This window comes from Mustela nigripes, chromosome 9 (genome assembly GCF_022355385.1).
Source record: "Mustela nigripes isolate SB6536 chromosome 9, MUSNIG.SB6536, whole genome shotgun sequence".
Lineage (NCBI taxonomy): Eukaryota > Metazoa > Chordata > Mammalia > Carnivora > Mustelidae > Mustela > Mustela nigripes.
This window is the reverse complement of record NC_081565.1, coordinates 12,932,679-13,003,314: the sequence shown is the minus strand read 5'-3', so window position 1 is coordinate 13,003,314 and position 70,636 is coordinate 12,932,679. Positions and strand designations below refer to the sequence as shown.

Below are 70,636 nucleotides of genomic sequence, written 5' to 3'. Positions count from 1 at the left end.
TGGAATTCTTACCTGGGAGAAAACCAGTCTGATAGCTTTAATTCTTTTGCCTGAGTATCCACAGACCTATCAGGAGAAATAATGCAAAGAATCACACTGTATCTATTTGAGTTTGTGGTAATGAATGTCTTCCAAATCATGGACTATGTTATAATCCCATGTAAAGTGCAAGATAAGTGTGCAGCAGTACAAAAAGCAATGATCAACTTTGATGGAAGTGGCAGGGAAAATCATGATTTATCTTGACTTGAGTCTCTAGGCTGCCCAGAAATCTTTATGTGTTTCCACAATGCTCATTCTCCTTCTCACTGATAGAGAAATACCCATCATCACATAAAAGCTCCCTCAGTCTGCTGCCACCTTGCCTCCAAATTTATCTTGAGCACTGGTTCCTGCCGCCTTTTACTGCAATAAAAATATAACCCTACTTTCTGGCCTTAAATGTCCTATCTGCTCAGGAGTCTTGGTTTGAAGGGTTTCTCCTCAGCTTTCTATTTGATCAGTTGACATGTGTGCAGGCATTTTCCTGTGGCTTCAGATTTGTTTGTGCATCTTGACCACTGCCAGGAACTGAAGACCCAGACATCAAATTGTGTTTTGGAGTCTTCTGCTTGAGTTTGCACTGATGCCACTAGATGATGTTTAATGTGAAAATCATCCTGTCTTCCCCAAAGTAGGTCCCTTTCATATGTTGCCTTATCACTTAGATTGACAAAGCAGAAGTTATGAGCAATGTTCTATACTCAGAGCACTCCCTAAAACCTGACCTCAAATCCATCACTAACCCCTACTGGCTGTACCTCCAAAACATCTCTCAAATCCATCCCCTATCTTCATCCTCTGTCACCACATGACTTGATATCACCATCATCTGTCGGGGCTACATTAGTAGCCTTCTAATTGGTCTCACTGTTTGTACATTTTCAAAAATACTTTGTAGTATGAAAAATGTCAAAGGTCCACAAACTGAAAGAGAAGAATATAATGAACCCCCATATTCCCATCCCCCATAATTAATACTGTGATTCCTTCTCTACCTGTCCTTGCACTGGCTTTTTCAACCCATTCTCCATATGTCCACTGTACTTCCACTGTCATGTTTCTGAAGCTCCACAGTTCTATTTAATAGGGTTCATTGACTTCCCATTTTCCTAAGGATCACATCTACATTCCTTAAATGGCCATGACATTTGGAGTGATCTGACCCTTCACACTGTTCCGGACACATCTCCTACCCAGCCCCACAATGATAACTTTCCATACTCACTTGCCCCTTTAAATTTCCTTAAACATGCCACAACTTAAACCAGCTAATTCCTACATAGCCTTTAGGTCTTGTGTTAAATATCCCTACCTAAGAGATTGCTAGATATTGCTAGATAAAGTTAGATTTCCTTCATTAATAGCTAATACTTATGGAATACTTTCCTAAGTATTATCTAATTTAATCCACCCCTATGAGATAGGTATTATTGTCATTTTTATTGTCCTCATTTTACAAGATAAGGAAACTGAGACACAAAGAGCTTTTATTATCTTGTCCAGATGCACAGCAGGTGGAAAGACAAACATTTGGGCCTGAGTCCTTACTTCCTCCATCCTATACACTCTAATGGCACCCTGGCTAGCCTATTGTTGGAGAGTTGATCCTGGACTGAGTTCAGGAGGGGGTTGGGCAGCTGCGGAGCTGAGTTGTATGTCATGAGTGAATACCACAGTATCCAGGGTGTGACTGAGAGAAGGCCTTCTACATAGGCACCTGCCTCATTGATAGCAAAGCCTTTGGATACCAAGCATTAGTGTGTTAAGGCCATATGTGTAAGGTCTGATACTAAGGAGAGCTGATATTAATGATAGAGTGATTATTAGATTTGTTACATTGTGTATATTTTACCAGAAAACATGTTAAATCATTCTTTCTCCCAGCCTCTTCTGCATGTTCCCACCTTTGTCTAGGGGTTTTCCTCTTGTTTTCAGGTGGTTGAGAGTTACTGCCCCCTGTTAGCCATGGCTCTATAGAGGGGAAACACCCTGCCAATGAAAACCATCTTACTGTATTATTTTCATGCACAGAGCAGCTCACCCAGATATGGAGTCACTGTCCTGGTGAGAGCTTTGTGCACCATAGAACCACCAGAGAAATAAAGCTCTTAGACACAGCAAGCATCAGAAAGGAAGTTTCTTTTACTTCACTATGTGGGTTCCCATGACTCAAGGGAGAAACTGAAGAACATACTATGATTTGGGGTCCTGTGCAATTCTTAGGGAAGTTTTCCTCTCTGCTCATGTTCTGATAGTATGATTTTGCAGGTGGCCTATGGTTAATAACAATCTCCCAAGTCTTCTAACCAAAACTTTACTCCGATGATATTTCCCAGAGCTTTAAAAGACCCAGAATTCCTGGAAGCTGGGTTCTGGCTCCCATCACACGTTTCCCCTAACCAGTTCTCACTCCTAGTACTCCTAGTCCTCTGGCCTTATATGAGTATCTCCAACATATGTTTGCAAAGTTATTTTGGTTTACCCTGCCTGCAGGAGCCAAGGACTTGCAGGTACCCCACTGTCCTTCGAAGGTTTTATCCTCAAAGAAGAGGTCATAGAGCATTTGTAAATAAGACTTACCAGCACTGGTATATCTGCTGTAGTTTCTTTGTGCTTAGGATAAACAAACAGCATTATATTACTTTTAAACTTATATAAAGTGTTTCCACATTTAATTTTTTAAAAGATTTTGTTTATTTATTTGAGAGAGAGAGAGAGCAGAGGAGGAGTGAGAAGAAGAAGCTCAGCAGAGAGCCCAATGTGGGGCTTGATGGAGGATCTTGAGATCATGACTTGAGTCAAAAGCAGATGCTTAACAGACTGAGCCACCCAGGCACCCCGGGTTTCCACATTTAAGATGACTAGTTATATTCCATCAATCCATGCATTTTGTTACCTAATATTGCCAAATATTCAATGAACACCTAATATTATTGGATATTTTTGTCCCCTCAGATCTGTATGTTGAATTCCTAACCCCCAGTATGATGGCATTATGAGGAGGGACCTTTGGGACATGATTAGGTAATGAGGTTGGAGCCCCCATGAATGGGATGAGTAGCCTTGCAAAAGTGATACCAGAAGACTCCCTTGTCCCTTCTGCCATGTGAAGACACAGGGAGAAGGCAGCTGTCTGTCTATGGACCAGGACATCAAGTCCTCCAGTGCCATGATCTTGGAGGACCTCTCAGCCTCCAGAACTGTGAGAAATAAATGTCTGTTGCTGATAAGCCACCCAGGGTGTGGTATTTCCATTATAGCAATGCAAATGGACTAAGACACATGCTATGTGCCAAGTACATTATTGGTTGTAGAGAAACAGTAGTGACTGCAGTTAAGGACTTCATATGCTGGATCTTAAAGAAAGGAAACCTAATTCTTTGAGCTAGAAATGACAGAAGAGCTAACTTAATGTCATTGAAACAATGGAATTTCCTAATTACCCATGAAATCTTTCTACTTGTGTAAATATATGGAGGGCAGATACCATACATAGTGCCTGAAGTCACGAATATTAGGGATATTTCTTAAAGGCGCCACCTATTTAAAAATGACAGTCTCTCTAACACTTGCCAACTAATAATTACATGGTCACTATCTTGGTAGCTTAACGTTGCTTCTCCTCACACATATGAGCCTACAAAAATTATATTAGCTTTGATCACATTAGAAGCAAAGAATTTTTATGCTGAAGGGTGTGTTTATGATGATATATTTAAATGCCATTTGGATATTTTGGGGTATATTGGGGTATATATATTGGATTGATGCATTTGGATGCTGATTTATTCAGGGGGCTAGCCTATCATCTTTCTGACAAACTAGATCCTTACCAAACCCCAGAATAAAATATCCATTAATTTTCATTTATTTATTTTTAAAGATTTTGTTTATTTTTTTGAGAGAGAGAAACACAGTGAGAGAGGGAACACAAGCAGTGGGAGTGAGAGAGAGAGAAGCAGGCCTCCCGCCAAGGAGGGAGCCTGACTCGGGGCTTGATCCCAAGGCCCTGGGATCATGACCCGAGCTGAAGGCAGACATTTAACAACTGAGACACCCAAGTGCCCAAAATATTCATTAATTTTTTAAAAAAATTACCTGAAATGATACCATCTGTGCAAAGCCCATAGAAACAATAAAAGTAATAACAACTGAATTATTTTTCTTCCATACTTCATCCTTTCCTGAGAGGAAAAAGAAACAGAAGTAGGTTAAATACAGAACAATGTATACAGAATGAGATGTATTGAATTGTGATTCTCCATGACTTAAACCAGCTGATTTCATAGATATTGGCTAGGGTTTGAGGCACATCCAGTCCTTGGATGTCTCTCTATAGGAAAATAGAGTTGAGTCTGTGGAGACACTTTCTGTGGGAGCTAGCTGCCCAAAGTCTTGGGACGTTAGCTGGTCTAAGCTGACCTTGATGCAAGAGTTTTTTTTTTGTTTGTTTTTTTGTTTTTTTTTAAAGATTTTGTTTACTTATTTTTAACAGACAGAGATCACAAGTAGGCAGAGAAGCAGGCAGAGAGAGAGGGAGGAAGCAGGCTTCCTGCTGAGCAGAGAGCCCGATGTGGAGCTCGATCCCAGGACCCTGGGATCACGACCCGAGCCGAAGGCAGAGGCTTAACCCACTGAGCCACCCAGGCACCCCGATGCAAGAGGTTTTATAACCTTCATTTTTTATTTCTAGACTACACAGGGCTTTTCCTACAGAAAATAAAATACAGATGCCACTTGCCAGCCTACCTCGCAGGGTAGGATGTCAGAGAAAAGAGATAATTGTGAAAATACTTACTTGGACGCTAAGCAGCACATAGTTATGAAGGAACTTATTTTTAATGAATTAATATTATGAAGTTGGTCATTTCAAGACAGGTGATAGAACCAATAACATAAAATAGATGCTCTTTCTAAAACTAATTGAATATAAAATTGAGTCCAAGAATGGACTAAAGGCTTACCTATAATTTTTATATTATTTGTTCATTGACCTAGGAATTTTAGCCAGGAAGTTTATGAAGCTCCTTTGTAATATTCAGGCTATGCACTTATGAAATTGTGTGCAGAAATGAAATTGAAGGTGGCTCAGTCTGATTGAAATTAAGGACAAACTCTTACCTTCTGTTTTCCTAAGATCACATAGGACTTTTATATAATTTCTTCCTTAGAGACTTAACATTTAGGGTATGGTGGTTTGGGAAGACATGTGGAAAACCTCACGTGGGCAGACAGTTTTCAAGCAGGACATTCTAAGACCTTTGAAAAATCATGAATCAGATAACTTGGTATTGGTTCTATGGCACTCCCCAGTTTGCCTGTTGATGATTTCAACCTTCTCAGAATGATGATGTCATCAGATTCTCTTTTGATGATGGAAGAATTGGATACTTGCAATCATAATAATTCGTATGCCAATAGCTTCTCTTTGTCATTACCAAGGGAGTAGATTTTGTCTCATTTAGAAAAAAAAAGTAGGATCATTGAAGTTCTTTTGCTTACTTTGGTTTTGTTTTATAATACATTTTTTAAAAAAATTTATTTATTTATTTGACAGACAGAGATCACAAGTGGGCAGAGAGGCAGGCAGAGAGAGAGGGGAAAGCAGGCTCCCTGCTGAGCAGAGAGCCTGATGCAGGGCTCGACCCCAGGACCCTGAGATCATGAGCTGAGCTGAAGGCAGAGGCTTAACCCACTGAGCCACCCAGGTGCTCCTATAATACATTTTTAATTAAAGTACAATTTATATGAAGTAAAACACAAGCAATTTAACTGTATAGCTCATTGGGTTTTTTACACAGGTACATGTCTGTGTAAAACCACCTTAATTAGATACAGGTCATCTCCATGACCCCAGTATCTTTTTTCTTGTGTCCCTTTGAGTCACTACCCTCGCCCGTCCAGGAAACCAGTGTTCTGATTTTCAGTACCATAGTGGAGTTGTTTCGGCTGTAGAACTTCATGTAAGTAGAATTGTATGGCATGTGTTCTTTTTTTTTTTTCACTCAAGGTTTTGCAACTTACTTATGTTGTTGTGTGTATCTAATACATACCAAAAGTTAATTCAAAATGAATTATAGATGTAAACATAAAAGCTAAAGCCACAAACTTTTAGAGAAAAATGTAGGAGGATATCTTTCTAGCCTGGGGATAGGTAAAGGTCCCTTAGAGGGTGACAGAAAACAACAACTAAAAAATGATAAATTATACTTTATTATAATTAGAAAACTTTTGCTCATCAAAAGACAACATTAAGAGATGTATAAATAAGCGATTACTGATCACCAGTGGTTTACAGTGACCTAAATAATACACATCATATATGATCCATACAGGAAATAAAATCTATATTAATGTAAGAAGTTTTCTGTTGATCTCCATTCTTCCTAGGAGAAAAATGGGGGGTGGTGAAGGAGGATAATGAAATTAAATTAATACAGAATTAGAATGTTTTGAATCATAGGAAAATAGATCATACCAGACCAATGCTCCCATAGATGACAATCGTAAGTCTTGGAAGGGAAAATAAATAAAAATGAAATAAAATGATTTGAAGACAAAAGAGATGGGACAAAGCCAGATTGATCCTTGAAAGGAGGTAAGTGTATATGGTAAAATCTACATTTACACAACTTTTCATCTGAGGTTACCTCCCAATTCACAGAGTTGTGTGGCTAGAACTCACAGAGAAAGGCTTGAGGGGTCGGAGGATGAAATTGCTAGATGTAAAGGAGGTTGAAAAGTAATATAGAAAGTCCCAGAAAGGAAAACACAGAATGGGGTGCCCCAAAATCTGCACAGAAACTCTGACTTAACACCTGGATGACAACTAAATTGCCCATGCATAGGAAAACTAGGGAAACTAGGAAATAACAACATCTGAAATTGGGCAATTTCCACCCATGCCCCCTGCAGGATAAATGGAATTTGGAATTTGAGTCCAGCCCACTTAGCTCTCTGTCCAAACAAAACTCAGCACTCTTTAGAGAAACTAACAGAATCCACAGTCTCTACCTGTTATCTGTAATGTCAGGTATACATTTTGGAAAAGTTCCTAGACATGCAAAGAAACAGGCATATGTGACCCATAGTGAAGAGAACGAAACCTCAATGTAAGTCAGATGCTGAAAGTGGTCAACAAGGACTTTAAAGCAACTGTTATAAAAATGGCTGAGGATTTAATGGAAAACTTGGTCAAAACAAATGAACAGAGGAAAACTGTTTAAAAATGGACATTCTGGAATTTTGAAAGTACTGTATTTGAAGTAAGGATGTTAGTGGATGGGCTTATAAACAGACTGTATACTATAGAAGAAATTTCATTTCAGTGAAATGAAAGATAGATCAATGTAAATCATCTTATGTGAAAAAGAGAGGAAATGAGAATCCATTTACATTTAAACTACAATCAGAAGCCACCTTAGCCACCGACATGCTGAAGTTTCCACACTGTGTCATTATGATAGTGTCCCCAAGCTGGGGGCGTTCCGGAGGAGGGGAAAGAGTGGGAAGCCTGGGGGTGCAGTATCCTGTGGTTGGACAAATAAGATGGTGAGGCATGAACAGGCATAATAATATTGAAAGTCTGTTTTAAAGCCCATCTACCCTCAGGAAGTATTTGAGATGGCTTACTATTAAGAAGGTAAGGTTACAGTAAATAGGGAAACAACACAAGGATTTTTTTTTAAAAAAGGGAATAGAGGGGTGCCTGGGTGGCTCAGTGGGTTAAAGCTACTGACTTCAGCTCAGGTCATGATCTCAGGGTCCTGGGATCGAGCCCCACATCGGGCTCTCTGCTCAGCGGGGAGCCTGCTTCCTCCTCTCTCCTGCCTCTCTGCCTGCTTGTGATCTCTTTGTCTGTCAAATAAATAAATAAAATCTTAAAAAAAAAAAAAGGGAATAGAAAGAAATATTTATTTAGTCACTTAGGTAGGTGTTTTCCATGACCTTGGACATCCTAGCCATAAGAATAAAGGTCTAACCTTTATGTAATTACTGTAAGGAGAGACTTCTGTCATTTTGCTTTTTGTTTTCTATATGCCTTAGGGCCTTTTTTGATTGTTGTTGCTTTTCATTTTCTGCATTACTGTCTTCTTTTATGTTTAGTTTATTCTTTGTAGCGAAATACTTAAATTCTTTTTGCATTTCCTTTTGTGTATATTCTATAGCTCATTTCTTTGTGGTTATCATGGGGATTACAGTGAACATACTGAAATTGTAACACTTAAATTAGAATTGATACCATCTTAACTTCAATAACATACCAAAACTATGTTCCTTTACACCTCTGTCTCCATCCTTTGTGGTGGCTGATATCACGAAATTGCATGGTATGCCCCAAAACCATGAACTAGCAATTCTTTTAAATGCATTAGCCTCTTTAAATACGTAGTAAACAAAATTTGAAGTTACAAACTGAAGTTATAATACTAGCTTTTAGACTAGTAAATTAAAAAGTGTTTTAGTCTCTTAAGTAACATAGGAAACAAAAGCTAGAGTTACAAACCGTTGTTACAATACTAGTTTTTGTAATTGCCCATATATTTACTTTTTTTTTTTAAGATTTTATTTATTTATTTGACACAGAGAGATCACAAGTAGGCAGAGAGGCAGGCAGAGAGAGAGGAGGAAGCAAGCTCCCTGCTGAGCAGAGAGCCCGATGTGGGGCTTGATCCCAGGACCCTGGGATCATGACCTGAGCCGAAGGCAGAGGCTTTAACCCACTGAGCCATGCAGGTGCCCCCATGTATTTACTTTTATTTTTCCATGCTGCTCTGAGTTACTATCTAGTGTCCTTTCATTTCACTCTGGAAGACCCCTTTCTGACTTCCAAGGTTTCTGACAAGAAATCTGCCAGTATCTTATGGTGGATCCCTCATATGTGATGAGTCATTTCTCTCTTGCTGTCCTCAAGATTCTCTTTGTCTTTATCTTTATTTTTCAGAAGTTTGATAACAATGTGTCTCAGTGTGCATCTTCAGTTCCTCTTACCTGGAGCTGGTTGAACTTCTTGGATGTTTACATTCATCTCTCTCGTCAAGCTTGGGATGTCTTCAGCATTATTTCTTCATATATTCTCCTTCTCTTCCCCTTCTGTGATGCCCCAAATGTGTATGTGCTCAACTTGATGGTGCCCCATGTCTGTTAGGCTCTGTTCACTTTTCTTCAGTCTTTTTACTTTCTGTTCCTCAAACTCCATATTTATTGTCATATATCTTCCAGGTCGCTAACTCTTCCTTTCACCTGCTCAAATCTGCCTTTGACTCCCTCTAATGAATTTTTCATTTCAGTTATTGTAGCTTGCAGCTCCAGAATCTCTTTTTGGTTTCTCTTTTGGTTTTTCTCTTTGATTGTTATTTCCACTTTGTTCGTACGTCATTTTCTTGACTTTATCCATGTCTTCTTTTGGTTCTTTGAGCACTGTTGACAGTTGCCTTTGTCTAGTACATCTGCCATCAGGACTTTTTCAGGAATAGTTTTCTGTTTATTTATTTTTCCTTTGCATGAGCCATACTTTTCTGTTTCTTTGTATGCCTTGTGATTTGTTGTTGTTGTTGTTGTTGAAAACTGGACATTTAAATCTAATACTGTGATAACTCTGGAAGTCAATTATCTTTTTTCTCCAGGGTTAACTGTATTTTGTTGTTTTCATTTATTGTTTTTGCTTTTTTGATTGTTGTAGGCTGTCTCTGTGCCAAGAATCAGGATAAGATACAAATTTAAGGTCTTTTGAGGTCTTTTCTGAGCCTATCCCTGGGCATGCATGATCACTTACTAATGTTCCCGTTTATGTAGTCATTATGGAATCTTCCACTCTGGCTCCCAAAAGAGGAAAAGAGAAAAATGGAAAGAGAGAAAAAGAGTGCTGGTCCTTTAAATCCCTGGGCGGTCTCTTCAGCTGAAGGGGGAGGGTCTTGTAACAATTTGGGAAGAGCTACAGCTACAGCCGCCTGCCTCTGACTCATCTCTGTGATCTTAAGCTACAGTTTGTGATTGGAGCACAGATCCCTGATATGCGGAGGACAGGGTCCCTTTTGCTCTTTCTGGGTCCCCCAAGATGCCAGGAACATGTGCACAACTGCCTGCCACATGGCTGGAGTGGAGAATGGGTGGCTGCTTCTGTGCTAAGAGCTGAAATTGACCAAAGTTAACCTTAATGTACCATCCAAGCCCTCCCTTGGAAGTTTCTCACCTTTGATAGACTCTGGAGTTCCAAAATTGTTAGATTCTGCAAGTGCAATCATTGTCTAGGCAGGGAGACAAATGCCTGGTGCTTCCAATTCCACAATGTTCCTGGAACCTTCTCTACCTTGGAAGCTTTTAGAAGACCTAATGCCCATCCAGTTCAATCAGAATCTGTGGGGTCAGAACCAGGCATCAATGTTAGCTCTTCAGGTAGTTCTAGGGTGCACCCAAGTTTGAGAACCAGGGCTGTATACCCCCTACAACTAAGAGAGAGGTATAAGTCCTATGGGCTACTTTGGATTTTGGAGGCAGTGCCCCATACACGTTGATCCCATTTACCTGATCATATAAAAGCTTCAGTGGGATCCTGGACAAGAGAAAGCTCTCCAGCTGGTTCAGCTTGCAGGCCTGTTGCCCTGACACATGACCAATCCTATCTTACATAGTTCAGAGAATCCACAGTAGAATGAAATGATGGATAAACTGCACCTAGCCCTGATGGGATACTTATAGCAGACTCAAGGAAATGCCTCTTGAGCAGATAACCATTGTTTCCTTCTTCTTCTTCTTCTTCTTCTTCTTTTTTTAAGATTTTATCCAATTATCTGACAGACAGAGATCACAAGGAGGCAGAGAAGCAGGCAGAAAGAGAGGAGGAAGCGGGCTCCCCGCCGAGCAGAGAGCCCGATGTGGGTCTCAATCCCAGAACCCTGGGATCACGACCGGGGCCGAAGGCAGAGGCTTTAACCCCCTGAACAACCCAGGCGCTCCTGTTTCCTTCTTTTAAATAGGGGTTACTATAATTTTTTCCCCTCTTCTTTCCTTGTGTCTCACCACTGACTCTAGTGTGTTTTGGGTGTGAGCTAAGCTTACCATTTACTGTACAGATTGCTGAATAGTCAGATGTGTTCTCTAAGGAACCAAAGGAGACAGTAGACTCTGAGAAGCTTGGCCTTCTGATGTTATCTGTGGATTCTGTGGTCTGCTCTTAGGAGAGGGGGATGTGCTACAGTAGTGTAGCATGTTTTTGGATCATGGTAGCAGGGAATATTTTAGGTACATGGGAAGAAGTGATTGACGACTAGACAGTGATTGACGACTAGACAGTGCGGTAGATACTGTGAGAGGCATCTACCCAGCTCACGATATGTCCTTCTCTGAGAACTGCCCCACAGTGCAGTCAACCCTCCAGTTAAGCCTGCCCCATAGCACAGCAGCTGGGAGCAGGAGTGGATGCTGTGCTGTTTGCATTTTCTTTTCCAGGAATGTAAAAGTTTTGAAGGAAGAAACCCTGAGCCTGGAAATAGTTGGGGCTGAGCCATATTGACAGACCCCTGGGGAAAGTTCACAATTTTTAGCTGTTGAAGCCTTTAGATAGAACTGGGGCGCCTGGGTTGCTCAGTGGTTAAGCCGCTGCCTTCGGCTCAGGTCATGATCTCAGCGTCCTGGGATCGAGTCCCGCATCGGGCTCTCTGCTCAGCAGGGAGCCTGCTTCCTCCTCTCTCTCTCTCTCTGCCTGCCTCTCTGCCTACTTGTGATTTCTCTCTGTAAAAAAAATAAATAAAATTTAAAAAAAAAAAAAAAAAAAAAAAAAGAACTTCCCTGGCTCTTGCTCATGGCCTGGAAAATTTTTATGCACCAAGTCCTAAAAAAGAAAAATGGAAAAGAAAGGAAGTGGGGAAAAGCCCTGATTTCCAGCGTGTACTGATTCCCCTGGTGTCAGTATTCTCAGTATAGCCCATATCAAACTATCACAGTAAAGTCACTCACTGCACAGGGAGCCGGGAATAAACCAGCTTCAGTATACTAGTGTCTGGTTATCAAATCTCCCTTTTATTTAGTTGAACTTTCCCTCCCAAAAAAGAGATTCCCAAAAATCTCCCTTTCAGATTTAGACAGCTCAAGGAGGATGCCTGTTCCTTGCAATCAAAATATATATTTTTTAAGATTTTATTTATTTGAGAGAGAGGCAGGCATGTGCATGGTAGGGAGGGGTGCAGAGGGAGAGGGACAGCAGACTCCCTGATGAGCACAGAGCCTGATGCAGGGCTTGACTCCAAGACACTAAGATCATGGCTGAGCCTAAATCAGACACCCAACCAACTGAGCCACTGTGGCACCCCAGCAATAAAAATATTTGTAACTAAAATACCTAGCTGGCATAACCACGTCTTATTCTGAACAGTTACAGTCAGTTCACTAAAAATATGTTCTAACTTTGGCTGATCTTTTACAGCCACATTCTTTAGATATTTATAGTATTTTCGTTTATTCACATCTATTTCTACAAATGTGTGGTCTTTAGCAGACCCAGAGAGGAATGTGTTTAAGCACTGCACTTGCTTTGGAGACGTGCAATCTTTGGAAATCCCTGCCGTCTGGTGTCCAGGATAGGGAAATACTTCTGTCTTAGCTGTGAATGTTACAGGTGTAAGAGGCAAGTTTAAAGCTCTTGACACCCATCAGGGACTGTTCCTAGGGGACAGGAGTTGGGTATTCTGCATGTCGACTCCCTAGTGTTTCTTCCTTAATGAAGTTCAAAGGAACGTTACACCACCATTTCTCAACCTCATCACTACTGACATTTTGAGCCAGATCATTATTGCGGGGGCTGTCCTGTGCAACACAGTAGGTTACGGCCCCAGGTTCGAGCCTGAAGCCCAGGCTGCAATTCCTAAGTCCTCATGTTATGTACTACACACAGGGGGAGATGTTCCAGGTGCCAGATATGAAAGCATCCACTTTGTGGTAGGACATAGAGTCCACAACCAAAACTTAAAAATTTTAAATGAAAAATAACCACTTCTTATTAAGCACGATGGGCGTTGATATGATGATTCCTTCCTCCATTCATTAAGTAGGTATGAGTTAAGCAGCACCTCTGAGATGTAGTTGGGGGCTAGGACTGTCGACCTGCCTTTCAGGAGCTAACACATCTAGAAGGGTTCAATGGGGTATTTTTCAGTTTTAAGTCCAACTGACTTAATAATGGAACACATACACATTTGAAAAGCCCACAGGCAGTGCAGGCTTCAGGTAAGGCTGGAGACAGCAACTTAGACTTGTCATCAAGGACTGTGTTTCCTTCAGCCTCCCTGCTCCTCCTGTCCTATTGTCAGTTCCATCCTAAGGCTGACCTTCCTGTGGTCAAGCACCTAATACTACATGCTTCCTCATTTCCTGAAAGGACCTGAGATTCACTTTGAGTGGACTACTTTAGGTCACCTGCCCATCCCCAAATCAATTGTTGCCACCAAGGGGATGGAAAGTGTTGATTTGCTTAGTCTGGATCCCTTGCTCCAACCATGCCACCAGTTTCCATGGAAATCACGTTGACTCCACCAAAGCACCCAGGTATTGCTGGGAGGGGAGAAAGAGAGCCACAAATGCCAGGCAGATGTGGAGTCCTCAACCAGCCAAAGTGCTCACATGGTCTTTATTGCTTTCCACGCAGGCTCTGCCGGCTCATTTCAGCCGGTACCAAGTCCCCAGCACGATCTGGGAAGGCAGCCCTCTGTGCTTTACATCTGCTCCTCCCTCTGAAATCTCCTTCCAGCTCCACTCCTCAGTCACCTGCTTCTTTCAAAGCTCAGAGTCAGCCCCTCTGAGGCAGCTTCTCCCCCCTTCCTCTATGCGTCCCTGGACCCCGTATTGCTCACGTTTCATTTGTCCACTTCTCCAACATGGCACTAGATGATGGCTTTAGACCTGCATTCTGAGAGTTTTTGGTCTACTACATTCCTAATCCCTAATAAAGGAATTGAGAGCTTTTGGTAGTGATTCCTCCGGTGTCCTCAAATTTCAAAAACAAGGTGGCTAAAATGCGTGTGTGCGCATCTGTTCACGCTTGCACATATGTGAAAGAGTGAGGGAAGCAGACAGGAGCTCTGAAAAGAGCAAAGGATGTACAGACAGATCATCCTGGGTCTGAATTCTAGTCGGCACCCTTAAAGATCTGAGGCTTTGGCCAATGGATCCTCACTACACCCTGTTTTCTCGCCTTAAAAATTATGCATTATATATGATGCAATCATGCTTTCTATGACCTTTCACCCGTTACTATGCTATTGTGCCTGTTATTCACTTACACAAGGCACATATAACAAATAGTGCGTTTAATAAATACCTTCAAGTATTGCCGTAACTATGATTCCCTTATTGGTAAATCACAAGGTGACTTTGGCTAGGAGACATCAATGATGCATCATTTCAAGAAGGACAAGAGAAGTAAGGCCCTTCGGGGCTTAAAGAAATATGTCCCCTTCCAGCTGCATGTGACCCGCAGATCAGAGGTGGAGTGGAAGGTGGAGGTGTGGCTGTCCCTTCCACCTGCCTTGCCCAATTGTACCCTCCGTGGCACCTGCCTTGGCACAACAGCTAGTGTGTGCCCACAGGACTTGAATTAGCCCTGCATGCATGAAGAAAGGATAAAAATGATCATAGTCTTTTGTTTATTTTTTTTACATGATCCATTTTAACTAATACATTTAGGGCAGGTTTAGTACAAAAAGTGGGAAATAATATAACAGGCTTGGAGACATAACGAGTTTTTAAAATATTAACTCTTATGGCAAAAATACCCCTTTATGAGATCCTTCTATAAAGCTGTCTTTTCCTTGATATGAAACATGGTCCTTCAGATGTATGGTGTTGACACATCCGTCCTTGTTGGCTTCTCTGGTCTGAGCCTCCACTTGGTTATTTCCTAGCCAGGTGCCTAACCTTTCTGAACATCACTTTGCTCATCTATAAAATGAAAATAATTCTAATGACAGAACAATGCCCTGTTGTAAATGTAGTGTACCTCACTCCCTCAGTCTTGTCACTTTTCATCTTTCTATTTATTACAAATCCACCAGCCCTGACTTTGCTGGAAATCTAGCCTTTTCCCAGAGCCCCTTGGCCATATATATTCCCAGAGGTCAAGACTAACTACCCCCAGATGTATTATGACATTGTTTTCTCCCTCTGCCCTGTCCCGCCCTAGGCTTCAGGGGCGAGCCTTTTCTTTCTGGTTCCTCCACGGGGAGTTAATTACTTCAATGCCCCACTTTGGAAAAGCTCTCCATAAGCATTTGTTGTTTTGAAAGTTTGGGACTCTCAACCATATCCTATCTTCTTAATAGTGTATGTGTTTTTAGAAAGACCATGGGACTTTTTGGAGTCTAAGAATGTAAAATTTGTATCATGGACGATTCTGAACGTCTTTGGGAGAAGTGCACAATCCATGACCAGACCAGAATCTACTGAGAAAATAATTTATTCAACTGTGAATCAGGAATTTTATTATTTTTTTTAATGTTTAAATTTAAACTTAAACAAACAAAAGGAAATCAAGATTCCCTTCCCCTAATCTTTTAAGATAGGGCATTTCTTTGGTGTAGAACGTAAATGCTCAACTGTCCCTACTCCAGAAGGGATCCTGGAAAACTTGAATCCTGGAGAGAGGCAGCACCCTGACGTGTGGCTTTCATTTTCTTTCACGAAGTCCACTTCTTTAGGACTTTGTCGATTTGGTTTGGTTTTGCCGGGTTGTGAGATTTTTTTGGCAAGGACTGAAGAGTAGGAGGCACAGTGAAATGGTAGGAAAAAAAAAATGTGGGTTTTATTTGGATCACATAAGCCCGCTGTGCCCACCACGGAGCCAGGGCAGTGGTTCTTCAAATCCATTACTTAAAAATGGAAACACAATGACCCAAACTGGAATACATGCCAACTATAAATATTCCTGCCTATGTAGATGTTGCCTCCCAACTTCCTTGACACTGAATCACTTAACTTTAAATAATATGTAGGATTTCAGAGCTTCTCTTAGAGAAGGGGACTGCATGTTAAGCTGTTCAGTCACGAGGATGAGGTCTCCCACTGCCATCCCCTCTGCTTCTGATATGAAGCAGATTTTATTCACTGTTGTTATTCTGGTTGTTACACTGCTTTAGTGAAGATGGGGCAGGGGAAAACAAGAGGTTGCTTGATGGGAGGGTTTTTCCAATCTGGTCTACTCCTGGATGTCAGCCCTCCACTCTGGGGCATGATGGGCTGGGGGGCCCTGAGGGTTCGAGCAGGCGGAGGCCGGGCATGTTGATGACTAGCTGTCATGCAGCCCAGGTTTGGGAAGTTGAACTCTTTGCCAGCCTCTTTAGTCCACTGTGGGCCTTTGCCTACTCTGTCACCATCTAATTCAAAGCTCTAGCTACAGAACTGAGGACACAAGCAGCAGAGTCTAGCAGACTGAATGTGACTTGGGCCAAAAGAGAAGCATCTCCATGCAAGGCCACCGCATTGCCTCAGACCTGTCGTTGTGGGTCTGAGGAGGCTGGAGATGGCCCGCAGGGCCTCCCACACAGCCTCCCACACAGCGCCTGGATCCGCGCTGTGTTTAAGCACCAGCCCCATGCCCTGTGCCCCTCAAAGGTGGCCTACAGTGACCAGCCTCTTTTCCCACCCTCTGCCACTTCACGGAAAACTCACTATGAGTCTGTTTAAACTCCATGCTGAGCCCCCATTGGCTCATTCACATATCCTGGGATTCCAAACCTTCACCACCAGGCTATCCACTGGGAATTCTCCACCAATCTTCTGTACAGAAGCCAAATGACATTTTCCTTATGGGAAAAGAACATGGACAGCCAATGGCCTGAAGCAGTCTGCTCCTGAAACCATCCAAGGATTGCCAGCGGGGACTGACTATGTCCTTCCTCAGATTCTGCTGCTGAGCAACTCAGCAAGGACACTGAAGTTGAGGAGCTGACCCTCACAATTGTATCTTGTGGCTAAACACTTCCTTAGCACCTTTTTTTCCCAGTATGTTATCTGGCATGTGCAGAGGGTTTCTGGCTTTTTCTTTGCCTGTGTAAAAAAAAAAAAAAAATTTTTTTTGTATTTCCCCCAAACCCAGCATAAATAAGAAATTACTGGGAATTTACACCTGATTACCATAGGTTCATTCTCCCATACAGTGAAGTTCAAAGTTACAAGGAAGAAGAGTAAGTATTTGCAGTGTTGGTGTTTTGTTAGTATTGTTTAAAAGTTAAGTGTTACTCTTCTGAGAAAGTTGCCAGAATCATACTCTCTCAAATTCAGAAGCCTACCAGCACAGTTTAAAGTCAGATATTATTTCTAACCAAATTATACTCTTTTGTCTGCCAAGATATCTTGACAGTCTTAATATCCGAAGGCAGGCCTATGTGATAATCCCAGCAGTATTCTGGGGATAAGATTTTAGTGGGTTTGTTGAGAAGGAAATACTTATTTAGGTGGCTTTCATCATGCCACTCGGCTTCTATGTCATTTTTCTTGTCCTGGAGGATTCCCTTGAAGCACTCCTGGGTGATGTTTAGGACCTGAATGGGTGTGCCTCCAAAGATAGCTGCGTGGTAATAAAAATCCCCTTGGCCGAATGGAATGTAGGCTGCAGACTCCTTCCGCCTCTCGTAGGTAAACTCGTCGGGGTCTGCCTTGTACCACCAGGCCTGCAGCTGAGCCACCGAGTGGCCGAGCGTCTCCACTCCAAAGCTATCTTGGAAGACCTGGTCCACGTCCATGCAGAAGAGGAAGTCCACTTCATGTTGGATGTGGGCCACAATGTGCTCCCCAATGGTTTTCATACGCATCATGCTGATGTCCTGCCACCTCTTCTCAGGCTTGATCTCAAACACTTTGAAGGAACGCAGAGGACCCAGCTCTATCAAGGGTATCCTGGAGACGTCGTCCACCATGATGTAAAATATGACTTTGTGGCCAACCATGAAGTACCTATTGGCAGATACTAAGAACTCCTCCAAGTAATGCTCAATGTATCTGAAACAAAGAAGAATGGGACAAATGTAACCGCTGGGATCTGCACAGGAGACTCCATGCTCTTCCAATGATCTTGTCTGCATTTGGCAGTGTAGGGGAGGAATGATCTTCCCTATCCCAGACATGTGTTTTCCACATCTGCTAGGGCAACATTCCTCGCTGCTTTCCACCATTCAATCGCTCCACTTTGGGGAGGAGGAGTGACTTACCTGCTGATGTTGGAAGACTGACCTGTACCCACCACTCTCACTCTTGGAGCCTATGTTCTCAACTGCTTGGGGCCTTGAAATGAGAGTACTAGAACAGGCCCTACCCTGCATCTGTAAGCCTGGATACCTGATCTTTCTAATTCAGTGATTTAATATCAGGAAGCCAAGGGTCTGCAGACAGAAGCCACATTCTCCAGTACCCACCTTAACTGCAATGAACATGATTTCACGTCATCTATCTTGCTCAGCCCTTAGTCTTATTTATCTCTTGGTTCAGACTGGGCAGGCAAAGTGGGTACTATTTGATATTTTTTTCCCCAGCTTCACTGAGGTACTTGACATAACATTAGGTACTTGTATAACATTAAGGTATACAAAGTATTGATTTGATACACTTGCATATTACAAAATGATTACCACTACAGCATGTCACATAACTACTATTTGTTTTTTGTGATGAGAACATCTGAGATCTACTCTCTTAACAACTTTCAAGTGCATAATAACAGGATTATTAACTATAATCACCATGATATACATTAGCTCCCCAGAACTTATTCATCTTGTAACTGGAAGCTTGTACCCTCTGACCAACATCAGGGGGCACTAGTTCTCCCTCAAACTATACCCAATGTTGCTGTTGTCCTACTGGATACAAGAGTGACATGACCCTTAGGTCCTTTGGGGACATATTATACCTAATCATCACTGTTCTCGTATCCTCTTCTGGGACCCAGAGAATGGGTTACAGGGCATAGATATCCTTCTATATTACATATTCACCCTAGGAGCCTCCCAGTGATCACCCCAAACACCAATATACCATTCAGATACCACCACTGTAAGACTTCTCCTAACACCAGAGCAAACAACCTGATTTAACCTTAGTTTAACTATTTTTTCCCTTGTTTTTAAAAATTGATTTTATTTTTCATACCATGTTTAGGTTCACGGCAAAACTGAACTGAGAGCACAGAATTCCCATGAACCCACTGCTCCCCTTCCCTTCCCACAGCTTCCCCCCCACCCACTACCAGGATCCAGCATTGGGGTGACACATGCCTTGCAATCCACTAATCTTCACTGACCTATCATAATTACCCCATAGTTTACATTAAGATTCACTCTTGGTGTTGAACATTCTATGGATTTGGACAACTGTATAGTGACATGTATCTATCACTATGTATGGTATTATACAGAGTATTTTCAATGCCCTAAACCTCCTGTGTTCTGCTTGTTCATCAGCACCTCTCCCCTAACCCTACCCCATCCCTGGCAATCACTGATCTTTTCACTATCTCCATAGAATGTCATATAGTTGGAATTATACAGTATGCAGTCTTTTTAGATTGGTTTCTTTCACTAAGTTAACATGCATTAAGGTTCCTCCAAGTGTGCATGGCCTGAGATAGCACATTTCTTTTTACCACTGATAATATTCTAGATATCATAGTTCATTTATCCTTTCACCTACTGAAGGATGTCTTGGTTGTTTCCAAGTTCGGCAATTATCAATAAAGCTAGTAAAAACATCTGTGGGGAGTTTTCTTGTGTAGATATACATCTTCAACTCTTTTGGCTAAGTAACAAGGAGTGCAGTTGCTGAATTATATGGTAAGATTATGTTTACCCTTGTAAGAATCTGCCAAATGGTCTTCCAAAATGGCTGCACCATTTTGCATTCCTACCAGTAATGAAGGAGAGTGCTTGTTATTCCACATCCTCACCAGCATTTGGTATGTGGTACTGACAATGTGTTTTGGATTTGGGCCATGCTAATGGGTGGGTGGAGATATTTTAGCTATGTATGTCTTTATTCCAAATACGTCATATTGGTGTCTTCTGTAACCCAAGCTGTACAATCTTGTGAAGCCAGGAAGATCACAGAGAGGAGGAAGAAGTAGGAGTCACATGGCTTTACACAACTCATGTAGATCCCAGACTCATGCTTTGTTCAGTGACTGTGGATTGAATTTAATTTGCTGATCATCAAGAAGTTTTCGCTGGCTCAAGAAGTTTTGTGAGCCATCATAACTGTTACCTCATTATGCTTTTTGGTGACTGCCCGGATTTCCTTTCTTTACTACCAAAACAAAGTGTGCTTTTAAGGCTGGCCACCAGAAGCCCAAGAGTTTACAGTCCTGGTGATTTAAATGGAAAGAAGGTATCTGAGCAATATAAACAGGGAGTTCAACATGGCTCTATGGCTGGCTGCCAAGAAATTCTTGGGCACTCTGGAACTTTAAGAAAAATCTATTGTGCTCTGAAGCTTGGGAGACAATCCTAGGATGAGGGAGGGAGCTGTTAGAGGTTTAACATTGTTTAGGGATTAAAACACTGCTGTTGGCTTTCTGCATTGTTATTTGAAAACAAACCAAACATCACACCTCTTAAAAGTCCAAATCCACTCTTATAAGGATTTATTGCTGCTGAGCACACAAACAGTCCTGGCAAGCTTCAGAGCAGAGAGCATAGGGCTTTCCCCAGGATACGTGATTTATAGTTTGGTTCTGCAGAGTTGCAGCTGGATGGTAAAGCTGTTGTGGAGCCATAGGCAGTATTCTGTTCTTTGGGGGAACACCAAGAGCGAAGCAATCCCTAACATAATCCCAGTGCCATGGGATTAGGTGAGCTGAGTATAGGCTCCTGACTCAGAATGCTACAGATTCTTCTGAGGAAAATGTCAAAAACTCCAGAGTCACCCTTGTCTATTAGAGATGCCACCCAGGTGACTAACCAGGTCACCATTCTTGATTAGTATGGCTACAGCGATGGTTTCTGGGTTCTGGGTTGGGGGCGTCTCAGGAGAACCATCAGATCTTCACAGAGCTCTCCTTTAGGCCCTACGGCAGGTAGATCTGAGGCTCAAATCAACTTGGGCCTTCAACACTCTTTGTAGAGGCCAAGGGATCAACTTTCCATGTGGTTTTCAGGAAAGGAACAGGAGAGGCCCATGGTGGGGGTGGGGACTAGGAAAATTGAACTTTTGCTTTTGTTTTGGCGGGGGCAGGGGGAACCCAAAGACTTTCCAAAAGAGCAAAATGGTGAGTTGACTCCTCAAAACCCAAAGACTTTCCAAAAGAGCCATAATATTAGTTTTCAAATGTTACATTTGAAAACTAATATTATGGCTACTAATTTCAAGTAAGAATGACTGTAGTTTTGGAAGAGGCATTCTAAACAAGGAAATGAAAGCCCAAACAGGAACCTACCCAACCTCTAGAGAGGAGGTTCTGGCTAGCTGAATCTCTGGGGGCCAAGGAAAACCTGAGGCGCCATGGAAGACATGGAGAATTGCCATGCTTGGATCAGTCTTGGATCATGCTTGGATCTGCAGGTCCTTCTGTCCTTGGTCGTGGGTCTGAGAGTGTAAGAGGATGGATGATACACATTTGGGCCAACAGCTGCCATTTTTGGAATTTCCAGAGAAAGCCATGATGTGTGTGGGTGTGCGACAGACCCTACGCTCTGTGGATGGAACGAACACTTTAACCTGCAACCCAAGACTCTCCCTTTGAGGTGGGAAGGAGTTAACTCACTATTGTTTTGTTCTCAGCCCTCTGGGGGGGGGGGGTGCTCAGCAGAGGAGGGATGGAAACCATCCCATTATAACATTCTCCTATCTCAGAATTCAGACAAGGCAGGAACAGCTCCATGAGGCCAGGGAGCCCCTTACAAACACTCTGACAACAAAACAAGAAAAAGCGGAGATCGATCTTATTAGGGACACTTACCTTCCAACAGCAAAAACTGTCAAACCCACGGTAATTTTCTGTTTGGCATAATAATTTTCTAGGATGGTGCTGTTGTAAGTGCCTTCCCACACGACCGGTGCCTTCCATCCGGTCACCGTCACCACCTCTGGACGTTTCCTGGTGACAAAATATAGGTCCCCATGAGTCAGGACAGCTTTTCTAAGGTAGGGCAGAGACTGTCTCAGGGGACACTGGGGTCAGCTATGATCTGCTGAGACTTCCCCTGAATCCTGACTTCACCCCAAGCAGTCAGCCGACTGGTGTGGTCTGTGCAGGGGCTGGTGTGACCTTTGCAGGAGCAGCATCTTCTGCATGAGGAGCAAGAGGCTCTGGCTAGGTGCCTTTGAGGGCTGCCTTTAGGTCCCCGATGGGAATCTTACCTGTACATCTCCATCACTCTGTCCCCTTTCGCGGCTTTCCTATTCTCTTCTTCCTTCTGGATCCCTTCCCCTATCTCCCCAGCCCTTCCTAAACTGCCAGTGGCATCTCTGGGTTCTTTCCCCATGGGTGCCATCCAAGGCTCAGGAGGCCCTAATCCTTGATGGGAGGATGAGAGCGTGACCTTGGAACCAAATGAGAGAAAGCTATTTTAATCTACCTTTCTACCTTTACCTTTTCTGGGTAAAACCTTGGTTATGGGCCAAAAAGGGCTTCCAATTTAATTGTTATTTTTCGTTTTATGCACAAAGAGACAAAGTCACCCAGAAAAGCAGGGACTTAACAGAGCCTCCCCCCAATGGCCAAGGCTGGAACATGGGGCTCTGGCACAGACCCTCCCCACAGACCACATTGTCTCTTTGCTAGGAGCACAAAGGGCAAAGGGGAGGCATGTTTTGTGCACTTAGAATGCTCAAAAGGGACTTGGCAAAGCCAATGCAAACACAGGAACGACAGCAAACTGACCAACTGTGGAGGGTAGATGTGGAAGGGCTGTGTAGCAGCTGGGGCCCAGCAGGAGGGGGTGATACAGACTCAGCCCTGACCCCCAACTGCTCAGGAAGTGGCTGCATTTCCCCTGCTGGGAAGCAGAGACTGAAACAGTCATCAGATTCAAACCCCAGCACGAATGGGCCTGTCCCCACTAACCACCTGCTTGTACTTCATCCACTGAGTGGGGGAAAGGCCAGTGATGAGGGCAAAGTCCTCGTGGTCCCCACTGGGTCCCGGCCGGCTGTGTGCATGTGGCCCTAGGGAGGCTGTTGGGGACATGTCAGCAAATAGATGGAGCCAGTGAGAACTTCCCCTAGTCCCACACATCGGAGGAGGGTGGGTTTTCACAAAACTGCCCAAATCCCACCACCAGAGTGAGGCTGGGCCAAGCTGGGTCAACCACAACCTCATCCCAGCCCCAGCCCCAGCCCCAGCCCTCAGCCCAGCTCCAAACTCACCCCAGTCCCAGCTCCAGTCTCAGCCCTAGTCCCAGCCCCACCCCAGCCCCAGCCCCAGAGTGCAAAGTGCCTCAGCAGACTCTCATCTTCTGTCCATCAGTCACCAAGCTCTTCACTCTACTTCTTGAGATGACAGTGTCCCTCCGGCTGCAGCCTGTGCCCTGATTCAGGCCTCCTCCCCCTGCACAGCTGAATCGCCCCCAGAGATGGGGGTTGGGGCACTCTGAGGCTGCTCTCCTGCCCCCCTATCTTGTCTGGAGTCTGGGCTCTGCCCTCACACCCTGCGTGGGCTGGCTGCTCCGAGAAGAGCCACTCTTGGTTTCCTTCAATCATGAAAGCACCAACCTGTGCCAGGCACCTTCACTACACTTTTTCATTGGCAACAGTCCTGCCACATATTATGTCTCTTGTACAAGTAAGAAAACCAAGCCTCAGAAAGTCTTGCTAACTTGGCTGCCGCTGATGGAAACTAACATATAAGCATGTCCCGTGAGACCAGGCACTGTGTTCAGGGCATCACCCTTCAGAGGTGCTATTCTGATTTCCATTTTATCTGTGAGCAGCACAGAGAGGTTAAATAGTTTGCCCAATGTCACAGAGCTTAGTAAGAGGCAAAGCCGGTTTTTGAACCCAGATGGTTGGACTCTGGAGTCTATGCTCTGAGCTGCCACCCTGCATTGCTTCTTATGTGGACACGTACCAGCTCTGCTGGTGAGGCTGGGGTTACAACCCACATTTGTCATCATTTCCACTCACCTTAGCTACCCTGGCATTTTTATCAGCGCAGAATGAGAAATAATGAGCTACTGTTTTGTTATGTTTTTAGAAATTTATGTGATGCTTTTAGTCACATAAAACCCCCCCTTTGTTGAATGACAGGATTTCAAACCACAAACCACCGTGTGTGCGCGCGCGCACACACACACACACAGCTTACACATCCATAACCAACGTTTCTGAACTTGAACTCCGCCCCGTGTCACTGCCTCATTCTTTGCGGTCCTTAGTTTTAGCCCATCAAGGATCTTTCAGTAGTTCCCACCCAGCCCCCTACCCAAGTCTTGGAACTGTTTACAATCTGGACATGTTGTAAGCAGGTCATATTATTAAAAAAAAAAAAAAAAAGGAAAAAAGGGGAGCCTGGGTGGCTCTGTCGGTTAAGCATCCAGCTTTTCATTTCGGCTAAGGTCACGATCTCAGGGTTGTGAGATCAAGCCCTGCCTTGGGCTCACTCAACAGGGAGTCTGCTTGAGATTCTCTCTCTCTTCCTCTCTCCAACCCTTGCCCCACTAGCTCTCACACTTGCCCTAAGTAAGTAAGTAAGTAAGTAAATAAAATCTTTTTTTCTTTTTTTTTTTTTTAAAGGAAGGTGGGGGGCTGGCAGGTAGCAACTGTACTTATTTAATACTTATGTGCACAGGGACCAAGTATTTGACTTTCAATCTCTCATTTAATCCTCACCCCCACCTTATAAAGTGGGTGCCACCCTCCCCCATATTTTACAAATAAAGGAAGGAGGGGTAAGAGAAAAGCAGAAGAGATCTGCATCTTCAGCCTTATAGGAAGGGACAGTCCCTCACCACACATTTCCTAGCCACACCAGCCCCACTGCTGAGCACAGAGATCAGAGAAATGAGACTCCTTCCTACCCCTTGAGAATCTCACACTCCCAACAGGTGGTCAGCCTGCTATACAATGGGACCCCAGCTTAGTCCTCATCTTCTAGAGAGACTGAGTTAGAAAAAGCCATATCCAGTTTTGTCGCTTGGCTGGGGAGAGTCTTCCAAGCAGGAAAGAAAAAGGCAGCGATATTAAAAATTAATGTTCACTTAAAAATTAAAATGTCCTATTTCCCAGCTGTTAATTATTAAATTTCACTGGCAATTCCAATATGTCCTGGACCCTGATGAAGAAGCCGGGTGACAGCCTGAAAGCACAGGCAGTGGGGGGCGGGGAGGAGGATCAGTTCCCAGATGAACCTGTGCATCAGGGAGTCTTAGCAAAACCATCGACACCACTGCTCCCTGAAAGAAGTGACACAGGGCAGGCCACCCATGTGTCAGAGCTAGTGTTTGCTACTGCCAATTGCCAGAGATGTGCAAGATCAAAAGGATGGGGCTCTAGAAAGAGGGGAAAGTGCCAGGACAGACTCAGAGCTGCCCAAATGCCTTTTGTCCAAGCACAACACCCACCGGGTCAGTGTGTGCAGCTCCGTGATGGCCAGAGTCATCCCATGAGATAAACACACACCTACCTAGGCTATGGGTAGCTTTTAAATTTTACATCCTGACTAATGGGTACCTTGTGGTCCCCAAGTGTTGGGTAGAGGAAGTGTTCAAAGTGAATATTTTAAATATGAATATGATAAAATGTGAATCATGAAGCAGGTCAGAAAAGCTGTGAGGTGCACACCATGTGTGCATCAGTATGCCGGAGCCGGTGTGACCCAGCAAAGAGGGGATGGCGACAGGAACAAGAATGAGGGCTGCAGAATACAGAGAAGGACATGATACAGGAAGAGTTTGGGAGGCAGGATTAACAGAACACATCCATCAGGGAGACTATGGTATGGGTGGAGGAAAAGGATGAACCGGAGAGATAGGCAGGACTGTGGCATGAGATCGGAACTGAGAACAAGGGAGGGTAGAATGTGGAGATCCAGCTGAGTCATGGAAGTCGTGTGTGCAGAGCTGTCCAGCAGGCACTCAGACCCAAGTCAGGGCTCAGGGAACCTTTGGGCTGATGATGGGAAGGTGGGAGTCACTCTCACACCATGGCATCTAAGGCCATGGGAATGGATGGGAGCCTCCAGAAACTCCAACCACTGATGGCTGAGAAGCAGAAGAGGTGCTTCTGGAGGGGACCGAGAAAGGAGAATGGAGAAGTAGGAGGGAAATCCAGAGGATGCTTTGTCACAGAAGCTAAGAGATCTCACTGTGGAAGTGTGTGCACAATACACTGTAACATGTTATAGGCCGTTTCCAGGAAGGGATACACTTATAGAAATATATTTATTTGTTCATGCAGTCGTTCATCTAATCCTTCATTTAGGCAGGAAATATACTTTGGTGCCCTGGGAAGGCTTAAATTTGGTGCCTCTTCAAACTGATATTCCTTACATACCTGCTCACCATCTGTTTGGAGGAGACGCTGTATCCTGCATGGGGCAGAGCAGAGTCACAGCTGGTGGCCATGATATGTCTCTCCCTTTGTCTCCGGTAACTCAGCCTTCACCCTGCCTCCCAGGTCCCGCACAGCGAGCAGAAATGCCACAGCAGAAGAGCACCATCCTTCTTAGAAGGGGACTTGGTGACTATCTCTGGCTCACCTAGCCCTTTGAGCCTCATGGAGGTCCCTCCCCTCCCCAACACACATGCCTAAGGGGCTTAACAAGGCACCACTGCTTCTGTATTCTTGCATTTCCAGTAAGGGTTTAGCGTCTCACAGATGGCTACCCTGCTGCCCAGCTCACTGAATGACATACGTGGGGGCCAAAATTCCCATCCTTCCACATTACCCCCAAACAAAAAGAGAGCTTGCCAGAACATAACCCAGTCTTTCCAGAGCTCATACCCCTCCCACTGGAATAGTCTCTCCTGATCCTTCTCTAAGGCTCTTCCTGCCCCCTCTCAGACTTCTCTGCCCCCTCTCAGACTTTTAAATGTTGATATGACAGGATGTGGTTCTAGCCCTCTACTTGGGTGGCCCCCTCCAGGCCTACAGGTCCCAGGGCTGCCCACATGTCTACCACATGTCTTCCACTAAGTTCATGGGCACTGCCATAGACTGACTGTTTCCCCCACCACCCTGGAATTCACTGAAACCCAATTCCCAGTGTGATGACCTCTGGAAGTGGGGCCTTTGGGAAGTGCTTGGTTCATGATGGTGGAGGCCTCAAGAGTGGGATTGGTGCCCTCAGGAAAGAGCTCCCAGAGAGCCCTCTCACCCCTTCTGTCGCCGTGTGAGGACAGAGAGGATGACTGTCTGTGACGCTGGAAGTGGGCTCACACCAATCACCAAAGCTGCGGGGTTTGGATCTTGGACTTCCCAGCCTCCAGAACTGTGAGAAATACATTTCTGTTGTTTATAGCGGCCTGAACAGACTAAGACAGGCACCCTGTGAATCTCAGTCCCCATGCCCAGCACGTACCTGAATCCAAACGTCTCTAGTAGAGCTCATCCCCTACCCCCACTCCTAGTCCTGGCTGTCTTCCTCCTATCGTGCTCACCACCACCACCACCCACCAGTCTCTCAGGTGTCACGGTCATCTTAGACAGCTCCTGCCTCCTTACTCCCGCAGCCACATTGTGTTAAGTCGGACTGACCACAACTCCTTCCCAATTCTGGCAAATTCTCCCTGCACATCTCCTGCCCCGAAGACTAGAAACTTCTTAAGTATAACCATATTGGCTGGTCTCTCCTATCTCCTGTGCCTAACACTACATCTAGCACAGTATTTTTTACCACAACCTACAGTGAGAAATGCATTTCACATCACAACCAAACACATATGCATACATACAGAAACAATAATTCAACCTCACAATACTTAGCCTTACTTCTACTTCATGTGATGCCTCCTGATTTTCTATTTGATTTCAATTCTTTAAAAAAAAAAAACAAACAAAACTCATTTTGACCCATTAAACTAGTTTCTTAAACACATTAATGGACTGTGACTGGTAATTTGAAAAACACCAGCTGGTATATACAGCTGGTATATAAACATTTGTTGTATGTTCACTTAGTAAATGCACGCACAGCCTCATGAGATCTTTCATCATCACCACCAATTTTCAGATGAGTTAGCTGAATCTCAAGAGAGAATTTTCTTGCTCTGACTCCAGATGCTGCGGATTTCCACAATACCCCGTGGCCAGCAAGACCCCCTCCAGCCCCACTATTCTGTGATTCACCTGCTGCCTTTGGACAGCCGCTGTCAGAATTGCTATGTCGTTGCTCAAGCATCTGAGTCAAAACACCCAGACCCTCAGTTTCTCATCTAATCTATGGTAAAAGTCTGATGGATGCTAAGACTCCGTATCCCCAACCAGGAGTGTTCTCAATGGCACTCTTGCCTCCCGCCACCTCTGATGGGAGCTCATGGATTTACTGAACCCAGGGAGGGGATGGGGGATGCCTCCTTTCTTACTGTGGGTTAAACCAGTCTGATAGCTGAAGCTCTCCGTTGTTTTCCTCTCGTTCATCTTCATCTGTGTCCTCCACTTCTTGGTAAATGTGGGTCCTATGTACAAAGGGAAAGCAAGCCCAGTGAGGCAGGGAGGCCGATCTTTGGTGCCAGGACAGCTGGTGAACGTGAGCACACCTTCCCAGGTGGAGAACGTGTGTGGCGAGGGGGTGTCTGGAGAAAGCTTCAAGATACACGATACGTTTGTGCATAAACACATGCTTCTGGTGGAAAGACTTAGTACCCACCTTTCTTTTTTTCCTTCCAGGTCTGTACAGTTACCAGTTTAGTGACCCAGGACCCTCAGCTTATTTCAAGGAACTTGCTGGACTAATGAACAGCTAACTAAATTAGCTTCAAGCATTGTTCCCACAGCCTAAATGTCAGCCCAAGCCCCATTCACCCCCAAGTTAAATAGAAAAACTAAACCAAACCCCCAAAGTTAATTATCCTAGTCCCAACCATGAAACAGATTCCTTGTATGACTTCAACAGGGCCAGAAAGACAAGTGACCAAGAAGGTCACAACCATGAAGCCATTTCCTTCAGACTCTCTATAAGCATTGGGCGGATGGACAAACAGAGAGGGCCCTCCCATCACCTTACCCATTGTTAAACCAGCTCGGAAACCACCAGTGCTTCTGACTTATGCTGTTACCAACTTCTGGGTTTCTAAGATGAGAAAGATGACAATTTTAGAAAATGAGGCAGTCCCAAACGGGGCTCGTCAGGGGAGGGTTTCCAAACTCCTTTTATGGCAGAAAATCACTTAATTTCTTAAAACAAAACAAAACAAAACTGCCAGTTCATAAAACAGACAGAAGTGACGCTACCCTATCCTGGGAGATATACAGGGGTGCTGAATCACTCTGCTGTACACCTGAAACTAAGATGACACTGTATGTAACGAACTGGAATTAAAATGAAAACTTAAAAAAAAAAAAAAAGTGAAGCTGCTGTAGCCAAACAGGGGAAGATGGACCCACCCCTGCCCGACCTCTCCTCCCTTGGGCAGCCCCCCCCCCGCACTCAGCTCAACGAGGGGGCCCTGGCAGGGACACAGGAGAGAAGGGGGGGGGGTCTAAGGTGGGGGGGGGGGCACTGATAGGTAAATGCGAGTCATGGATATCCCACTTACTGGTAGTACGACCGTGATGGGACCTTTTCCCTCTCTGAATCTTGGTTTTCTCCTCTGAAAAGTCAGATATATAATAACCATGGTGACAATCATGATAATAAACTTACCAAGAAGGTACTTTGAAACGTGAACGAAATCACATATAGCAGAGAGCTTTATCACAAGTTGAAAATTACTAGAACGCATTGTAAATCTTCACACACACACACAAAATAAAAATGCGTATTTTTCCAAGAACGATCTCTTCTGCTAAAGCAGAGTTCAGGTTGCTACCAAGGCCAGCAGGGACAGCCTCAGGAAGCTGTCTGTCATCAGAAGCCACCCTCGCCACCCACACGTGGAAATTTCCATCCTCTCTCATTGTGAGAGTCTCTCCAAGGCGGGGGCTTTCTGGAGGAGGGAAAAGAGCAAAAGCGGGAAGGTGGGGGCTGCGGTGCCCTGTGGCTGGACAAATCAGGCGGTGAGGCAGGAACAGGCCTAATAATAGGAAGAAACCTGTTTTTTTTGTTTTTTTAAAAGATTTTATTTATTTATTTGACAGAGAGAGATGACAAGCAGGCAGAGAGGCAGGCAGAGAGAGAGGAGGAAGCAGGCTCCCTGCTGAGCAGAGAGCCTGATTTGGGACACGATCCCAGGACCCTGGGATCATGACCTGAGCCGAAGACAGTGGCTTAACCCACTGAGCCACCCAGGCATCCCAGGAGGAAACCTGTTTTAAAGCCCATGGACGTTCCGGAGGTGTTTCAGATGATGGATAATTTAGGCGTGGTTGCCATACCACAGGGAGACCACATACGACTTAAACAAAAGGGAACAGAAAGAGAAGTATTTCTTTAGTCGCCCAGGTCGCTGTTTTCATTTGATCTTGGTCATCCCAGCTACTCATGAGAATAAAGGTTTTCACCTTTATGTTCACTTCTAGCTGAGAATTTGACCACATGGGTTTGGGCCAAGTGCTAAGATCCCACAGAACGTGAGCATAAAAGCCAGGATTTGACACCAGGGAAGAATGATATCAGAAATGAAAGCCGAGGAAAGTACAAGATGTTAAGCGCAAGACTTTACCCTGAGCCTCCTGGCAACCAAGCGAAAGATAGAAAAATGAAGGCTTACATAGTTCTCGCTGCCTTCAGTAATGATAATAATAATAATAATAATAATAATAATAATAATAATAGTATTAGTTTGTCAGGAGACCCTGACTTTTTTTCCTGATCCCTTATCTCAAAGGAATTTCTTAAAAGGTCTTTGTATAACATATACTGGGCAGCATAATGGAGAATACTTGTCCTGATTCTTTTCATCAGCAAGGGGGAATGTTCTCCAAGTGATACCACTTAAAGAAACCCTTGATGAGAAGCAAGGGCAAAATACAAGCCACAGCTGGATAAAGGCCAATCTAGGGAATGGGAGGCGGGTAGTCCACATCCCTGGGAAAGCACTCTTCACCTCCCCCACCACCCCTACAGAATCCTTGATCAGGGTTCTACCCCACCCCCCAGCCCGCTGCCATGCTAAAAATGGACTGTAGGGGGTGCCAGACTAGACATGGGAAACCTCCCATAGACCTGTAGAATTCAAATCACTTACTTTGAATGATATATCCACAAGAAAGAGCCTTCTGGGCTGAAAACAAATGAGAAATAAAAACATATCATGTTACTTTTAATTCAGAGAAAAGTGATTTTGCAACCATTAACAGCGAAGCCCTGGGCTGAGCTGAAAGCCTGGGTTTTGACTACTCCTAGTTTCTACTGGGACTGGAAATTTTCACTTATAGTCACGTCAGGGTTATTCAGAACAAGAGGTGGGAAAGAGGTGACTGAAAAATCTCAAACCTTAACAACAACAATAAAAGCATAAGTAACTATAAACACTTAACAGGAACACCCAGAAGGCTTCCTGGAAGAGGGGGGAATGTTTTAGCTGGGATCTGAAGAATAAATGGAGTCCAGGTGAAGGGGAAGTAGGAAGAGTGTTCCAGACAAAGGGAAAACCATGCAAAGGACTTGAGGGGGAAAAGGAGGCATTGAAATGTGCAAGGAAGTGGAAGAGAAGTAGCCAGAGGCCAGACCTTGCTGGGACCTACTGGGGATTTAGCCGTTGAAGAGTTTTAAGCAAGAGAGGGACAGGGTGTTACATGAACTGAAGAAGGTCGCCAGAAAACAGAGTGCAGGGGTGTAGGAGTGAATGTGGGTGACCAGTTCGGAAGTGATGGCCATTGCCCAAGCATGACTCAGGGTAGTTGAGGAGGTGGAGGGGAGGAAGCTCACTGACTTGAGAGGCATTTGGAGGGGAACAGCGACAGAATTTCTCCCATGCATTACTCCACTGCTCTGCGCAGGGACGCTGTGCCCCAGTGCTAAGCTTTGCTTGGCCCCTTTTCCTCTCTGAATAAAGGGAGGACAGCCTCGTAGGAAGAGTTCAGGCACCTCCCTTGACTCAACCCCTGCCTGGCCCCAGCTCCCTCGTCCCTGAAAAACACAAATGACTCACAGTTGTTGCAGACTCTGCCAACGCCCCTTAGCCTCTTATCCCCTCCCTCTGCCTTCTCCTCCTGTTGGGTGTCAGCACCTCCTTGTAGGAAAAAAAATCATGCTCTCTCACTGCCGATGGTTTCCTCCTCTGAGCCCAGGACTCATGCACCACACTCTAAAATTTCTTGTTCCTCTACTCATTCTGACAATATTCATAATAGTGAATGCTTGGCCAGCCACTGTTCAGCATATGTCTAAGCAATTGACATATATTAACTCACTGAACCCTCACAATAACCCAACAAGTAGGTTCTACTCTTCCTCATTCTACGGAGGTGGAAACCAAGGCACAGAAGCATTAGGTGATCTGCCCAAAGCCACACTGCTAGTGAGGAGTAGAGCCGGTATTTGAACTTGGAGAATCCAACTCCAGATGCTACAAGAGGTGGAAGGGGGAGGGGAATGAGGATGGGACCCACCTCTCAGGTGGCCACCTGGCACTCAGGGCACCAATTTCTAAATTCAGCTTTGCTACCCTGTTGCTTCTCTTGACTAACCTCTCCTTCTCCTCCTCAGAATCTTTCAGCATCTCAACAGTCACCGTGATACCCACGATGCATATATGACATTTCCCACATGTTCATCCTTAAAGGCACAGCTCAAATGCCATCTCTTCTGTGCCTTTCTTGATACGATCCCAGCATAGTGCCCGGCACCTAGTAGGTGCTCAATAAACAGTTGTAAATCAATGCAAAAAATAGATTCTCCCTCCAAGCCAAACATAATCAATCTTAGCCTTCTTAACTCTGCCAGTTCCTTTTCTCTACCCTGATAGTCTTTCTCTACTTCTAGTGTCTTCCTGCTCCATCTTGACCATAACCCCTTGAGTGCAGTCAGTTGATGTGTTCCATTTAGTTCTGTCAAAATCCTTTTTAAGCTCAGTGCTGTGCACCTGTCTCAGGTTAGGGCCCTCAGCTCCCCCCAAACCATCACATGGCCAACTCACGAGGTGGCAAAGGATCTGCTGCCATTTACACCTCTTGCAGACCCTCATTAGATTGCTCACACTGGAGGATGATGTGCCCAGAGTCCGGGTGCCAAACCCTGGTCCCAAAGAGCAGCCAGAACCTGCTCTAGTTACTGTTCAGCCAGTGCCCAGCGCTGCAAAATAAACCTGTTTATGGGAGGTTGGTGCCAAAATGCACACTGGGGCTTTTGGCTCCCACATTTTAATTTTGCAAGCTGCCCAAAATATGGAAGTACAACTCTGGCTCAGACTCAAAACAGCAAGCTTAAACAAACAAGCACTCAGAGGCAGTGGGTTATCCGCACAAGCATCGAGACTCGGGGCAGGGACCCCATGGAATGCTTGTTCTTCTGCTGGGAGTCTTCTAGCTGCTCAAGCTCTTCCTTCTGTTTGTCAAATCCCCGGGTCCTATTCTGCCCTCTGGAGCCAATATGATGACGACAATGATGGCAGTTAGCAGTTACTGAGTGCTTATTAAGTCCCAGGCATTGCCCTAAATGTTTTATATACAATGACTTATTTAATCCTCCCCACAACATGCCTATGAGGCAGGTACTATTAAAGAGAAGGAAACTGAGGAACAGAGTTGCTGAGTAACATGCCTGGGGTCACAGAGGTGGTACATGGTGGCAGAGGACCAGTTCCAGACAAGGTAGCTCCAGACTCCTCTGCCCTCGAGTACCCAAGGGATCCCAGGCTCCCTGCACTCAACTCTGAATCCACTCATCTTAGGACTAAGTATCCCCAGCTCCCTCAATTCGAAAGCTGTGGGTGTAGACCCCTTGAACTTGATCACACTCTAGCTTGTCTTGATTTTATGAAAACGAGCTATTCAGAATGAAACAGATTAATGCTCCACAAGGGGCTAGATCTATGCTCTACTCCGGGGAATAACAGCTCCATATTCTGGGGAGTCCTCCTCCTACTGATATTCTTTTTTTTTTTTTTTTTTTTTTAAGATTTTATTTATTCATTTGACAGACAGAGATCACAAGTAGGCAGAGAGACAGGCAGAGAGAGAGGAAGAGAAGCAAGCCCCCTGCTGAGTAGAGAGCCAGATGCTGGGCTTAATCCCAGGTCCCTGGGATCATGGGATCATGACCTGAGAGGCTTTAACCCACTGAGCCACCCAGGCGCCCCTCCTACTGATGTTCTTAAAGGCACATGTCCTTTTTTAGTAGCCAAGATGGTCCTGCTGGCTCATCAAATTTTAGGATTTCAGAATTAAAAGAATTCAAATGTTAATCCAGGCTGTCATCTTTAACTTGGGGGCTCCTAAAGCACTCCACCATGAAAATAGCGGTAGTCGTGCCAACACAGCTCTCCCTGCCCATCGCTGTACGGTGGACTTTTTGGATCAAGACGGAGCTGTCCCAGTGAAGTCAAAGGCATCCTGCATATTTGTAGCTGTTTGCGGAGACTTCTTTCTGTTAGGAATCTCTCCAGCTGGAACCTCTGAGACCATTTATTTTCCCAAAGCACAGAAGCACGTATATTTGGGGTAAACCCATGGATGAATGTGAAAACCCAGAAATGTTTAATTCATTTTGCTTTCCAGAGTTAACAAAACAAAACACCCCCAAGCGTTGCAGCCAGGCACAAATGAATCACCCGCCACTCGGAGTGGATTTTATAGCAAAAGTCAACAACTCTGAGTTGCTCCTTTAAGCCCTGAAAATATTTTAGAATTACAAAATTCAGGGTGCAATTCTCATGAAATTCCTGTCTGAAATTTCTTAAGGTAATTCCCACAGCTCATTGCACAAATCATCTAAAGTCACATTTTGGGTTTACAATGGCCTTGCTGTTTCTGGATATAGCCTACCCGGAATGGCAAGGTTATAAAAATCAGGACATTCGGATTGTAGCAGGAAGGAAGAGAATTTTGCTCCAAGGTACTTGGAGATCTAATGATTTTAAATATAGTCCAGGGCTTGGGATACAGGAAGGGTGGAATCTGCCTTTCATTGTTTCAGTTAATCTCCATTTCAACTTCAACCTGGTGACTTGGCTGATAACTAAGAGATTCAAGTCAAAGGTGGACACCGCACTCCCCAGTTACCTGTGGATATATTCCCAAAACACAACAATCACAGTGGAGACAACCAGCATTGACAGAATCACTTTTCCTTTGACATTCATTATTTTCTCCTGGGGAAACAAAAAAGGAGAAAGGAAGAAATGGATTAAATAAATGCAAGGTGAGATACGGTTTCTAAGCAAGGCTTCCACCCTGTAAGGGGAAATGTTTATAAATATTTAACTAGAGCTAAGAAGTGTGTTCTACCTTAATTTGAGCAGGCTTGCAATGGCAGATTGGGCTCACTTAATGAATTGACTAACTTAATAAATTCCCAGTGGGGAAGGAGCCTAAGGCCACGCTGGGGCTCAGGGGGAAAGTGTACTCTCTGACCACAGGTCCACCATGGACTTGGATGGGTGAGGGCGTAGCTATAAATGGTTCCCATGGGCTCCAGCTGCCTCCTGCCTTCGACTGTGGGAAATCATCCCTTCCCTGGCTCTCTGTTGCCTTTGATACACTGACCACATGCCCCATCCTCAGGATGACCCTGGTCCCTTAAAGTCTAGGCTCACCCACTTCTCAGCCCCACCTAGCTTTTCCCTACCATGCCCACAGGCAATCCATCCATCCATCCATCCATTGGCACACAATAGGTACATAAATATGTCTTGACTGCTGCATGAAGTTGTGGTTGAAGAGAGACAGGGTGCTGGGTGGGGAATATCAAATTAGAAGTCCATTAATTCCAGAGGTCAGGGAAGGCCTCTCACTGGGGAGGTGACAGAGCTTCCCAAGGCATGAAAACAGGGCGCAAAAGGACAACAAGTACAAGAAAAGTCCTACAGTTGGGAGTGAACAGATCTAGATTGGGACTGTGGCCACCTCTCATGTCTTCACTCCCGGAGAAATGTGGATCTGGGGGCCAGCACGAACGCACATGGAGCTGGGGAGCCCTGACCTTGGGGTAGGTCCTCAGGTCCTCATGCATAGCTCCAAAAACCTCTGAGAATGAAAAGTCTTTTTTTTTTTTTTTAAAGATTTTATTTATTTATTTAACAGAGAGAGAGAGAGATCACAAGTAGGCAGAGAGGCAGGCAGAGAGAGAGGGGGAAGCAGGCTCCCTGCTGAGCAGAGAGCCCGATGCGGGGCTCAATCCCAGGACACTGGGATCATGACCTGAGCCGAAGGCAGAGGCTTAACCCACTGAGCCACCCAGGCGCCCCGAACCAAAAGTCTTTTTAAATTCCACTGGCCTCAGGGCCCTAACTGGCAGAAGGTTCTCTATAATCTTTATCCCACTTAGTGAGACTGTTTTAAATGTTTCTTTCCATCAACATTCAAGTATTTTATTAAGTGACGCTCATGTACTAGGGCGTTGCCTAATACATGATATATTATCCACGCCCCCCAAATTCTGAATGCCAACATATTTGGCCCTGGAGTTTCAGTAAAGGGATTGTGGCTCTCTAATTGAATTGGTCTCCTCATCTTTTAAAATGGGGATGCAGGGCGCCTGGGTGGCTCCGTCGTTAAGCCTCTGCCTTCAGCTCAGGTCATGATCCTAGGGTCCCGAGATCGAGTCCTGTGTTGGGCTCCCTGCTCAGTAGGAAGCCTGCTTCTCCTTCTCCCACTCCCCCTGCTTGTGTTCCCTCTCTCGCTGTCTCTCTCTCTCGCTGTCAAATAAATAAAATCTTATTTAAAAATAAAATGGGGATGAAAATGGTGATGACAAGAGACGGAGTCCACAAAATGCTTCTCCCTGCGCCTGGCACTGTAGAGATGCTCTCCCAAAATGCCAGTTCATAAAATGGGCCTTTGGGAGGCTCCAGTGAGACCAGGGGCCATGCCTGGTACTTAGCAAGAGTTCAAAACAAATGTGAAGAGAAAGCGTAAGACTGTGTTATTAAACAACAAAGTGCAAGTAGATGCTAATGAGGGACCCTAAAGGTTTCTCAATCTGTTCCAAGCCACAGCCTGAGGAAGACTCCTTGGACGTGGGATGCAAGTGGGATTACACTGACCAAGCCCAAGCCAGGGGCCCTGCTACCAACACCCTGCGTGTGCGGAGGAGGTGACCACACTGCCACCAGCCCCCCGAGCTCCACCAGCTCCTCCTGCTGAGGAGCCCATGCTGACTGTTTCCCAGTGTAAGAAACACCCACACTCTCGGGGTGCAGAAGGATCGCTGACACTTAACCCCGGGCAGCGTCCCAATCAGACACACCTCCCCATCACCTCTCCAAATATGCGCAGGCTGTTTGAATTCAGAAGCTAGCATCAGAGGCAACTCTGGAAGCCCGTGCCTTTCTGGACTTCACTGACGGCTTGAACCTCATCATGGCCAGTCATCGCTCTTGCTGGAGACTTACAACCAGAAGCTTCTCCAGGGAGCCAATACTGTGTCCTTCAGCGAGGCACTTGAAATGGGTGTATCTGTGCTTCCTGGAATTTGGGATCCAAGTCCCCGGGGGAAGGGAGGCTTGGCAAGGTAGCCACTCATCTTCTAAGACATTTTAATTTTTCTCTCTGGACCAAAATAAGGCCTTTGGCAGTTGATGTGGTCTACGAGTCCTTCTCTTGGGTTTCTGTCTCAGAATTTTCAGAACTGGATAATTCTGAAAATTGGTGGTTGGCTCTCTTCCCCATCAAGATGGAAATGTGGGATTGCTTCTGAATTCCTTCATTTAAGGGGTAGAGAACAGAACTGGGCTGAAAATTGCCACCCTGTCTCATGTGGGGAAATGGGGCTCCGGGCCACCCTTTGGAAGATTCAACCAGGTCCAGTTCCACCGAATCCCCCCACCATCTCCTCTTGTCACACTTGTGATTTTTTTCCCCCAAAATGCTTCCAACCCCACACACGGGCTGCCCCTGGGCTCCTCGTAGAGCGTGGCCCTCACAGCAGTTTCCATGTGACGTGTTGGATGGATTTCTCCATGTGGCCCATAAATTAATTCTCCCCTATCACCCCCACCCTGTCCCACACAGAACAATACACACACACACACACACACACACACCCCTGTTGGATAATCTCTGGAGTTCTACCCCACTGGGGCTAAGTAAAGATATTCCTTCTAACCTGAATTCCTCTCTGAAAGGAATTCTGGTGGACCATGTTTTCTTCATCTTGTCAGGGGGGTAACGTCTCAGCTGAGTAACAAAGCACTCAGAAACTCTGGAAAAGCCATTATCTCAGGAGCACAGAAATCGAGCAGAGGGAAACCAGACCTTCCCACAGGCTAACGAGCCTCCCCTCTGCCTCTGATTCCTCCCCCAAACCCGGGAACCCAGCGGCACGCTCCCCATGAGGCTGACCCCTGCTAGTCTTAAGTCACTTCTGGACTATTGCATTCAACGAAGAGACTCCGAAAGGCTACAGGTTAGGTAGTGACAAGTGTTGCAAACCAGAACAAAGCAGGTGGGAGGGTAGGGAAGGGCAGAGGAACCAACTGGGTGCGCATGACCTTGGGCAAAACCCTCTTGAGTCCTCCACATCTGCCACGGTAATGTTTAGACCCAGCACTCCAGGTGGAAACTAGGCCAGCAGGAAGACTCTGGAATCAGCACTCCTGGACGCATGCCTTGAGCAAGTACTCAGAGCCTCTATTTGCATGTAAAAAATGGAGCTTTAAACACCCTCCTCCAGGGTTCCTGAGAAAGGACTGAAGGGGACGGTGTCTATGCCCGCACGTTGTGCCTGGCCATCAGCAAACACGCCGCAAATGCAGCCATCATGATAAGGACTCTGTTCCACGGGAGAGTTTCTGTATTTGTGGCTCTGAAGTAGAGCTCTTGACTTTATCTGAGAGAGGAGTCTGAGTCCTTGGAGGCTGTACCATACAGAAGAGCCAGGGGGAACCCACCCCCACCCCAATAGATGACTGAGGCTCAGGACCCCAGGTTCAGGACCCAGCTACTCAGCATGGTGCCCCCCATCCCCACCCGGTGCTCAAGGTGGGCGGGCCAGGAAGGTGGGGGCTAGAAGTCTCACTCTACAAGGGCAGCTCCCTCACACACAGGGAACTCCTGCTGCCATGGCCTAGGGGGATTCTTTGCTGTGACAACAGAATGGTGGGGGCACCAGCCAGCATGCGCTGAGCACAGAGGCTGACTTAACCAGAAACGAATGGAGCTACTCCTCCTTGCAAGCCAGGGCCAGATCATCAGGGTGGGGAGTGGGTCAGGAAGGCCTGTATGTTTCCTGAGGCAAGGAGTGCTGCCCCTATCTGGAGGATGGTTCCAGCTTTGAGCATTGTCCTGGGGCTGCAGGTGGGGCCGAGGGACTGATCCCACTCCCCGCCTGCGCACCTGGGTCCCAGTAACAGCCTGCCCCAGGTGGACCTGGTTGAGCACCCAGGAGCTGCCCACCTGAGGAAGGACTTTACCCAGATGCTGCTCTGCGCCCTGCCCAGGGGTCACAGTGATCCAGGTTTCATAGCCACCTTGAACCCCATCCCTAACCCCTCCAGGGTCAAAGAGCTGGGTCCTCTGAGGGAGAAACAGCCAAGAGATGTACCGATGTGGCACCACTAAGTTGTGAAGCTCTAAGAAACGTTTCTGAACGCTCAGTAACAAAAAGTAATGTTGGTCAACCGTGCCAGAGGCCAAATGGATTTGTTCTTTGTCTCGATCAAAAATGATACTGCAAAATCGTTGTCAGATAAAGAGGCAGTCTAAGACTATGCAGACTATGACAGATGCATTAGGCAGCTAAGTAGACTAATCGTCTTTCTATGATTTTCACATCATTTTATTATGATGTCGTTTCCTGGATTTAGTCCTATTTGAAGTATTTGTCAGTGTTATTTGCTATGTTATCTCTTCTCATATTCTAATCTTCATTTCCATGCTAATACTGTACTCGCAATTCTGAGTTCTTTTTCTTGAAGAAGGCTTGGAAAATGAAATAAGCTTCAGGCCCTTCAACACTTGGATGCTTGCCCTCTGAACTAGGCCAGGCCCTGGGCCAAAAGTCTTACCAGTAGTCTCTCAGATGCATCTCATAACGACCCTGTGAAGTCACTCTAGCAGCATCCCCGTTTTAAAGATAGGAAAATGGAGGCTCAGAAAGGTTAAGTAACTTGCCCATTGTCACACAGCACAAAGTGGCAGAGATGCGATTCAGGCCCAGGGAGTCAGGCTTCAGTGTCCACCCTTTTGATCCTCTTTTCTCAAAAAGCATGAAGACTGATCACCTGGGGCTCTCTGACATATCCTTTCCTCTTGTCTCTCTTGATAATCACACGATAATCACTTGAGTCCCAACGGACCCAGAGCTGGCCACTCACAGGCTGGACTCCCTGAGGGGCTGGCTTCTCCTGGGGCCAGCGGGTGAGCACCGGCTGAGCAGCGCTGCCATTTCTAGGTTCCTCCCGTGTGCCCGGTGGGTCCTTCCTCACCCACTCTACCTCGCTCATCCCTCATCGTGGTCAGAGTAGCGGCTTCTAGCTGAGCAAACAGCTTTAACACAGACTGAGGTCACTGCACTCGCCCAGAAGGGGAGTCTGAAAAGCAGCCCCTCGGTCTCCCAGGCCCCGCTCTCAGTAGAGGAGGCTGCCTGGGGGTGAGGAGGGGAGAGGGCCCCTTGATCTGAAAACCCCGCGGCGATGGTGGGTGTTACACGGAAATGTTCCCCATTGGAAGAAACATGGAACAATCTGTGTGTGGGGGGAGCTTACAGAAGGCTGTTTCCAGTGATGTTTTCCATTATGAGGCTCAGAGTAAACACAGGCAGAGGAAATGAAGAGTCAGGTCTCAGACTAAACACAGGACTAATTGTCGCTCCAGCCACCACAAACGGAACAACCTGTTCCCTGAGGTACCTCTGTGGTGCCTTTTCCTGAATCCCCTTCAGGAACTCTTAAGGCCTGGATCCAGCAAGCCTGTCCCTGTTGCCTGGCCCAGGAGTCACCATGCCAGGGTTTTCCCAAGAGAAATATGGCAAATGAAGTGTGCAGTGCCGTGGGAGGGCTCTGGGTCTACCCACAACGCCAGCCCCGGGCCCTCCAGCCTCTGCACAGCCCTTGGAATCCTAGAGAGAAAAGCCTAGGCCGCAGCCACGCCAGCCAGCCAGCCAGCCAGCCCCTGGGGGAGCAAAATAAAGAGCTTACAGTGAATCCCTGAGCCAGCGTCCCACGGCTCCAGCTTCTAGAGCAGGAAGGGAAGACTCTGTCTTCTTCTGGGACTGCTGAGGGCACCAGCAAGAGGTCAAGGGGAGAGCAAGTTTCCTCCCCCAGGTGGGTCCATGCCTCGGAGCCTGCTTGCACCTTCCCCAGTGACCCCAACAAGGCAGAAGCAAATAATTTCAACATTTCACATACCTCATCGTCTGCTTCTCTCCCCGCAGAGTAAAAGGCAAAACAACAAAGTTCTATTGAGCTCCGCTCTGCAGAAGGAGGCAGGGCTGGGAGGAAGGGAAGGTGCAGCCTTCCAACTCCTGTCAAAAGAATAAACAGCTGTTTCAGGAAGAGGGGGGTAGACGGATCCCGCAGCAGCCAGGGGCTTTGTTCCTTGCTGGCCCCGGGAAATGGGCTGTTTATCAGGCCTCGACTCAGAGCTACATGCCAAGGCAGAGATGTTTCTCTTTGGGCCCACGAGTGGCCGGGCCTCCCTCACCCCGTGAAACTACAGGCCCAAACTAAGCCTAGTGTTGGAGGATAGAAGGCCACCACCTTGAGAGGAACCTGCAGGCTGCTCACATTGCCCACTCCCTGGCAAAAATGGGAACTGTTCTGAGCCCAGAAGTCCCCAAGTGACTACTAGAATAAAGAGCCAATGGAGAGGTTAAAAAAAAAAAAAAAAATGCAGGGGTGGGTGGACAAGGGGGAGAGTCCTCAACACTCTTGTCGAAATGCTACCTAGATGTTCCTCAAGGTTAAGCCTCTCCTCCACATCTTTTGAACTTCGGAAGTTGTTTCGTTTGAACACTATTTTTACAGAATGTTATGAGATCTCCCGCATCGAAAACCGAGCTATAAGAACTTTAAAAGGTCACTGAGGCCCAACCCTGCTCTTTGGCTGAATAATGCTTAACCCTTCCTACACCCACCTCCTGCTCCCAAAATAGAACTTTCCAGCTGGAAAGGACCTTAGTGCAGTGGATTTTCAAACACTGAAACAGCTCAAACTTTTATTAAAAAACAACAACAACAACAAAAAGCCCACAGGAAGTCATTCTCAGAACACCGCTATGCAAAACAGCACACAGAGTGCTTTGGCTGAGGCAGGGAAATGAAGCTCAGAGCCCCCACGTCCCTGTCCCCCCCCCCCAAGCCCCCCCCCACCCCGCCTCCATTCCAACCCTCCTGAGGGGCCCCACATGCCTCCTGGGAGGACATTCTGGAAACCCCAGACTTGGGAGAGGGGACCAAAGTCCAGGAGTCCAGTCAAGTCCAGCCTCTTACTGCTGTTCTGAACCAAATTTCACACCCCCTGTTCAGGGGGCATGAGCTGGTTGGCCACAGTGTTTAGGGTCTGGAAGTCCCAAGAATGTGCTTGTGAACAAAGGTGTGCCTTGCAACCCAGTCATTGTGCTCTAGATCTGAATACAAAAGAAAAAGCCTGTAAGCTCACCAAGAGACACGGGACCAGAACGTTCATAGCACAGCAAAAACTGGAAACGACCCTAAGGCCCATCCTCAGAGCAGCTCAGTCCTGTCCTAGAGTACGATTCTGCACACCATGATGAGAACGAGCCACCTGCAGCTGCTAAGACTGACAGGGTGACTCTCACACACACAAGGCCCAGAGAAAGGAGTCCTGGGTGAATTCATTTATTTAAAGTTCAAGAACAGGCAAAACCAACCTGCAGTGCTAGAAGTTAAGGACGGGGTTGGCTGAGAGTCGGAAAGGGCCCAGAGGAGTTCCTAGGGGGCTGGTCCTGTTGCTTCTTGGGCTGGGTAGTGGTTATACAGGTGTGGCCACTTGGTGAAACTTTGTCATGAATGTGCCTTTTCCATTTACCTTTACTGAGCACCACTGAGTTCCCTACTAGGGTCCAGGGATGATCTACTGCATTCAACGATCCAGAGACCTGGAGCCATGGTCAATGCAAACAGGAAAGATCACAGAGGCTGGAGGCTAAGATAAACTGGTCCCTTTTCACACACAAGCACTTCTCATAGGCCCCACTTCTCAGATGACAAGGCAGCCCCTCCTGGTGATCCTCAAAATCACCAACAGAGTGGTCGGAACAGAAGGAGGCTCTGGGAGCCTCCGGGATTTTCTCAAGGTCCCCAGCTGGTGAGTCCGGGGCTGCTCTTTCTCCCCTGGCAGCCTCCATGAGATGCTCTGCAGGCCGTGGGGTTAACAGGCTCCAGGCTGGCTAATAGCAGCTTGACTAAGTGTGCGAACCCGGAAGGCAGAAAATTCAGCTCTTAAGGTTCTGGTATGGTCTTCCTCCTTCCCCGATCTATGGTCATGCTCAGACTCTCAAAACAAAGGAGCATACACTTGTGGTCACTCCTGGAATTGAGAAGGAAAAAACCCAGCAAATGAGCCTCGGGCCATACAGCTGTGCTGCTCGAAGGAGGCCAGAGGCCACCCAGGGAAGAGCTCAGACAGGGCCTGGCCGGGGTGCTTCATCTCCTCATTCATGGTAACTAGGGCCCATCTGGTCCTGGCAGCCCATGGATCTAGGAGCTAGCAGCGAGCATGCGGTAGCTGTCCACCGGCCACACCTCGAGGCAGAAGATAGCGGGACCTCAGAGTTATGGCCAAGGTGACTGCAGCCCAGGTGTGGAAGGCCTGGCCCAGCACCCAAGACCACTTCTGGCTGGGAAAAATGAAGGTCAAGATCCCACCCTGATTATCTCTGCAGAGGAATGAGGATTAAGCGTCCGTGACAACCCTACAGACCAAATGTTTGCAAGCTGGGAGTGTTCGTTTAGGGCAGTCACAAAAGACATTCTCTCTTGGGAGTGACACAGCAAACTGGGTTACGTGAAGTACATGTTCCTTCAGCTTTGCTTAAGTGTCACCTCGTGGGGGAGAAATTCCTGGATTTAGAATGACTTTCTTTTTGTAGGTTCCTTATTTATCTTTTCTCTTTTTTTAAGATTTTATTTATTTATTTGACAGAGAGAAAGAGAGCACAAGCAGAGGGAGAAGGAGAAGCAAAGCAGACTCCCCACTGAGCAGTGAGCCTGATGCAGGGATCGACCCCAGGACCCTGGAATCATGACCGGAGCTGAAGGCCGACGCTGAACCCACTGAGCCTCCCAGTCGCCCCCTGTTTTTCTTCAAAGTATCTTTCTGCTTCTACCAGAACGTCAACTCTGTGGGCAGATACTTTCATTTTCATCAAAACTTTCGTTTTGTACCAAAGCGAAACAACAGCTGATGCTCTGTGCATCTCGTGGGCTACGCCGCATGCGTCGCACAGGGCTTGGCACCTGCGTGTTCAGTAAATGTTAACTATTCTAAAAAGTGGACGGCCGTGATCCGAGCGCTGCTGGCAGTGAGCGGTGGGATGGAGGGAGCGAGGTGGAGACGAGTGCAGTCCACGCTACTGCAGGTGTCGACGCTTGGGTGTCCAGCGTGGGCCCAGGTCAGTGTCCGCACCAGGAGTCCGGTGAAACAGCCGCTCGCTGCCGTTTGCAAGTTTGCCCTCGGCTGGTGCTCAGGTTCCTGGGTGCAGCAGCGGAGTGGACTAGTACTGGTGCTTCTGAAGAATGCAGTGCAAAGGGTGGGAGTCTGGGGAGCTGCTGAGTTCTGTCCTATATGCCTCAGGTTCGAAGAACCTGCTGGAGCCCACTCAGCAGGGTGTCCTGGAGAGATTGAGGCCGGGAGGGGTGCAGTTTGGGAGATGCCAGCACACAGGCAAGAGCGGGCAGGTCTGGTGAGTGCTCAACCCAGCAGCATAGAGGGCAAAGCGGGACATTCCTAATAGGCACCGCCCTGAAACCAGGCGGGCACTGCTAAGAGGCAGGGCATGGGGGCGGGGAGTGGGAGGGGGTCAAGCCAGGAACAAAAGGAATTGCAACAGCCCGAGAGGACCCTGGCAGCCAAGACAGCCATGGGAGGGCAGCAGGCAGAGACCGGTGAGGACATCTGGAGTCCCAGCTCTTGTCGGACCCCCTCAGGGCCCCCTGGCCGCTGGACGAGAGGAGAAGGCCACACACATGTGTCTGGGCAAGGTGGCTGCTGTCTTGAGAATTGCAAGGAGCGCCACCCCAGAGGTGGTTCTGGTCCTGGCTCTGCGTCCCATTTCAGGCAACTCCCTGCATGTGTGGGTTGTTTCCCACGCTTCCCCCCCTTCTCCCCCTAACCCTCCACCTCCTGGCAGATGAAAAGCTTGGGCTAGGGTCTCCTGCTCTGCGTGCATCCCGGCCCCCCTCCAACCCGGCCACAGACTCTGGCTGCAGACCCTTGCATAGGGGGCGGCTGGGGCTTTCAGAGCCCTAGGCTGTGATGGGGCTCCCAACACCAGAGACAGAAGGGGAGGCCCCAGCCTTTGGCTGGAGAAAGGCACTCTGGGTGGGGCGCAGAGCCAACAGGTGTGCCTAATCCACGGCTTCATCTGGCTGAGATCACAACCGCCGAGAGGCAAGTTCCAAGCAGCCTCCGCCTCCCTCAGCTGCGGTGGGAGGTCCTCCCGCAAGCGAGCATAGCACGGGGAGAGAAGGAAAGGTTTTCAGGCTGGCCCCTGCCCGGGTCCTCTTCTCCCTCCCACCGGCAGAGCCTGCGTCTCAAGGGGCCAGCTCCCAGTCCCAGCCTCGCTGCCCCTGTGTGTTGCCCTGGCTGGTTGACGTCTGCCAGGTGACATGAGAGAAATTAACAAGTCACTCTCATCCGCAAGAGTTCAAGTCCCTCTGGCTTTTATGCCAGTGGTAATCTGTCAATGCTCCCAGGGTCTCACTAGCCAGCCTGTCCCCAAAAGTTGTTCACCACTGACAGCATGCATACCAGACAGCCTCTGCTTGAAGGCTTCTAGTGATGGGGAACTGTTTCATCTCTAGACTTTTCTCTCTTTTTTTTAAGATTTTATTTATTTGTTTGAGAGAAAGAGAGAGAGAGAGAGAGCAGAAGCAGGGGAGAGGGGGAGAGGGAGAGAGAAAAGCAGACTCTCCGCTGAGCAGGGAACCCGCCGTGGGGCTCGATCCCAGGTCCCTGAGATCATGACCTGAACCAAAGGCAGACACTGAACCAACCAAGCCACCCAGGTGTCCCATCTCTAGACTTTTCTGATGGTTTAAAGCACATCTTTTCAGTGTGTCACCGATCTCTGATCTCTGCTTCCTAGAATGTTATTAGTAAGGATAAAGGCTACCATATCATTCATTTACATGCGCCATTTCATCTGATCCTTACTCTGATCAGTGATGATGCTCTCCATTTCCCAGGCAGAGAACTGGAGCTCAGAGGTTAAGTAACACAGACAAGATCACAAAGCCAATAAGCTCTCTCTGTCCACAGAGCCGTGCCTTCCCCACCGAACCCGACAGCTCCTCGGAAATCCAACTCTTTCCTCTGCAAGCAAACACGCTCTTCCTCTCACACTTCAGCAAAGCCATGCCCACCAGCGTTCATTCCAGCAATACACACGTGAAGGGCATTTCCCCCGTACCGGGGACTGTGCTGGGACGTAGCTATGCACAGCTTGAATCAGACCTGCTGCCTGCACTTTTCCAAGTCCATATCTGGTGATATGTGTACCTACAAATGCCAAATGCTGTTTACAGGTATCAGTTCCTGATTCTACCGTCAGGCTACCCGTGCTGGCCTTGGCACAGAGGCAGGCCGTGCGCGCGACCACTGGCAGAAAGAAGTCAGCACTCCTCTCCCCCTAGGAGTCTGTCTCCTGTTCCTTTGTTTTTACCGTCCCCGTTTCTATCACTTGTGCTTTGCCTTTACCGGTAAAATGAGAGTAACAACGCCTTTCTCTTCAACCATGGTGAATGACAGGGTACACAAACAGTGCGTGGCACAGGGCCTGATGTTGGAATAAGTGCTCAGTGGCAGCTACTTAATTCCTAATAATGATTATTCCAGAACTCTCCAGCTCATAGCATCCCCTGCTCTGTGTTCCCAAAGAATCTGCCATGTTCCTGGGTCCTAAAAACAACCAGCCTGTCCTTTGGATGGGGCCTTTTCAAATCTTCCCACCTGCTGGAGCCTCCCTAGCCCATGAGGCAGGGTGAGTACTGCTCCTCCCACCAGTAGAGGAATCTGGGGACTTGCCCAAGGAGACTCAACTTGGGCCAGAAGCTGGGTTTGGATGGAGCCAAACCCAGTTTCTCCCAACCTGCTTCTGGCCCATAGGAAGTCTGAAGGTCACTGCTTCAGTCAAATTGGAAGGGAATGATGTAGTCCCTTGTTTATTCATTTATAAAATAAGTACTGATTTCGTGTCCACTTGGCCCTGCTCAGCCTGTTAGGTCTACAAGGATTAGCCAATATGGCCTCACTCCCATGGAGCTCTGGAGAGAAGCTGAGCCCAGAATCCAAGTATTGCGCTGCCAAATGCATTCTGTGATCGAGGTGAATGTCCCAACACAGGAAAGACAAAGGAGCCCCCCAACACGCAGCCACTCCCGTACTCTGAGCTCCACAGCTTTCTGGAAGAATCGGAACACAGTCTCACAAGCCACCTGCCCATGGGGCTGCTGGAACATCCTTACTACCCAAGGTCACTCTACCCTTAAGCATGCCCCCTGTCTCCTGAGCCTTTTGTAGCTGAGAAAACTGAGGCTCTGAGGAAGGGAAATGACTGCTCCGCCTGGCAATGACATGACATCAGGGCTGCTACCCAGGTGTCTGGCATCTCTCCAGGACAAGATGCCTCTAAACCACAGCACAGAAAATCGAAGGGCTCAGGGAGGGGCTGGAGGCCGCCATCAACAGTCTTCTTCCCAACTTTCCTTATTTGTGGCCCAGAAAACTCCAGAAGCCTCTGCCAGCGATGGCCACATCATTGTTCTTCCCCTCCCTTGGCCCCACTGCTCTTGAATGATTTGGGGATGCCAACGGTGGGCTTTCTGACAGAAAGGTCACTGGGAAAAGGTGAGCACGGGATGGGCAGAAGCTAAGAGAGGCAACCAATTCAGAAAAAAAACATCCTCACGCATAAACATAAAACAGCTCAGAAATGGAGCAAAACTTTGTAAATATGAGCTCCATTGAGGCCACATCACATGAGTCTGTTATGAAGAATGTGGTGTGAAAGCCCAGTTCAATCCCATTGCCTTGGCCTTGGTTGTACGCTTAGGGCCTGGAGCTCTGAGGAGGTACTGCCTGCCCTCCTCACGGGTCCATTCTTCACTTGAGTTTCTGCTTCTGTTCTCTCCAGACATGACGGCAGCCATGTGTGCCTTTCTGTTTTTCTGTCTGGGGCTGAGACGTGGCCTTGGGGTTTTAATCGGGTTGTGGTTTCCTAGGACATACAATGCAAAGTCCATAGGCTGCTCTGTCTACACCACCTGGGCTACTTACCTCAGCTAGGCACAGAAGGGAACCCCCCACCCCCCACCCCCCACTGCCCAGGTCTCACTAATGCTGTCCCACCAAATATTTCCAGCTCCCCATCTTCACTACAGGATTTCACTTCCTGGTCCCCTTGTGGTTGGGGACTCGCGACTCATCGGCCCAATGTGGTAAGAGTGGGCTATTCAATAGCCAGAGAAAGACCCCCTCTCTTGTCTCTGTGCCATGGAGTATATTCAAGAAGGTGTTCTAGCAGCCTGGTTCCCAGGCCGTGAGGGACACAGCCACCAGCTGACCCTGGATACCGTATCTGTTAGAGTAGGAAATAAACCTCTATGGGTCTGGTCCCTAGCCTCGAGGGGCTACTTCTCGCTATAACCTACTCCATCCCGACTCAGATATGCAGCCCATCTTGCACAGAGTAGGCGACTCTCGAGGTCTTGGTCTACCCTCTTCCCTGTCAAAACCTCACCTTCTTCATCACTAAGAGCCCTGCATGGCCACACACAAGGCAGAGGAGGTGAGAACAGTTCTCCAATGCCCTGGAAAAATCTTCTCCTCAAGTCCCAATGATGGCTGAACGTTCACCTGCTTTTTGAAAAGAATAAGGAAGATGAATGGGTTGTTGTCTACAGACTCCCCCTATCTGAAATAGCTAGATCATTTGATAAGAGCAAGAGAGACTGCACCTGAGAGCCCGCAGGTGAGCAGCAGGTGCCAGGAGTGCTGGGAGGGGAAAGGGAGAGACTGACCAGGGACAAGGACCCAGGGTGCCAAGCAGCCCTGGAAGCCTCCTGGGGTCGGAACTGGGCTGACCACACGGTCACCTTCAGTGATCACAGGAGACGAGGAGGCAGGGCTCACAGTGGGTTCTACTGTTATCCCACTTTACAGAGAAGGAAATCGAGGCCCAGAGAGATGATATGGCTTGCCCAGCTCCAACAGCTAAGGGCCGGGCCAGAACTATCCAAGCCTGGTGGGCCCGAAAGCTTAGCCACTACTTGTAATCCTTCAGCCGGAGCCATGGCATTCTCTTGGAGCTCCCCTTGGCCCTTTATCAAGCTTTCCTTCTGCACCTGAACTTCTCCTTCTAATTACTACTTCATATGTATAGCGTTTCCCAAGCCATATCGTGAGCTCCGAAGAGCAGGAATAAGTACTTTATACAATAACTAGTAATAGTAGCTGTAGCAGCAGCAAATGCTACTCTTTATTGAACACACAATATGCCAGGCTGTGTTCTAAGCACTTTACACTCATTCAGTTCTCACTCAACTCTGAAACACGTACGAATCACCCCCATTCTGCAGATGCGGAAACCTCTCATTCTGAGCTGAAACTCGACCTCTGCTCTTAGTATTTTAATAACGATAGTTCAACTTGAGTCCTTTCTGCTATAATCTCATTTATTGTTATTTTTCAGATTTTAAAACATTCTCAGGGGTCTGTGGGCTTCCCCAGATGCCAAAGGAATCCAGGGTGGAGGCACGTGCCTGGGTTCCAGAAGCAGGATTTGATCCCCCCACCTACCCTGCAGAACCCAGAGCTCCTGGCTAGGACAGGGCAAGCAGAGTAAGGGACCCTATGCCATCTTCCTGCAAGGGCCAGGAGTGAATCACTGCTCCTTTAGCCCATCTGAACATCATAAATACCATAAACAACCATAAATACTTCAATTTCAGTAGTATGAGCCCATGTATAACAATTCCTCATTGAAACAAACAAGTCACTTGTTTCCCCAATAAAAAGAAAATTTAGCATCCAGTGTGCTCATCAGAAAAGCGTCAGTTGGTGGATCACAAACTGGAATACCAGGCGGGTTTGTGACAGCTGCCTCTGGATACAATGCTGGCTGACCCCCAGCCCCAGCTATGCATCCTCGAGGGTCGACGAGCTGGCCGTCCCCCGCTAGCCTTGCCTTCTTAGCATCTGTGCACTGCCTCAGATGAAATCCGATCCTACCTATGCTGAAGTTTCATAAAGCAAATTTCAGGCATCCAAACCTGCACGCTGAATCACCAGGCAGGCAGAGCTCTCTAAATTTTGGAAAATCTGGGCTATTATAGGACTCAGGGATAAGGCAGCTGGGGCCAGTGCTCTCTGTCCAGACCAGACAGCTGTCCTCCTTGGCAGGTGGCCAGTGCCGAGGGCCAAGCCTCAGGACATCCAGTGCCAGTCTTGGCACTGCTCCGATAGGCTATCTGACCTTCCATATGTTGCAGCTATCTGATTTTTTTTTTTTTATCCTCCAGAGATGGGGTGTGTACCAGATTCAATGCCAGCCCATCAAGAATCACAAAGCACCCAGTGTATGCCTGGAGCTGTAGAGAATGCAGAAATTATACACAGCCTCCCTAAGGAGCTTACATTCTAGTGGGGGGAGCCAGGCCTTGAAGAAAGGAATTATTGCCTACAGTGATAAGAAATCAATGCAAGTGGGGAGGTTCTGTTTTGGGGTCAAGGAGGAAGGAGGAAGGTGTACCACACAGGGTTGTGTGCCAGGCTTCAGAGAGGAAGGGACTCCGTTCGAACCCGGCGTCTGAAGGGTGACTGCATGGGGAGGAGTATCCATGGGTTGAAGGACAAGCATGTGCAAATGCAGGGGGCTAGAATGAGAGCACCCCTGGTGTGGACGGGGGAGCGAAGGGTCCAGTCCTGCTCTCTCCCACATCTACTGCTTTGGAATCCAGAAGAATCCCTGGAAACTGTATTTTTTTTTTAAGATTTTATTTATTTATTTGATAGACAGAGATCACAAGTAGGCAGAGAGGCAGGCAGAGAGAGAGGAGGAAGCAGGCTCCCTGCAAAGCAGAGAGCCCGATGCGGGGCTCGATCCCAGGACCCTGAGATCATGACCTGAGCTGAAGGCAGAGGCTTTAACCCACTGAGTTACCCAGGTGCCCTGGAAACTGTATTTTTAACAAGCTCTCTAAGTGATTCCAACATGCAAGCAGTAAGTGCCATGTGTTGGAAAAAAAAAAAAAAAAAGACTGAATGAAGTACAAAAATGAACTTGTCCTCGGGCAAGTCCCTTCCCTGCTCAAAATGTCTTCTCTTCTTTAAAATAAAGGCACTGGGTCGCCCTGGTATTTTTTCCAACTGTGTTCTAGAGAACCCCAGAATCTCCCAAAGGCCCTCGGGAATCACAAGAGGGAGATGGGGAGGCCGAGAGAGCAGGGCTCTGAGCCCCCAGGCCACCCTTCCTTGGATCACCTCCCCTTTTCTCTGTTATCGTATGCTGTGCTTCCGTGTGCTATTTTGTTTGCCGTAAAGTTTCCTTGGCTACAAAGAACTTTTAAAACCACGGAATTGGATGATCACCCAAGAATCCCCAAGGAGAAATTTTTAAATTCCTTAAAGGCAACAACCTACTTTTGTGGCGTATTCCTCCGGCAAGTAGGGACACAGCACGAGCCTGCTCACCGGGGTTAGGCATTTTAAAATCGTTTGCTGCAGAGCAGAAATCAATGAGTGGAGGGAGAAACGTGGGAACAGCAATGCAATGGAATATTACACGATCTTTTAAAGAAACATTGTTTTTGAAGAATAGTTAATAAAATGGGAAATTAAATGAGAATGCCAGACACCAAAATACACATAGACTACGATCTCAACTCTGGATCTAATATATCAAAATGTAGGACAAGTATGGTGGGTCCTCAAAAAATTAAACATTGAATTCTCATACGATCCAGCAATCCTATTTGTGGGTATATACCCCCCAAAAAAACTGTAAACAAGGACTTGAAGGAGTAATTGGGGTTTTTTGGTTTTTTATTTACTTATGTTTAAAGATTTTATGTATTTATTTGAGAGAAAAAGCGCAAGCTAGGGGAGGGCCAGAGGGAGGAGAAGCAGACCCCTTGCTGAGCAGGAAGCAGGCATGGGACAGGATCCCAGGATTGTGATCATGACCTGAGCAGAGGCTTAACAGACTGAGCCACCCAGGTGCCCCCCTGAAGAGCTATTTGTGCACCAAAGTCTAAGCAGCATTATTCACAATAGCCAGAAAGGTAGAAACAGCTCAGATGTCCATGGAAGAATGGATGGGTAGACAGAGTGTGGTTTATCCATACAATGGAATAGGATTCGGCCTTGGAAAGGGAGGAGATTGTGACACCTGCTTCAACAGGGATAAACCTTGAAAACATTATGCCCAATGAGATAAGCCAGATGCCAAAGGACAAATACTGGATGATCCTACTTAGATGAGGTGCCTCGAATCATTGAATTCACAGAGACAGAAAGTAGAGTGAAGGTTGCCAAGGGTTGGGGCGCGGAGGGAATGGGCAGTTACTGCTCTGGGTACAGAGTTTCCCCTGGCGAGGATGGAAATGTTCCAGAGATGGACGGTAGTGACGGTTGCACACTGATGTACACGTATTTAATGCTAGTGAATGGTTCGCCCAGAAAGTGTTATAATGGTAAGTTTTACATTATGTATATTTCACCAAGGTTTAAAAAAAAAAAAATACCAGCCAGAACCAGATTCACGTGGTAATGGTGGTGAATTGTGTGAAGAGACTGTGGGAAAGCCATCACTTTATTCTTTCCACCTCCCCGCATTTGCAAATGACTTTCAAAACTGGACAAAAATCCACTTAATTAAGTAAATCTGGTGGTTCTCTGACACTTTCCAAAAATGCATTGTTGCCTTTTATGAAATGGAAGCAATACTTTGTGTACTTAATTAATAAAAGGAGCCAAGTTCAAGGATGCCAACTCAAGAACACAGCAAGCCACTCAGTCAAAATGAACAACAGGCAGAGTGCTTCCCCTTTTTAAGACAGCTGTCCTCACCTACATTTAAATAAATTTCAGATAAAAACAGAACCAAAATATAATTCTCTAACGAGCTTCCCCAAAAGCTGTCTGGCTTGGGAAAGCTCAAACACACACTGAAGAGAAAGAACACCCCAGAAAAGTGGGGGACAGCCCATGTTTTCTTCAGGACATTCACACACCAGTTGGGAAAGCGACTTCGCCAGTCAAGTTCTATCCCTTATTGCTTCTGGAAAACACTCTTGGGCAGAAAGAATTACAAATCCAGGAGAGCCCCGCCTTCTGTGTTCACTGCAAATCCATTTCCTCCAACAGCCCCCAAATATTTAAAGGATCCTGGCTGGAAGAGCAGCTGATGGGTCTCCCCACCAAGGTGCCCTCTATCCAGCTACACCCGCCTTTACTGACTCCTGGGCCCTCTGGGCAGGGTGAGGCCCCGGCTACCCCAGAGCGGCTTGTCACTGGCCATGGGACCTCAGGCAGTCCTTACCCAACCCAGGGGAAGAAAGGCCCCCACCTTGTAGGGCCGTGGCAGGGGTTACATGTATAGTGTCCCTGAGATGCTGGGCACACAGCAGGTGCTCAGGCTTCTACCTTTCTGTCTCAGAAGTTCACCGTTCAAGATTCATGTGCGCCTTGGCGGTGGACTGGAGCGTGGTAGTTACCAAAGGTAGTTAATGCTGAGCGGCGGGTTTCAGGACTATGGTACAGCAGTGGGGTAAACAGAGGCTCCTTCAGACCCAGGGTTCAGGAGCAGCCCTGGAAGGCAGGGGACGGGAGCCCAGCAGCCCCCACAACACCCAGCTCTAGCTCTAACGCTGGCCGGCACAAAGCTCTTGCATTGGAGTCCACGTGAGATCCTCAGAGCTGGAAGGTGGACTCCATTTCACAGATGAAGAAACAGAGGTTCAGAGAGGCTATCTGTTCTATTCAAGGTTACATGGTTAGGGAATGGCCAGATAAAGGGTTTTCTTTAAAACTCCCTTGGCATGATGAGGTTGGGGGTGGGGGCAGGGGTTCCTGGTACTTTTAGCTCCACCACTAACTCCTTCGTCCACTAGTTGTTTACCTCTTGCCTCTCTCTTTAGAAAAAGTTTTCAAGAAAAGGCAGGAAAGGAAACAGGAAGATTCTGAGACACTAAATTAGGTAAGTTGCCAATTTCTGGGCTCTGGTGTCCTCATCTGTAAAATGAGGCACTTCCTGCCTCAAGACCTTTGCACATGCTCTGTCGGGACCCCTTTCCCTGCCCCCTCACACCTGCGCACCCTCCTCCTTTCCTTTAGGCTTCGATGACAGTGTCACTCCCCAAAGGACATCTCCCCGTTAAATTTTTAATCTCCCTTGCAGCAGTGTATGCCTCTCCTTTGGGGCAATGTCCCCTCTATCTGGACACAGGCATACACGCCTCACCATGAGATGGAAGATTCATCATTAATCAGCCGGCACAGAGGAGACAGTCAATGGTTTTCGTTGTACGATGTTTCAAAAAACAAGTTCCTCTCGAGGCTCTGAGCTTCAGAAAGCACCCTCCTGTCCCCACCCATGGCCACGCTGTCCTCAGGTTCTCATCTACACAACAAGGGGAGGTGGACAGGGGACGTATTATTTTTCTGCCAGCTCACCCGTTCTCTGATTTTATCCCCTCAACCAACCAACCCACCAACCCAACACAACACCCTTTGTGAGTTCGGTGCACTGGACAAGTTTGCAGAACAGGTTCTGGCATTCTTGGGCCTCCCTTTCCCCATCTCCAGAATGACGCATTCAGGTCCAACCTTCTGGGCTCTTCCCACCCTCGACAATAGTGATTCCAGTAAGGAGGCTGCCTCCTCCCCTTGCCTTTTGCTGGGAGCAATACCTTGGACACAGGAAATGGGACACCCAGCTTGTTGCTTGCAAGCATGGCTGGACTAACGCAGAAACAGAGTTTCTGAACCTTCTACTAAAGCCAAGACTCCATGCCCAAGACCTTTCTCCAACAGTGTGGGCAGGGCACCCTGTTGGTGCCCATCTGGGCCTCCCTTGCCACCCCCACCCTGGAGGGTAAGACCCCTGGGCTCCGGCCCACGCCCCATGTGACCACAGGGAAGCCTCCACCCCTCTTTCGACCTGCGTTTCCCATCTGTTGAGTAACGGGCCTGGATGTGGGAGCTGCACTGGCTCCCCGCTCGATTCCAGAAGGCAGCGCGGTGCCACGATGAAGGGCACCATCTCCTCGCCTGTGTCTGGGTCCCCAAATCTCTCCTTTGCCATGTGGCCCCAGGAAATGTCTTCACCTTTCTGTGCCTCAATTTCCTCATTTGCAAAGCTGGGCGGTGGTTCTCTGGCTGATGAAAAGCCAGGCCTCCCGGAGAGCTCCCGGGCAGCATCTGAGGTGAGGAAATGCCCGGGGAGCGTGAGTGTTTGTTTCATTACCACTCTGGCTTCGGGATCGCTTCCCTTTCTCACCTTGCCCAGACCCTCCTACCGGCCCTGCCAGCCACACCCGGCCCCGTGCCTCAGAGAAAGCCAATCGGCATCTCAGGTGCAGTGAAGCTCATCCCAGAAAGAGAAATGTAGGGCCAACGGCAGAAAGTCCTAGCGTGCTTCCCCAAAGCAGATGGATTTGGGGGCCAGCTGCTACCCCAGGAAGGTCTGTGGGTGCATCCAGATTCAGCAGCTGGGGGAGGGTCTTGGGGCCCCCCTCCACTCACCCGGGAGAGGATGGCTGTTTGGGAAGATCGATGAGATGCAGTAGAAGATGCCAGGTGTGGGGTCAGCTCTGTTCCTGTCTCTGTCCTGAACATCACAGGTGAAGAGGAGGTTGGACTCAGTCATCACAGCCCCCAAGGAGCGGGCAACAGAGGACTCTGTCTGTCTCCTGTGAGAAGTGCTAGTCTCTCCCCTCCAGGGGCATGGGAGGGGTGGGCAGCGCTGCCTCCCTCTGCTCCTCACAGAGTGGTCCGGAACCACACCCGGCCTCAGTTTCCTCACTGGCTGCTTCCGCCGGCTGCTGTGGGAATGAAAGGAGCCTGGGCCAAGGTCCCCCAGAGCCGCGGCCCTCAGAGCTAGGCCTGCGGAAGGATGCTGTTTTCTCCCGCATGAGGAGGCAAAGAAATTGAGAGAATACTCATTTTACTGTATTTTAACAAAGTATCATCCACGGAGGATTAGAAACAGAGGAACCACGAAGGACTGACTGTTCTTCCACACTGTCCTAAGCCCTAAAGCCTGGTGCAGGAGACACAGGGTCACAGCCTGCCCCCTGCAGCTGCCCCGTGTGGCTTCAGTGGGCTCTGCGTTCAAGGTGGAGTCTGGGCTCCGATCCTGCTGGAACAACTCACCCAGGCAGACCCGCCATCCTGAGCCGAGAGCAATTCACCCAGTGGCAAATGACATTGGCCTTGGAGTCTCAGCCGCCACGGCACAGGCTCTCTCAGCACAGTCCAGAAGGCCGGGCAGGAACCACTCATGCTGCTCAAGGAAAGTCCCTGGCACTTAGGGTTAAAAAAGCTGTCTGCAGAGAAAAGAATAAAACCAACGGTTCCCAAAACCCCTGCACTAGCTGCCCTGACTGGCTGCATCGTGTGGATGGGGTGTCTTTCTCAGGGACAGACATGTTTTATTTTACTTTATTTTTAAAGATTTTATTTATTTATTTGACAGACAGAGATCACAAGTAGGCAGAGAGGCAGGCAGAGAGAAAGAGGAGGAAGCAGACTCCCTGTTGAGCAGAGAGCCCGATGAGGGGTTCGATCCCAGGACCCTGAGATCATGACCTGAACCAAAGGCAGAGGCTTTAAGCCACTGAGCCACCCAGGCACCCGACAGAGATGTTTTAATAGTGGCGGAGAACCTTAGGGGTTTCCACTCAAACCCTTTTCTTTTGCAGCTAAAGGAAGAAGCTCAAGGAAAAATGCCCTTTATAGCAGAGGCAGGATTTGAACCCTCAAAGGCTCCTTGGCTTACTTCCATTCATTCTACGGATCCACGACTACGGAGGGCCTACGGCCCAGATGTGCTGTTCTAAGCACTGGGGACATGACGGGGAACCAAACAGGTTCTCTGTTCCCACAGAGCTCACATTCCAGTTGGTAAGCAAATCAAACTAATAATTATAATTAACGAATAATTAAGGATGTAATTTCAAGAGTCATAAAGCAAATAAAAGATGTGAACATGGGGCACCTGGGGGGCTCAGGTAAGCATCCTACTCTTGATCTAGGCTCAGGTCCTGATCTCAGGGACCTGGGATGGAGCCCCAGGGGCTCCGTGCTCAGCAGGGAGCCTGCATGAGATCCCCTCTCTCTCTTTCTCCCTCTGCCCCGCCCCGCCAACCTCACGCTCACTCTCTCAAATAAATATTTTAAAAAAAGAAAAAAAAAAAAAAAGGTGTTAACATGTTTGAGACTGGCCGTGGGGGCAGGGAGGGCTGTTTGGGAATCCTGTTTGCACTGGCCTTTCTCCGTGGTCCCCAGGGACCTCCCAAGCCAGGAGCATGCTGAATTTGGCTCATGTTGGCTTGTAAGAGCCAAATGCTAAATTTTCAGGAATTTGGCAAGTGAGTTGTTAAACACAGCCATCATTAAAAATTAAATTGTGTAACCTTACAATTAAATGATTGTATTATGAACAAAGGTAATCATCAAAACTCATCACTTCCTAATTGTTTTATTACATGGTATACCCTTGAGGTTATTTCCAACCAACCTTATGCAGACATGGAGGCAAGTGCTAACAGTATGCTCCCAAGTCCTTAACTGGTGGCTTGAAACTGGTCACGGTGGAAATATTTGTGGAAATTGGCAAATACCATGTATCAGGGCTTTTTCAATTCTCCAGGAGCTAGTCATGAAACATTCACCAGCCTGCCTCCATGTCTAGATCTAACCCGGGTGTTCTGTGTCTGTGGGAGTCTGTGTTCTTCCGGCCAGAGGGTGTGGTGGTGCAGCCCCAACTCTCCTGGGGATTGGGGGGTTGTGGGGGTGAGGGGGGGTGCTTCCAGTCACGGGGCCTGAACTTTCTCTTCCTTTTTTAAGGCTTCCCCAGTGAGGAAGGGAAGCCAGACTAGGATCTCTAAATGGATCTGTCTGTTCCTGCAAAAGAGCTGGTCTCTTCAACAGGACTTTTTGAGGGTTCATCCTGCAGTTGATTGAATTTTGGTCACTTAAGTCCTACTCTTACGGGAAGTATCTTGAGGCAGCAAAAATTTAAAGGAACCCTGCAGAGAATCTGTTTGTAGGAAAGTTTGTGGTCCACTTCTGACTTCTAGATTTTCCTAAGTTACGTTTCCTTCCTTTGAGGGCACAACTGTTCTGGTAACAGCTGAGTGAAGTTACTTCCGCTGAGTGTAACGACAAGGGGGGGTTCCCATTTAAGAACATCACGCCACGGGGCACGTTTGTCTCTAAACTCCGCCCCAGTCCACTCTGCACCACAGAATGCTGAGGCCCAGATGTTTGATAAGGTGACCAAGGCCAGGCTGCCCCTTTGAGAGCTCTCCAGAAGCCTTCTCCCTCCTGCAGCTATGGCCCTGTGACTCTCCTTAGGCCTGCAGGGTCCCGAGAGCACTGAGGGTGCCCCAACTCTCTCGTGGCTTTGGTGGACTCTGTGGCTTCTCAGCCTCATGTCAACAATCACTTCCGGCCACCAGAGCAGAAGGGGCCAGACGCTCTCCCATCCACCCAGGTGTCCCCGGATTAAAGGAGCCTCTCCTGGGCCTGGCCAGTTAGGGGGTTTGACATCGCAAAGAAGTGCACGAAGGTTCGGAAGCCTGGGAAACGTTACAGCAGCTCTGGCGGCGGCAAGAGCTAGAATCAGCTCCTGGGCAGGACCCTAACTGTGTTGTTGGTGGCCCACGTCTACTGCTTCTGGTCAGCTTGGTGTTCTGTCCTCCCCAGGGATACTGTGAGCGGTAAAAGAAATCCTTCCGACACATGCCTTGTCTGCCTCTGCGATCTAGAATCTCCAGCTGTTGCTTCCAACCGTGATCTCTGCCCAGTACACGTTCTCAGGTGCTACTCTGTATATTAACCTCAAACATTTACTGAGCACTTGCACGCCCAGAAAATAATTCTTAAGCACTCAGTTGAATTTGTGCATAGGAATATTACCCAGCCCTTCCTCTGCACAGCTCTGGCTAACACACGAAGACAGAAGTCGCCATACAAAATACCACTGCAGAGGTAACCGCAGACTTAGTCAACTCAGTGCACCAAGACCCTACCCCTGATTCGGAGAAGTGTCTTACCCTCCCCACAGAAGCCGGGCAAGTCCTCTCGGGGACAGCTGGAAGGCCACTTGAGGACTCGCGGTTCCCTGAGGGAAGAGACAGGGGGGCAGCTGCTGTTCTGCACACAGACGCTACCAACCCAAAGTCATCCCTCCAGGCAGCAGGCCCGTCATGGTAGGCTTGCTGCCCTCTCTGGGTGCCTCTGGGCACCAAAGCTGTCCAGGTTCTGGAATAGCCAGCAGGATATCAGGATGATTGGTTCTTACGGCCTCTTCCCTCTTCCTGAAACACTTTCCTCTTCACCCTCTAACTCCTGTGGGGCTCGGTTTATAGGTCACTTTCTCAAGGAAGCCCTCCCTGACCACCTCTCCTGATAGGTGCAGGCCCCTGTGAAACCCACCCTGCGCTTCTCCTTCACGACCCTTGCTGTGCAGTCTTTCTTTTTAACAACTGTCTCTCCAGCCGAATCCCAGCTTCCCTGTGGTCAGGGACTGTGTCTCTGATCGCTGCTCCCTCCCAGGCATCTAGCCCAGCACACAGCAGCTGCCCAACAGATTCTGGGCCTGTGGATAACTGAGCGAATGAACTTATGGTGGTTCAGTGGCTGCTGAACGAATAGCTAATTTCAAAGCACGGTCTCTGGCACAGGTGCATCTCCTGTGCCACAGTCCCTGGTGTCCAACTGGCGAGAAGGGGTCAAAAATGTGGACTCCCTCTGGGCACACGACTGCTTCTCCTTCTTGGCTTTTACTTTTGAGTGTTCATTGCCCAGGGTGGTTGGACTTGCTGGTTAACAGCAGGAGTTGCTCACAGAGAAGTTTGCTAGATCACGGCCTCGGGCCATTTTGCTGGCGGAGTTGGGGGCCGATTGTGGCCCCCAACCACTCTTCCCGCTGGCAGCGTGTGTGCTGTGTCCAGGGGACGGCCAGATCAGCTCACGTTCAGCCCCGACTCTTCCCACCGTCCTGCCCCTAAGTGCACATTTATTTTAAAAACTTTTTTAAAGATTTTTTATTTATTTGACAGAGAGAGAGATCACAAGTAGGCAGAGAGGCAGGCAGAGAGAGAGGGGGGAGGAAGCAGGCCCCCTGCTGAGCAGAGAGCCTGATGTGGGGCTCAATCCCAGGACCCTGGGATCATGACCTGAGCCAAAGGCAGAGGCTTTAACCCACTGAGCCAGCCAGGCGCCCCCCTAAGTGCACATTTAAAAGCAAGTCTCCTGAAGACAAGAGCACCTAGCCCAAATGCAATTAAAACTTCCATTGAGAACTCATCCCAAGACCTGGCCTCTGTCTCCCGGCCTCGTGCAGACACTGCCTTTCACTCTCTCTGGATGATTTGTCTGAGCAGCACCAGGGAGCAGCCGTGTCCCGGGAGGCACATGGCTTTATGCCCAACACCCTAGAACCTTCAGACCCATCTTCGCTCCCCCTGCCTGTACCCCGCCAGGGTCTCCAAGCCACACCATGTCTGCAGCCGGGACTAGGCTTTCATGCCTCCCTTCTGCTATGGGTTCTTGAGAGATTTTGGCCGAAACATTAGAACTCCCATCCCTCGGTCCGCCCCTCCCTCCGTAAAATGGGGACCTAATTTCTAATCTGCTGCCCTCACAGGGCTTTTGTGACCCTCAAGCAAGATGGAAATATGACTTCACTCTTCGAACTGCCGACTGGCATAGGGAACGCTAATAATAATTCTATAATTATTTTTCTGTTTTCCCCGGGGTTTTGCTGTCAGCCCGAAGCCAGCTGATCTCTTCCAGGCTCATTCCACCCAACCTCTCAGCACTGTTCAGTCCTCCTGACAACATCCCCCCGGGAACCTTGCTCTGCCCCCACCCCCACTTCCCCAGACCGTCCAGACCCTGGGCTCTCCCCCTCCCTCTCAGACCACTCGCTCATCGAGGTGGGGGCTGGCCCAGGTGGGCGAACCACCATCTTTCCTGCTGTTCCCACCTGCCAAGCACGGGTGGCTCGAGAGAGAAGACACAGGCTGCACCCCCCACCACCACCACCACCAGCGGAGCAGACTTTCCCCGGTGCACAAAACCCAGGAGCACACAGCTCCACCCTCCCCCAGCCATCACCACCTCTCCCTTATGAAACTCTGTTTGGCAACAAAAATGAGCAGAGTGGCTGCCGGAGCGCGTGTCCTGGCAACGTCCCCAGCCGGGTCCGCCAGCCTGCAGCCGAGGTCCGTGGCCTCCACACTGGGGCGGGACAAGCACAGCTGAGCACGTCAGCTCTCTGGTTGGCGATTTACATGACATATTTTTACTTCCTCTATTTTGAATGGACAGGACTTTTAGAATTCTTGGTTAAATACACAAAAGGACGACCCCTTTGCCTTCGGTACATGGACCCAATCTACATCACTTTGGCTTCCCCAACGAACTCAGCCGGCCTCCCTCTCCCAGGAGCAAAGATAAAACTTCTGGGAGAGGACCTTCGGCCCACGCCAAGGGGTGAGGGGCTCTGCTCCTCCTGGAGCCAGAGGACGGCCAGTAAGAATACGAAGTCAGGCAGTGGGCCAACAGGGGCCACACTTCACCACCGGGGGAGCTCTCTGTCAAGGAAGAAAGAACTGACCACAGGTGACAAAACGTAACTGCAGGTTCCCCAGGGTAGCTGGGCAGGCAAGGGAAGGGCGGGGGTGGGCAGGGCAGCGCCTGACTCCTGGAAAGCAGGATGAAGAGACTGGCTTCCCAGAAAGGACTATGATCAAGCTGGGTGGTGAAGCATGAGTAGGAGTCTGCAGGTGGATTTGGCGAGGAAGTGAAGAGGGTGTTCCAAGCAGGGGCGGGCAGCATGGGAGAGAGCCCAGAGCCTTAAATCCAGGAGAAGGTTTCAGGAACTGAGGCCTGAGCAGAAATTCAAAGGGGCCTTATACCTTGATGGCAGAGTGGGGCCTGGGAAAAATCAAAACCCCAATCGGCCCGGTGTCTGGCAAGGCCCGGGTTCCAGTGACGAGATGTACTAGAGGACACGAGCCTGGAGCAGAGAGCACGGAGCCATGGCAGCAGCGGTCCGGGGGAGCGCACTGCCCCTCAATGAAGCAGGCTCAGCGGCGTGGAAGTACAGGACGACAAAGAGTCGGACTGCCTGCCTGGACGGGGTCAGACACTTGGTTCCAGGGAGACTGCCAGACGGAGGGACCGTGTGCACAAAGCTACACGGACTTGAAAGCACACTGCCATGCCTGCAGAGAGCGCAACTGTCCCAAAGAGTAGACCGTGCAAAGGGGACTCGTTCTGAGAGATTTTTAAAAAAAGTCAATGGAGACTTGTATTGGGGAGTTATGAACAAATATGTGTGCTTACCTGGAGTGCTATTCCCAAGCATCATTCCCTGCCAGAGAGCAGAGTTAGAGACAAACCCCCAAGATACCGCAGGTTCGATTCCTGACTACTGCAATAAAGCAAATACTGCTACCAAGTGAATTGAATGAATTTTGTGGGTTTTTTTCATGCCTATAAAAGTTATGTTTATGCCACACTGTAGTCTATTAAGAGCATTATTTCTTTAAAAAAAAAAATAAAAAGAACAGCGTACGTGTCTTAATTTAAAAATTCCTTATTGCTTTAAAAAAAAATGCTAGCCAGTATCTGGGCTTTCAGCAATTTGGAATTTTTTTGCTGGTGGAGGAGGGTCTTGCCTTGATGCCGATGGCTACAGATCAGGGTTAACTGGTTGCTGCGGGTTGGGGTGGCTCAGCAATTTCTTAAAACAAGAAAAGAGGGAAGTTTTCTATATCAATGATTCTTGCTTTCGTGAATGATTTCTCTAGAGCACAAGATGCTATTTGCTAATATTTTGTTCACATTAGAACTTCTTTTAAAATTGGAGTCAGTCCTCTCAAATCCTGCCTGGAGTTGCTTTAACAACCAAGTTGATGTCATGAGATTGCAGCAACTCAAATATAGGAATAATGAAAGAGTTTGTTGAAATAATGAAAACATTGCAAGAACTACCAAAATGTGCCACAGAGACACACTGAGCAAATGCTGTTGAAAAAAAAAAAAAAATGGTACAGATGGGGCACCTGGGTGATTCAGTCGGTTAAGCACCTGACTCTTGATATCAGCTCAGGTCATGATCTCAGATCCTGGGATGGAGCCCTTCGTGGTGGGGCTTCCTGCTCAGGGGGGCATCTGCTTGTCCCTCTGCCCCTCCCCCTTACTCGTGCCTATATATCCATCCATCAGTCTTCCTGACTTTGGGCCCGTTCAGAGCACGGGCTTTATGAGACACCCCACCCTTCCTTTCTTCCTCCAGCTCTAACCACAAAAATAACACCTACCGGATCGAGGCAGGTCCTTCAGCCTGCTTTCTGAAGGGAGAAGACACATGGAGCAGATGTGTCTGGCTGGCACCGGGAGCACAGCCACGAGACCACGTGGCCTCCTGCTCTGCAGCAGCCACATAAGGCAAACCATAAACTTTAGCGGCTATCAGCTAAGACTGGAGGGTTGTTTGTTACCCAGCACAGCTGCAGCAAAAACTACCCGATACACACGAGCCAGGTGAGATGAGAAGGGAGCAGATGGTGAAGAACCTTCCACGTCACGAAGGTTGTGCACGTGGAGGGTCAACAGAGAATTCTGTAGCTGATAAGCTTTCTCCCCTTCATTCACTCACATCCAGCCTCAGAAGTGGAGACATCCATCCTTCTTCCAAACCAACCTCCCGGCTCCCTCCTACTCCCCCTAGCACCTTGCTCTATCGGCCAACCTTCCCTCTCCTGGACTGAGTCCTTCCCCCGAGCCTCCATTTCCCTTGTCTTTTGCATCCTAAAATCCCTTCCTTCCCCCTGTCTTTGGACAACTGTAGCTCAATCTCCCTCTGGTCTTTTCAAACAAATTTCTTGCAAGAGCTGCCTGTACTCACCATCTCTGCTTCTTTCGCTCTCAGGTCTCAGAGATCCAGCTTGGCTGCCCTCCATTCCACCAAAACTACACCCAACAGATTTCAGTTATCTCCTGACTGCCCAGTGCATTCTCCTGTCCTTCCCTTCCCAGACAGTTCTGCACCATTTAGCATGGAACCAAATACATTATCCCTGCCCTTGACCCAAACATTCCTCTTTATATATTCTCCCAGTGGTGCCATCATTCATCCAGTGACCCATGATGGAAAGCCAATATGAGATGATGAGTGCTATTCCATTCTTGTCAAGTCTGTAGTGTGGCTGAGACCTCCAAGAAGAGATGCTCAACGGGCAGTTAAACATGTGAATCAGGGACCCAAAATGGAGATGTGAACTGGAGATAAGATGATTGTCCTGCAGGCTGCATTTAAAGCCATAAGCATGGATGAACTTGCCACGTGTACAGAATAGAAGGACCAGGTCTTAAATCTCAGGTGATACACGGAGAGCTCAGCTGAGCCCAGAAATCCACACTCCTAAGGTCACAATTCCAACTACTGGCCTCCAAACTATTATCTTAGTCCATATTCTGTCCCCAGTTCATGCTGTCTCCTCCAACAACCTTTACAATTCCATTGTTAAAATAGAAGGTATGAGATACCATCACCCAGCCCCTAAAATAACTAAAATCAAAACAACTGACGCTACCAGACATCGTCAAGGGTGTGGAATAATCACAAGCCTCATACATTTCTGGGGGAACACTCCCACAAATGTCTACAAAAGGATTCTACAAGAAATTAAGAGCTCGACTGGAAATTACCCAAAATGTTCATCAACAAGAGACCTAATAAATAAGCCAATTGTGGTATACCCATCCGGAATGTGTACTACTCAGGAATAAAAAGGGACAAATACTCATATATGTAGCAATACAGATGACCTTGAAAACCACTATGTCAAGTGAAATAAACCTGAGATAAACAGTACGAGTCCATTTACGTGAAGGCCAAGAGCAGCCAAAATTAATCAATGGTAATAAAATCAGAAAAATGGTTGCCTGTAAGGACAAAGGAAAATTAGTTTGGCGTGGGAACTTTCTAGGATGATGCAAATATTTACATTTCATTTTGGGTAGCAACAACATGGCCACAAACAACTGCCAAGACATGTTTGAACCGAACACTTAAGATCTGTGGATGCTATTGTGTGTAGATTATCCTTTAGTGAAAAATTAGAAAAATAAAATAATTTTAAGTATCTACAAAAAAACCCCCACTAAACTAAGAAAGAAACTACAGTGCAGAAAACACACCTGTTTCAAATACGATTACATTTATAGTATGAAGGCCCAGTCTCCCACTTAATGCTCCCCCCTCTTTCAGCCTGTCTCCCCACCCCTCACCCTTGCTCCCATCTTAATGACATCTGTCCATTAGCCATTTTTTTAATCCATCATGAGAGATAACATAATGTACAGAGCACAAGATGTAGAGTCAGACAGAGCTGCAGTCCAATCCCAGCCTCGAGTTAAAAGCTAAATGATGGGGAGTGGGGGGCGGTGAGCCCCTTGGCCTCTGGCTGGGCTCAGATGGGGCCAGCGTGCCCACTAGCTCCTGCTGAACGCGTTTCTTTTTTATCTCAGCCTGTGAAACCACGTCCCATGTGCAGTTCCACAAAAGTCGTAAGGAAAAACAAAACAAAACCTCAGACCATGCGATTCTTCCAGGAACAGGAGATGGACCTGAGGCCCTGGAGTTAGGGTCCAAGCAAGCCGGTGCTAACAGCTGGCCGAATGGCTGCCCAGGGCCAGGGAAAGGGGCTCCCAGCCCAGGACTCGGGGGACAGGTTTCCTGGCAAGGTCTGGCCATCAGACTAGTCACACTAGTCACACTAGTCACTTTGCACACCTCTTGAATCAGTTTCTCCACTCAACACGACCAACTCAGACTGGATCTGAAGAACGTGATACTAAAAACAGCCCCTGGGGTTTCCCAATATATAGAAGAGATAAAGGCTTCTAGAAGGAAACTTGGTTCATCTGAAAGAAGGCAGGGAGGGGTCAGAGCCCTGCCCTGGAGGCCCTCCTCCCTGACTATGGTGCTAGGCAGCCAGGACCACAAGACTCCCAGAGGCACAGCCCGAAATCTCTCGGACTAGGTAAAGAGGTAAAAACCGAAATCTCTCGGACTAGTTAAAAAGGTAAAAACCGTAGGGACTTTTTCAAGCTCTGCTTTCTTCAGTCATTGAGAATCTGCCACTTGCAGCAATAACCGAGATCTGCACCTGCCCCCATCTGGTGCTGTAGGTAAGGTAAACCTAGCAAGAACTTGGAACAAGATAAAAGTCCTTGCTTAGTGTATCCACAAAGACACAGAAGGGCAACAGAACAACCATGTCCCCACCCAGCACGGCTCACACAGGCCCCTCCGCACTGGCATTTTCTTACTCAGAACAGCATCCCCATTTCAGAGTTGCAGAAACTGAGGCTGCCCCTGGGCAAGCGTCGCCCAGCTAAGAAGCAGTGAGGCCCGGGCTCCCCGGGGCATCTCCTGCCTCCTGAGACGTACCTATTTCCAGGTAAACGGAGGAGACAACGAGGCCTGTGCAGGAGCCAGAAGGCGCGCAAACGAGAAGCAAAGCCACGGAAGCAGCCGCCGGGTCTCCTCTCCTTCCTGGGCGAGGGGGCGGGGAGGAGCCGCGTTGACACCCTCCTCGCCTTCCTCCTGCTTCCCGCCTGCCAGCGGGAAGATTGGGAAATCTCAATTCGTCCTGCTTTCTCTCCTCGAGCGCTGACAATTTTTTCCACTTTACTGTTTTATTGGATGCCTTTCAAGAGTTTGTGCAATCATTCTGTTTAGCTGTTTTTCTGCCATTTTCAAAGGCGGGTGGTGTCCCCTTCTAGCAGCAACGGGGTAGTTTGTAAAGTCGAAGGGACACTGTCTCCTCCCTTCAACCCAGTGCAGCAGGCCCTTTTGCTGCCAAAGTTAGAAATGTTTGAAACTTTCCCCGCGCAGCGCCGGGTGTTTGGCTCGGTCCTCCCTCTCGGACCACTCCCCCTCTGTGCTCTTGCTTTCAGGGGCTCGCCCGCCCCTCGCTCTACCTTCCCAGGCTCCCTCTTCCCAGGGGCATCCTCTTACCGTCCGGTCCTGGGCCAGAGCCATCTTCTGTCCCGCCCGACAGGAGGGGACAGACCCCTCACTCCTTTCCAGATTCCTCAGGGACGGGGGGTCCTACCGCCGTGCCCTCCCCCAAAGCCTCCTCTCTCCCGCCCGCATCCCGCGGACCGCGTGGGGAGAACCCCACCCGCAGCCCCTCTGGCGAGTCTGTAGGCTGGGCAGAGGCAACGACGGGGACAGGATGCAGACAGGGACAGGATGGGGACAGGGACTGGGGCAGAGTGATAGCGACAAGAACAAAAGCGAGGACACAGGCAGGGCAGAAACAGGGCAGGGCCGGAGCGGTGGCCCGCTTCTCGTCCCCGCCGCCCCCACGCCACGCCCGCAGCCCCGGGGCCGCCGGAGTCCAGCTCCGGCGGCCCCGGGGCTCGGGCGGCGCCCCGCGGGACCCACCTGATCCGCAGAGCCCGGGCGCACGGGGGGGGGAGCTGCACGGCGCCTCGGCCCCCGGCCCGGCGGCGCCCTCGGCCGCCCGCACAGTCTCCGCGCCGCCTCTGCCGGAGCCCCGCGGGGCGTGCCGGGGCGGGGTGTGCAGCCTAGCGCTCCGGCGGGCGGGCCGCGGGGCGCTGGCCCCGGGCGGCGGGCGGCGGGCGGAGGGCAGGGGCGAGCGCGGGAGCCGGCGAGCGCTCGACAGCGTTGGCGCTCCCCGCCCGGCGCCGCCCGTGGCCACAGTGTGTGCGGAGCCGGGCCCGCCCCGGACACTGGCAGCCCGGAGGCCGGCGGCGCGAGTGCGTGAGTGCGGGTGCGTGTGAGTGTCTGCGGGCGGGGAGGCGGGGGTGTCTGTTTCATTTTCACTCAGGCAGAAAAAAGCCTGCAACCAGCAAAAAAAGAAAAGAAAATCCCTGGTGACGGTAGCTGGGCCTCTTTGCCATCTCGGGCTGCACGTGGTGGGGGTGGCGGGGGGGAGGGGAGGGGGGGGAACCCGGAGCTTCGGAGAGTGGGGTGGGGTCTGTCACCCCGTACTGCAGGGAGGGGCCTCGGAGGCCCTGGCGCGCCGCCAAACCCTGGGGAAGCGGAGAGCCTGGGAGGTCTGATCCACCATTTGTTTCCTGGGGAAGGAAGAGCGCAGATGGGCGACAGCGACAGGCGGGCGGGCTGCAGCCTTCGCGGCTCTTGCCGGAGCCCCCCAAGTCCTGAGCTCCGGAAGTGGGGGCTGGTCACTGGGCATCTGGTGCGGGTCCTGCCCACGCGCGTTGACAGACTCCAGCCCAAGTTTCTCAAATGCCCTACACACTCCCTGGGGTTCTCCACTGGAATTATTTAAAAAGGAGCACCCCCCACCCCAACAACATCTATTGGAGAGTTTGTGCTTCTGCGCCCGGTATGACGGGCGGCTACTCCTACTCAGTTGGTGTAGGCACATCCGGCTGCCCTCCCTTAGCTTGCCCGCTTTGAGGAAGACAACAGGCGTCCTACTCCCCCTCTGGGGCCCACCACCAGGCTTTTTGCGGGTGAACAGTCAAAACTTCCTTTTGCTCGGATCCTTTGCCATTGAACGTCAATTTGAAGGACTGGGAAATCAGCTTCTTAAATATTTTAATGCATTGGAACTATACTTTGACGCCAGGGAAGTGGCACAAAGCCTGGGTGTAATGTACAATTTTAATTGTTTCATGCTAAACAGAAGGGAACAGAAGCCTAGTTGGATCCTTGGAGGAGGCACAGAGGCTGACAGTGGGCCAGGTGCCTGTCTTCCAGCTTGGAAGAATGAGGTTTCCTGATGGGTCTGATGTGGGAAAGAAAGGCAGAAGGAAATGCAGATAAAATTAAATGTCCTTATAACCTGCTGCCCATTAACAAATACTTGAGACAGGCAGAATATAACCTTCCTCCAGGAAGCTCCTTACTGTCTTAATGTTAATGACTTGCTAGAGGGAAAAGCAACCTTAGCTTGACAATCCAAGGCCTCTGGTAGCCTGTGAGTCTTTGGCACCTGAAAATCCTTTTGGAACTTCCATTATCTTGACTAATACCAGCCCCACAGTATATAATCTTGTTGCTCCTTACAATCCCAGGGCAGTAGCTCCTTCTGCCCATGGCTTCTGTCCCCACGCTTTAATAAAACCACCTTTTTGCACCAAAGATGTCTCAAGAATTCTTTCTTGGCTGTGGACCCCAGATCTTACCAGCACCAGGCCTCCAAAAGCTACAACGAATGGTCCAGTGGAGTGAGATGGTGGGAGAAGGAAATCATCAGCCCCACACAGCAGCTCAGGAATGAGGAGCTCTCTGGCAATCAGCACAATGGGTCCTTTGCTAGAGCATAAATTGGGCCATTATTGTCTTTGGTGAACACACTTGTAGTCAGTAGTAAGTATCACCATAAATATACAATAAGTAATATGATACTAAATGCATTATTTCCGTTTCTCATTAGTGCGTTGGGGAACGCATTGTTTAAGTTGCCCAGCCCATCCAACTGGATTATGAATGAGGATTTTTGTTTTTGTTTTTAAGAAAACAATGAAGGTAACTCTGACCGGGGTTCAAGGGATGGCTCATCAAGATCAAAATCAAAAGACGATGACACCGGAAACATAAAACATGTAAAAACATTACTCTGCTACTGTTAAATCCCAATGTCAGCCATTGGATTTCAGCCATACCTCATCAGTTGCATTCATTAAATGTTGTTAATTTGGATTTTCTTGGTTTCACAGTTGGGTGCCTGTTTCCTTAGAAGATTTGTTGGGCTTTATGGTTGATTTGTAGAGCTGTGAGCTTGAGGAACTCATGCTTAATTTAGTTTTATCGCTATTTCTGGAACCATAAGATAAATATAACTTAAGTCCACAGTGTGGGTCTGGAAGTTTTGTTTTGCTTTGAGAGGATCCGTGTAGTTCTCACAATTTAACCTCAGTTCTACTGACAATATCTGAGCTGGAAAACACCTTGAAAACTCTACTCCCTGGGCTTAGGGTGGGAAGTTCTAGGTTT

General features: G+C 48.0%; 2 protein-coding genes and 1 long non-coding RNA gene across 7 annotated transcripts in view; 1 reads left to right on the top strand and 2 right to left on the bottom strand.

The window, feature by feature from the left end:
* The window catches only part of LOC132024982 (N-acetyllactosaminide alpha-1,3-galactosyltransferase-like), a 14,030-nt gene extending 9,810 nt beyond the window's left edge, over positions 1-4,220 (bottom strand). The window contains exons 1-3 of the mRNA XM_059412166.1: positions 4,141-4,220; positions 2,623-2,655; positions 13-66 (exon numbers count right to left, since the gene is read on the bottom strand). Coding sequence (XP_059268149.1) covers positions 13-66; positions 2,623-2,655; positions 4,141-4,220 — 167 coding nt within the window. The remainder of the gene's footprint in view (positions 1-12; positions 67-2,622; positions 2,656-4,140) is intronic.
* An 11,251-nt stretch (positions 4,221-15,471) lies between these two features.
* On the bottom strand, positions 15,472-68,200 carry GGTA1 (glycoprotein alpha-galactosyltransferase 1 (inactive)). 4 transcript variants are annotated; one of them, XM_059410893.1, is made up of 10 exons: positions 68,093-68,191; positions 67,091-67,257; positions 41,559-41,674; positions 35,275-35,363; positions 31,299-31,334; positions 29,709-29,762; positions 29,177-29,242; positions 28,536-28,628; positions 21,974-22,111; positions 15,472-18,027 (listed from the first exon to the last, which is right to left on the bottom strand). In XM_059410893.1, the coding sequence occupies exons 4-10, from the start codon at positions 35,352-35,354 to the stop codon at positions 17,334-17,336; spliced, it is 1,161 nt and encodes a 386-aa protein (XP_059266876.1). In that variant the 5' UTR covers positions 35,355-35,363; positions 41,559-41,674; positions 67,091-67,257; positions 68,093-68,191; the 3' UTR covers positions 15,472-17,333. The 4 variants fall into 4 exon arrangements, with proteins under 4 accessions (XP_059266876.1, XP_059266877.1, XP_059266875.1 ...); XM_059410894.1 differs by lacking the exon at positions 68,093-68,191 and adding an exon at positions 67,661-68,024; XM_059410892.1 differs by lacking the exon at positions 67,091-67,257 and having other exon boundaries at positions 68,093-68,200.
* An 89-nt stretch (positions 68,201-68,289) lies between these two features.
* Positions 68,290-70,307, top strand: LOC132025032 (uncharacterized). 2 transcript variants are annotated; one of them, XR_009406389.1, is made up of 3 exons: positions 68,290-68,441; positions 69,819-70,009; positions 70,157-70,307. It is a non-coding gene; the product is annotated as an uncharacterized LOC132025032 (long non-coding RNA). The 2 variants fall into 2 exon arrangements; XR_009406390.1 differs by having other exon boundaries at positions 69,783-70,009.
* Positions 70,308-70,636: the final 329 nt, after the last annotated feature.

Bases quoted from the DNA above. Each gene is read 5' to 3' on its own strand.
- GGTA1 (XM_059410892.1), bottom strand. From the start codon at position 35,354: ATGAATGTCAAAGGAAAAGTGATTCTGTCAATGCTGGTTGTCTCCACT. The intron at 29,243-29,708 runs GTAAGTGGGATA...TTCTCATCTTAG, and splicing joins CCATCACGGTCGTACTACCA to AAACCCAGAAGTTGGTAACA. The intron at 18,028-21,973 runs GTAAGTGTCCCT...TCTTTGTTTCAG, and splicing joins ACAGTTTTTGCTGTTGGAAG to ATACATTGAGCATTACTTGG.